The sequence below is a fragment of the Coenobita brevimanus genome, chromosome 6 (genome assembly GCF_032717465.1).
Source record: "Coenobita brevimanus isolate Jiangsu-jjx chromosome 6, ASM3271746v2, whole genome shotgun sequence".
NCBI lineage: Eukaryota > Metazoa > Arthropoda > Malacostraca > Decapoda > Coenobitidae > Coenobita > Coenobita brevimanus.
This window is the reverse complement of record NC_136959.1, coordinates 53,706,760-53,778,848: the sequence shown is the minus strand read 5'-3', so window position 1 is coordinate 53,778,848 and position 72,089 is coordinate 53,706,760. Positions and strand designations below refer to the sequence as shown.

General features: G+C 41.2%; 1 protein-coding gene across 1 annotated transcript; it reads right to left on the bottom strand.

The window, feature by feature from the left end:
- Nucleotides 1-31,876: 31,876 nt before the first annotated feature.
- Nucleotides 31,877-39,182, bottom strand: LOC145401244 (uncharacterized). Its single transcript, XM_080273580.1, has 5 exons — nt 39,174-39,182; nt 38,618-38,831; nt 35,165-35,269; nt 32,500-32,682; nt 31,877-32,213 (listed from the first exon to the last, which is right to left on the bottom strand). The coding sequence occupies exons 1-5, from the start codon at nt 39,180-39,182 to the stop codon at nt 32,020-32,022; spliced, it is 705 nt and encodes a 234-aa protein (XP_080129706.1). The 3' UTR covers nt 31,877-32,019.
- Between the last annotated feature and the right edge of the window lie 32,907 nt (nt 39,183-72,089).

Sequence of the window (72,089 nt, the reverse complement as noted above, 5' to 3'; positions counted from 1 at the left end):
ACACCTGGTGCACAGATCACGTCTTACGGTACTTCGTCGGAAGCCATAGTGAGAAAGATTTGAATTTTCTGGCCAGAATGTATCATAGAGAGTGCTTCAAATTGGTAGAATACCATTACATGACCAAACGTATTCCTATGAGTGGCTGAAACAGACCTAGAAGACGCATGCGCAGTAGACGGAAGGAGAAACACACCTACGAACGCACACATTTTTTACATAGACTGGTGGTCATGATCCAAGGTATGGTATTTTGGGACATTTATATTAAATTCAATAGAAGGTGACCAGATTTATTGGAGTTAAAAGCGGGACACACGCGCGTGCGTCCGTGTGTGTGTGTAGAGAGAGAGAGAGGTAGGTACAGTACCCTTGCGTCCAGAACGGTAATATTGTCATGCATGGGTCACATGTTGGACCAAAAACGTGTTGGACTAACAATAGAGCTTATGGGGAAAAATAAATTATGTCAGCAACCCTCGGAAAAGTCACCCTAAATACCTACCATATACCTATATTGGTACTATTGTAATTATAATAAATGGTACTGTGCTATGAATGATAACTAACCTTTTAGGATAGTGTTGGTGGGCTTGCTGGGAATGGAAGGTGGTATCCAAGGCTGTAGTTAGTCCTACTGGGTCCCCGGAGGATGGCTGCTGGCGTCACTAGCGGGTAATGGCTGTTGCTCCTCCTCAACCTCCCTCATAAATCCTTCAAAATCAAACCTCCCTCATAAATCCTTCCAAATCACACTCAGAATCACTATATTCGTCCACAGCCATGGAAGGTCCTGCTTCTGCCTGTCCTAGCCCTGTAATCCTCAGCAAAGTGCATGCTTCTCACACTGTTGCCAGAGCCCCGTCTCGTGACTGTGGAAAGTGATCGCTGTCGTTGACTCGGTAGAGAATAAGGAGAAGCAACTTTGTTTATAAACTGGTACGCACGCCGATGAGAAGGGTTTCAAAACGATTGATATTTATTCTAAAATATTAATATGTATTCAGTGTCAGGCTAAATGTTCAATGCTGTAGTACGATACATTCTCTGTCGAGTCGCCTGGGTTTTGGTCACAGTTTTGACGTCGTATGCTCAGCAGGAATCCATCCAGATGAATTCCGAATGCCCGTGGTATCGTCGGCAATTTTACCACGTTACCATTCCGATTTACCATCATATCCTCGGCTAACCTGGTATGAAGTGCCGTGTGATAGCCTTCGGCTGCCAGGATCTTGTCTTAAGTTTTTTTTATGATCATGTTGGCTTCATTGATGTCGTAGGCCTTGGCAATGTCAACTTTCCTTTCCCCTTTCTTCTTCCTCTCGATGCTTTCTAGTTTGGTGGCCTGAGGGAGGTGCCGACGCTTCTTGGGGTTCTCAGAAGGCTTCCTAGGCATCGTGAGCAGGGTAAAATGCAGTAACAAGGGCAGAAAATGCAGCAAGAAAAAAGCACCTTCCAATGCAATTATGCTACTGAGTGGCTCTGTGGCGGGAGAAATGTAAACAAAACATCACGTGACACCAGAAGCGTTTTTAATTGGGCGGCATCACGATCACGTCACGATAGTGGGCGGGGAAGGCTACTTGATCAGAAGTTTTTCATTGGCTATCATCATCATGGGAATGTCCAGTATGACCGTGTTGGACCGGGGGTGATCGTGCTAGAGTGAACTCTGTGGATTTCGCCCACTTCTCGGAGCTCTGTGCGTGTTATGCTAACACACTCGTGTTGCAGTAATTAAATCGTATTAAATAATACTAATTAATTGCTCTCTGTGCTGAACCCGAATAGTGCTGGACTAACGCGTGTTGGATGCGAGGGCACTGTAGATAGAAAAATAGACACATATATATAGACAGATATACATACAGATAGATATTGACTAATGTGACAGCGACTGCTGCTGCGCTACACCTCAAACTAAGGCTGCTAATCAAACACTAACGTCTCCTACGAACTCCGAACATACCGTACGGTACAGTGAATGGGCCAACCAAAGTTACCAGCTAGTGAGCATAATTTTTCTAATTCATCCTAATTTCATAAAAGGTCATGTTATATCTAATGCAATAGTATGTTTCTAAAAGTGGGACAATTAAGATAATTTGCCAAAAAAGCTGGACATTCTAGTCACAATTTAAAAAGCAGGACGGACGTCCAAAAAGCGGGACTGTCCCACCTAAAAGCGGAACTCTGGTCACCTTAATTCAATAACTCTGTAAACATCGATTTGCAAATGGGGTTATGGGGGTTTACTGACATTCTTAGGTATTATATTATGAGTTTATGGTGGTAATATCCCTGAATTGCATATTGGCAACCTGTAAAATAACACAGATTATTTTTGGGATGGCAAATGAATGTTTCATGCTTTATCCATTCCCCTATTGTTTTTAGCGATGTTCCTTCTGCTGTATCATCTGTTTCTCCACTGTAATGGCAAACACTTCCAATGTATATATCCTGGTCGCATTTTGGTACCTCTTCCTAATCTTACATTTTAACCTAACCTAACCTTGCAAAATCTTTGCCAACTTACCTAACAACCAAAATTTGAGTAAGTTTTACCATCTCCTCCATTACAAACATTAGTGAGGAATAAGGAACCTGATGACAACAAGGGAAAAAAGGGTCAACAGAAAACAATTAACCATCATGAAAACAGAAAAATACAGTACACAAACGCTGAAGTAATAACTGGCAAGGTCCTTCTGCTGGTCAAAATAAAACGCACATTTACCAAAAATCTTTATTACCTTGGATTAAATTACTGACCTGAAAATATTCTACAAGTCGTTAAAATATATAGAAAATTTAGCTTCCTTCCTCCACAGCTGCATCACCTTCATCCAGCCCACCTCTCCCTCACATTCCTACCTTCATCTCCAGACAACCCTCATATCACCATATGTAAGCAAAGCATCAAACACACACTTACCATTGCGAATATTTAAGATTTCCTCCGCCCCTTCCTAAACTCACTCCCTCATGTGATTCAGTCTCAGACGACAGAAAAGCATCTTACGTACGGGTCCTGCAGTATCCTTTAATTTCCTTTATCTCTCCAAGTAGTAGTATTTACTAAATTATTTGGAAAAATCGTAAGAATATTATAACAAAGATTATACATCTGCGTTAAAAAGTATAAAAGTATTAACGTAACTAAAAAGAGTATTACTGCCAAGTTACAACACGAACCGGATTTAAGGTACACAAACGTTTCCCCAAATCCCTGTAAATTCTTTGAAATCACATTCAAATGATATCATTTAACAAAAACACTTAAAATACCTAATATACCTATTCGGTTGGATCAACCTTTGACGGTTTATATTAATTGTTATTCTATGCCGCCATATTAGAGAAAACTCTACAAAAGTTATTTAAGGTGCAACTAAGTTATTCCATGTTCCCAACTAGAGCTTAAGCAGTTTATAAAACCCTCTATTACACCGTATTGTATTTTGACGAAGCTAAATGTGGAATAAATGGCTAATCCCACATTACCTTTTTTTAGGTGTATAAGCCCGAGGCTAGGCTACCGCAGAACAGTTGCCTACAGGTAGATGACTAGTCTACTCCCCATGATTGTGTGTGTGTGTTTATTCTTACCTTCAGTAATTGTTCTTAGTTAATTGTATCTTAACAGGATTGAGTCAAGCTAGTACTGCCCCGTGTTTTGAACTATTTTCATCACATACATCTTTGAAATTTAAAATTGTTTTGACAATATTTCATTCGGTAATGCATTCCACTGATCAACTGCACCATTTTGGAAACAATTTCCTTACTTCTTTATCACTTCTCATTTTGTATAGTTTTTTGCAGTGTCCTCTTGATGTTGTTTCCCCATTGGTTATATACTCATTTATGTCCATTTTCTCTGCCTGAATATGCATTTATATAACATAATCATGTCTTAATAGGTCAGATCCCTTAAGCTTGGAGCCCATCTTGCAGCAGCCCTTGGTACCTTTTCAATCTTATCCATGTGTTTTTTTAGGTGAAGATTCCTGACTACAGATGCATATACTCTGGAGATGGTCTAATGAATAATGTGATTATCTTTCTCAGCATGTATTCATTTATATATGTGAATCCTATTCTTATAATAGCAAGCAGTGTACATGTTCCTTACTTTCTCATGAATCAATTTTATGTGGCCAGCCGGTGTTAGTCTTGTATGGATAATCACTCCTAAATCATTCTCCTTTTCTGATGTGTGTGGGGTTGAATTTCCTAACTTGTAGTCCCAGCCTGGTCTTTTTCCACTCTTCATTCATTCATTGCCAGACGCCATATGTATCCCAAACGGGGTGGTCAAGGGCTTAGAGTTAATTGTTTTACAGGGAGGGGCACTAATCCTCCACCAACCCCACTTGACATGTAGGGAGAACGTTATGCCAACAGCATCTGGTGTTCCCAGGCGGTCACCCATCCAAGTACTAACCAGACCCAACTTTTTCCACTCTTACCAAACTTTATTACATGACAATTGTCCACAAGGACTTCCATTTGCCATCTACTGCTCCATTCATGTAACTTATTTTTCTTGTACCTATATACAAGAGTCTGTGTTTGTAATTCTCCATTGTATTTTTGAATCATCGGCATACATATTTAGATAGCGTCTATTTCCAGTGTTGCTGTCTATGTCATTTATAAATACTACATGTCACTTCTCTCCATGATGAGTAATTTCCCCTTAGTACTGTTCTCATTTCCCTTTTTCTGAGAAAATCTTGCATTCACCAGTACAGGTTTCCCTAGATTCCTCCTTAATGGTACAGTTTCCATAAAAGTCTTTGGTGTGGTACTCAGTCAAATGCCTTCTTGAAATCCAAATAGATTCTGTCTTCCCAGACCCAACCATCTCTTCTGCAGTGTTTCTGCAACTCTATCATAGTAACTTACGAGATTAGTAACACATGATTATCCCTTTCTAAAACCAAACTGTCTTTCTGTTATCATATTGTGTTTTTTCCGGATGATTTATGCAAACGTTCCGTATCAGCTTTTTTTAATATCTTACAACGCTGGTCAGTGATTTTGTCTATTTCCCTTCTTGAAAAGGGGAACAATGTTTGCTTTCTTCTACATATCAGGTAGTTAACCCTGTCTTAAGGATTCCCTGAATATTAAATGTACTGGTCTGCTTAGCCCTTCTGCACATTCATGTAATACTCAGCTTGAAATCTCAGCAGGGCCATTAGCTTTTCCTTTGTTTAATTTACTCATCTCTTCTTGGACCTCTTGTTCTCATATACATATAGGCTACAGTATTTGTTAGTATGTGTGGGCATGCTTGTTTGTTTTCATCTCTCTCAGATCTACTTTCTTCCGTAAAAACTGACTGCAATTATTTTGTCCAGAACAGTGCTTCACAGATATCTTCACTGATATAGATTTCCCCCTCATCTATGATGGATTGTATTTTATCTTTGACTTTAGCTTTGCTTTGTACATAGCTGTAAAACAGCATCAGTTGATCTGTATTTTTATAGATACTGTCTTTAAGCTTCTCTTCATATCCTTGTATAATAACTTCTTGCCTACCTGTACTTGTAATATGCTTTCTTACCATTATGTCATCTGTATCTGATCCACAGTAAATTTTTTCTCTTTTGCTTTTTTACAATCGGTATTAAACCATATCGTTATACTTATTTCCGTTTCGTTGTGTTGTGGGATATAATTTAGGGCTCCTGTTTTGTAAAATTCAGTGTGTGTTCTTACCTAATTGTTTTTCACTAACTGTATCTTTACAGGAATGAGTCAAGCTCGTACTGTCCCGTGTATTAAACCATTTTGATCATACATATCCTTAAATATATGAGTAGTTTTGGCACACACTATTTCATACGGTTGTGCATTCCAGTGATCAATTGCCCTATTTGGGAAACTGAATTTCTTTACGTCTTTATCGCCTCTCTTTTTATGTATTTTTTGCAGTGTCCTCTTGCTGATGCTTCCCCATAGGTTATTATGTCTTTTCTCTTTCCATGAGGTGCTGTTATATAGCATAATCATGTCTCCTCTTTTCCTTCTTTCCTGTAGTGTTTGTAGATTCAATTTTTCTCGTCTTTCTTCGTAGCTTAGATCCCTTAAGCTTGGTAGGCTATCTATCTTGTAGCTAGCCTTATATAGGCTACTTTTTCAATCTTTTCGATGTGTTTTTTTGAGATAAGGATTCCAAACTACTAATATATACTCTAGGGTTTGGTCTGATCAACGATGTTATTATCTTTCTCAGCATGTCTTCATTTATATACGTGAATGCTATTATCATATTAGCAAGCAGTGTATACATGTTACGTACCTTCTCACTGATACAGTATGTGTGTGTGTGTGTGTAATGCTCCAATATGAGCTGCTACCTCACATCAACTGACGTACTCTTGAGTTACCCTCTTTCCTTATCATATATACAATATGTTTAAGCTACTTGTGAATCAAAATGTAAAACCTCTCATATTTTCCTCACGGTGGAACCCTACACAATCCACACACTAAAACCTGACAGCACACCGAGATACGGTACGGCTTTGCTTCCTGAAGCAGGGTTGTCTAGGACTCATAACGCTACTTAACCCGTCACGTCCCGAGGTTTTCCGCCCCTCCGACATCCCCCAGTCCCAAGCCTTTTTGGAAAAAATTTTCTTTGGCTAAAACTTCCGCTTAGGTTGAGAAACGAAGGAAAATCACGAAGAAAGGGCTTACCGCGGTCTATAAGTGGTCCATACAGGTGAGGTCCCCCGAGCCAGGTATCGTATTCTGTAATGGACGTGCCAGGCGCTCACGTTTTCTATGGTAAGGAATACTGGGAGAAACAACACACAACACCTCTATATTTATTGAATTTGAACTAATAAACAATAACAGTAACAATATAATGGATTTCAGACACATATATATGAAAAATAAGCATTGTACCATCGCGCGAGCATAGCGAGTTTGGTCCGAGTCGTAACATGCTATATGCTAAGTTTCTTGTATCAGTCAACATATCATTTTTTCTACTTGTATACTTCTGTTTCAATGACATTTTACCAATTACAACTGTTTGTAAGTGTTTTCAGATGTTTTCATTCATTATGATGACATGCAGTATAAGTCTAGCGCACATCAGCTTAGTACGCGCACTCGCTATGACTCGTATTTCAACATACCCAATTGTTTTATCACTTTCCTATTATTTTTCCCTTTACATAGAACCTATCCTCCACCACTGTAAATGTTTTCAATTATTTTCATTCATTACGAGGGCATTTAGCGATATGCTAGCGCATATTCACGTAGCAACCACGATCTCAAACACTCGTGTTTCATCATCTACTTTATTTATTCACTCCAATTATAATTTCCCACTTACATTACACACGTTTACACCCCTATACTGCACTGTACATATTTACTGGCATTATTTATTCAAGTGAGCGTGAGAATATCGCATGAAAATACCCTCGCAATGAATGTTTCGACCAACATAATACTCACACACTTATATACTAATTCTTCACATATATTACACACTTTACTACTTGCTGACTTTTATTTTCACTATTACGTGTCTTATTCATTCAACTGAGCGTCAGGATATCGCATCTCTATACACACGCTATGAATATTTGACTTAGAATATATTTCAGCACTTACAATAATTTGAACTTATATTATACCCGTAAGCATTTCCAATAATAATAATTATATAATTACGGGCCGTATTTATTGCACTGAGCGACAGAATATCGCATCATAAAACCCTCGCTATGTATGTTTCCACTTACAGCATATTTATACACTTACATACAATTTTTGCACTTATGTCATACCCGTATGCACTTTATACTAATATTTGGAGATCAACATGACTGATAATTTCACTGAGCGTCTGTCTGTCGCATTTACCTCATAGTTTCAGCGTCCTGTCGCATTCACACCATATCAGAATTGCATCAACGTGTGATATTCGCTGAAACATGGGTGAATACAGAGACCCACGTCACACTCCACGCACTCATAGCGGGTGTCCTTCCTCTGTGTCGTGAGTCTCACCCGCGAATTGCTGCACACGTGACACCTGCGTTGGGGCCTAGGTCTGTTTGGCTGGGGAGGGATAGGAGTGGGGAGATGGCGGCCGGATATTCTCAGGGGAGTTTGTGCAATAGGGGCAGTGCGGGTGCGATGTTGGGGCCTTTCTACAGCATACCGTGCAAACATTTCTCTTGTGAGCTCCCTCACAAACCCTTCAAAGGTTTCCTGAACTCCTGTTGTCATGGCGTGAAGGTGGTGGCAATTCAGAGCAGTGATGTCTAGCAAGGGAAAGAACAGTATCTTATACCACTTCATCGTGGTCCTGGCACACTCTACCGTCGATATCATGGAGTCTGACTGGTCCACGAGGCGCATGTTTATATTATAGTCCATGACACACTCAGGTTTCCAAATACGACGCCTGTTCTCGCTACGGTAATCAACTGAATCAGTACGGTGCATCAAGGGGCGGTGAACCGTTGACAATAGGCTTACCTCTCTATTGTGATTCCACACAGTTGCAAGGATGTTGTTGGCTTCGAAGAAGACAACCTCATTCCTTGCAAGTTTCCGCCCTACCTTGGCCATGTGATGCCGGTTCACCTTCACGGTTCCACAGACTCCAGTTTCATGTGTGTGAAGATAACGAGCGAGAAGAGGGCTAGTGTACCAATTGTCCAGGTAGAGGACGTGACCACGATGAAGGTAGTCTTCTATCATCGTCTTTACCACTGCTCCCGACAGTCCAATACTTCGATCTTCTATTATGTCTGTCTGTGCACCGGTGTACAAGACTATGTCTTGCACGTATCCAGTCCTACAGTCGCACATAACAAAGATCTTGAACCCAAAACGGTGCCTTTTGCTGGGTATTTACTGCCTAAATGAAATATTGCCTCTCCACAACACGAGACTCGTCTATGACGAGGTCTCTATAGGGATAGAATGAGGAACGAAAGGTTTGCCTCAGGTGATCCAAGATCAACCTAATTCGCCTCATTTTATCAGTGGTGTTCGCATTTGCAGGATCATGAGCATCATAGAAATGGAGGCGACTTAGAATTTGTTGAAACCGATAACGGCTCATCACTTGACCAAATAATGGGGTAAACATAACAGGGTCCCTAGTCCAGTAAGCAGGAATTCTGTTCTTTCGTATAATACCCATCAAAAGGACCAGGGCAAAAAATAAGAACATTTCTGAAAGGGAGACAGGGTAATCATAGATGATAGAATGCCTACTCCTTGTTCCCAATCTTTCACTCTCAAGGCGCTGGGTGCTTGCAAACAGGTTGGTATGGTATACAATCTGCTCCACAAATGCCTCACTAAAAAACAGGTGGAAAAAATCCAACCTGGTGGAATTACGGTGAATTCCTGGAGCAATGCAGCCAGAGCGCCCCTGCTCAGTGAAGGGGTGAATGAGGGGAGAAAAATCACTTCCATCCTCCCAATTCCACGCCACAAATCCCTCGTCCCCATCATCGCCTTCGTCTGGGTGGGGAGGAGATCCTGATTGGGGAGGTGGGGGAGGAGTGCGGAGGGCTTCCCCACTGTCACCCCTCTTCCCTTTGCCTTTACCCTTTCCCTTACCCTTACGGCCTTGAGGAACATTAGGGGGCTGTGGGGATGAAGTAGGGGAATATTGGGGAGCAAAAGACGTGCTGGGGAGTGGTTCCTCCCCACCTTCCCCCTCCATGACAACACCACGTGCTTTCTCACGCACCCTAGCTCGACCACGTGTTAGGGGATATTGGGGAGCATAAGACGTGCTTGGGAGTGGTTCCTCCCCACCTTCTCCCTCCCTCACAACCCCACGTGATAATGAACGCACCCGCACTCGCCCACGTGATACACTACGCCGCCTCACACTACGTAGGGAGAGCAATGACTCACTCACGTCACTCTCACTTTCCCTAATCCTCCCTGTACTTTCCCTTTCACTCCCCACTCCCTCCACTTCACTTTCTAACTCCCCAAACAAAATGCTAGGCCCATACCTGCTCGTCCGACGTGGTGTGCGCTCTGGGCCACGATGAGTGATGACCTCACGTCCATACCACGTGGCAGCACATCCCACGGCTCCGTCCTCGTCCTCGTCCTCGAATTCTGGTTCCAAATCACGTTGGGGATAGGGATAGGATGTTGCACGTGCCTTCTTTGCCTGCTGCCTCTCTCTAGCAGCACGGTAAGTCACGTACTGCCGCTTCCTGGGAGACGGAACTTCCTCGTCACTGCTGGTGGTTTCTTCCTCCTCTGGCTGCACATAATCTTTATCAACAACCTCGTCGTCCAGTGGGGAATCATTGTCGCCTGTAAAGGCGTCCAGGGCGGCTTGAATTTCGCCGTCTGAGAGAGCTCTCTTAGCCATGTCTGAGCAGGACCGCTGCTACCAGGTGAGTGGACGAGTGGCGGGTTAGCGTGGGTCGCGCGGGGTCGCCGAATGTCCCTGCCTGGTGGCAGGTAGGGGAAGGTCATGCAAGGATACGTACCGCAAATCAAGAGCGAAATTTGAAAATTGTCGAAATTCTGCACATTGCAATTGCACGACGTACCGGTACATCCCCGGGACTGGCAAATGCAAATCGTTGCAACGTACCCATACGTCGACGGGACGGGGCGGGTTAAGCAGCAGAAATATGTTGCACATTCACTTCCTCTTCTCCCTGGTTTTCTTTTTTATAGAGGTAAATGATTGTTTAATGCTGATTTTGTTTCCGTTTCTATTAACTTTGAGTTGGAGAACAAGAAGGTTTCCTAAGATGTTTAGTGCAAAAGTTTCTAGAGATGGGAAAGAAGCTGTATGCTGCCTTCATGGATTTGAAGAAAGCAAAGACAGAGAGGCAAGACAAGGAACGTGGAAAATATTAAAAATATATAGTGAAAATGGGAATCTGTTGAATGCCCTGAAGTCTATGTATGAGGGTGCTAAGGCTGCAGTGCGTGTGTATAGTGAACTGAGTATATTCTTCTATCTGAACGTTGGACTGAAACAGAGATGTGTCACATCTCCATGGTCGTTCAATTTGTATAATGGATGGAGTTATAAAAGAGATACAAGGTCGGGCAGTGGATGTTGGAGCGGCCCTATTGAGAGAGGGCAGCGTTTGGAAACTTCCTGTTCTGTTGTTACAGATGATGCTGTATTGTCAAGTCGGGCAGTGGATGCTGGAGCGGCCCTAATGAGACCGGGCAGCGTTTGGAAACCTCCTGTTCTGTTGTTTGCAGATGATGGAAGTGAAGACGAAGGGAACTGCAAGACTTACTGAATGAGTCTGGGAGAGTATGTAATAAACAGAATCTAAAGTGAATGTAGGGAAGAGTGAAGTTGGAGTCTTCGAGAGAAATGATCTCACTGGTGAGGCTGGATAGTGAGGAAATTGAAAATGTGGTACATTTAAATACTTGGGTAGTGTGATAAGTAAGGATGGAAGTTTGGAGGTTGAAGTACTTGACGGGGTACCGCAGGGAAGAGATTACTGGTACACTGAAAGCAATGATAAGAAATAGGGAAGTGAGCATGACAGAGGTCGCTACATGACAGTATCACGATTCACAAACTAACGCATGTAAGCGAAGCTTAGACCCTGTTGGAGTGACACACGTCAAGAGTGAGAACGGTGGAAATGAGTTATCTAAGATGAACATGTGGAACTACAAGGAATGACAAACTGACATAAATGAGGAAGTGAAGAAGCGTTGTGGCATGGATGTGGATGTGATGGACTGTTACGAGAAATACAATGATGTGGTTTGGCCGTGTGGAGAGGATGGAGACTGAGAAAGTGGCTAGGAGTGTATTAGTGTGCTGGACGTGTGAAGAGGGCGGGGGAGACCGAGGATGAGATGGAGTGGAGAGGTAGGTACAGGAGAGAAGGGGGATGTAAATTAGAGGAAGGGCTGCGAAATGGCATGTGACAGGGCGACATGTAGGCGGTTCGTTTGTGTGGCCACCCATTTCGGGATTAAGGCGTTTGTCTGGCTACAGACTGATAAAGATTCTCACTTGTGTTTTTCTCAAGCGTAATGGTACTCTTTCTACAACCTACTCAAATCAACCGAAATTTATTACTGCAGGTGCACTAAAATAACCTTACATATTCATAACTCTGCCTTATACCTCACATTTTTCTAACGTAAAACAATCTAACCTAACCTAATCTAATCTAAGCCAATCTAACAACCCTAGCCCAACCCAATCTAGCCTAACTTACCTTACTTAACCAAGCCAAACCCAGTATAAACTATTGACTAACCTTACTTAACCTAGCCTAACCCAGTCTAACCTAACCATCGGTAGCTTAACTAAATATGCCGAAATGGAAAAGCAAATGAACTAATTTTCGGTTGTTGTGTTGGTATTAGTAGGTGTCCACCATTATGCCCAGGAAACACCGCGCGTCCATAAAACAAAACGTGGATAGAAACGGGCAAATCGCATACCACCATAAAAATAAGAATATGGCAAATAAACTGTAACAGTAAGAAGAACTGGTGAGGTCTTTCAGCTGCTTAAGCTAACATTTTACATAAAGAATAATCAAAGTCGACATGAAACCTACCTCCTGGATCAACCTGTCATCCCAGTTTGACTGCAGAAATTGCTCATAACTGCGCACCTCTCGCAGTTGGTTATATTAATCAGTCTTCAGCTCAGAGCTTCATTCTTATCTGCAGGCTGATGTTGAGTCCCCACACACGAAAGCAACTTATACGTTCGTCATGAGGCTCATATTGAAGCATCTGTTGTCTTTTCTTTAGGTGACTGAATTCAAGTAAGCAAGCATACATTTTTAAACAATGCGATCTTTACGGAGTATTTTTGCATCCAGGAATTTCAGCTTTTCCAACTTAATCCATGCTGTCACTATGAATTCATTGGTAGCTACACAAAAATTCTCTGCAGCTGTGAATGCCATGAGCCAGTGTGACGTCACGTAACCCATGGCAACTGCTGCTTTTAAAAGTAACGTTGCAGTTAACCCTTGCCTTACTGTTGCACAGTTTCCGTCAGACGGCCTAGGCAAAAATTATAGTGTCTATTACAGTATTATTATCCCATAGTTTGTCATAATTCAAGGGTTATGGCCTCACAAGTCTTTATCTGCAAGACATGTTCCATCTGAAGAACAAGTAATTGCCGCTAATTTGGGCAGTTAGTTTTATCCCCATTGTCTTCACCCAGGTTTCCTGTACTTCCTTTGCAATTTTGGATGTTCCATCGCCAGGAAGGCACCTGACTCAACTCAAAACCACAGAGAAATTTGTCAAAATGGGACACGTGTCCATAGAATCACTGATAGGGATTTTTTTTTTTTTTTCCAGAAATCACCGAGAAATTTGCCAAAATGAGCCACCTGTCCATAGAATCACTGATAGGGAATATATATATATATATATATATTTTTCCAGAAATCACTAATAAATTCGTCAAAAGGTGCCACCTATCCATTGAATCACTGATAAGGAATATTTTCACCCTCTTTTAAGTTGACAGGACCAAACATGTTGAGATACTTCAGCTATATTATTTTCTTTAAACGACAGCTGTTGCTTAGCAGTTTTTTATTTTGATCCATTATGCACCTGCCTGTTCAGTTACATTTCCTCTACTGTGAGATCTGCATGGGAGTCCTGTAGAGCCATTCTCAAAATCTAGAACACTAAACACGTCTGAGATACCCACTACCCCACCCCACACCACCTTAGTCTTCAATCTTTTTTTTTTTCTCTCTCTCTCTAGCCACAAAAATACTTCCTCCAACATATTACCAATATGCTGGGAATCAAAGCCGGGACTCAGGTGAGAGTCAGGCAGCAATCCAGATTCCATTCCCGGCATATTTGTAATATATTGGATGATTTTTCCTAAGTACAGGTTTCTGTCTTCACAGAAATCCGACTATTTTCAATGGGAACTACAGTATTTATTCTCTGCCTAATACTATAATCCACATCATTACAGCCTCATCTGGTGAAACTGTTGTAGATGGGGATCCAGGCATCTTATTTAGGCCCTAATTTTAATCTTTCAGGCTGCTAACAGCCTCCTCCAACTCTTCCATCTCCTTGTTTAGCCACTCTTAGGGTTCTGATTTCATTACGGTATCCTGAATTTTGATCATTTCCTTTACCTTTTCTACTACTTTCTTAGCATGGTTCCACTCCTGAGATAATACTAACAATGAATTTTGGCTTACCAATTGGTGTAAAGCCACCTGAAGTGGAAAGAACAGTAAGGAAGCATGGGAGAAATAGGAAGAGTGTAGGGCAGACACAGAAAATGAATGATAAAGGTGATAGAAGAAGTTGGCAGCACTACATAACGTGTGTGGATAATGGTTGCCACCACCTATCACCCATTTACTATGGTATGTGACAGGAATGGCCTTAGTGGGGTATAATGGCCATAATCTGCTTATGGGTCCTCTTAACCAAAGACTCCACTGGTGACCGTCTCTCATATCATTTGGATGCTAAATGGCATTGTATACGAGGTCTGTCCAAATAGAAACTATACGGTAGTACACCAACTAGCAGCTGTATCATGATCACGATGGGAGCACTGTGCACTGGTGACTCTGAGCTATAGCTGCATTACACCATGTCACTTAGTCATTGAGGTGCACGTGTTTGTGTGAACGTTTAATGCACATGGAGAATTTTCTTCTGTCTCTTCTATTGTCTGAAGTCAGTGTCCTTTCAGGGTGGATTTCAACTGGGAACAAAAAAGTCCGCAGGGTCAAATCCAGACAGTAGGTGGTTAGGGGGTGACAGTCGTCTCATGCTTTGCCAAAAACTCAAAGATGAGGAGTGATGCATGAGTAGGTGCACTGTCATGGTGCAGCATCCAAATCTTGTTTGTTCATGTCTCAGGCCTCTTGCTTCACACTGCCTTCCTCAAACGCTTCGGGATGTCCAAGTAAAACTCTTTATCGACTCTCTGACTATGTGGTACAAACTCATGATGAAGAACACCTCTCCAATAAAAAAAAAAATAAAAAAAAAAAAAAGACAATCAACATCACCTTCACAACTGAACAACTCTGATGGACTTTTTTTTATTGCAGGGACGATGAGCCAAAACACTGAGACAGCTGCCTTTTTCTTTCAACATCGCAGGCATACACCCACATTTCATCACCTGTTATGGCATTTTTCAGAAAGTAAAAGTTCTTACCAATTAGAAGCAGATTTTCACACATACACATTGCTCTTTACGATCCTTCATTGTTCTTCATCATCATCATCAACTGGACCTCCTTTCCCACCCTAGGGCAGGGTGAGGAGTAGCAAGTTCATTGTTCTACTTGCAACAAATCACTAAGTGCACTAAACACACATTCACTTTAAGTGCATGTATCTTGATGACTTAAGTGACATGGCTTGATGCGGCTAGTGTTAGCCCAAAGCTCAAAATTGTCACTACACAGTGCTCCCATTGTGATCACAATATGGTTGCTAGTTGGTGCGCTGTTAAAAAAGTTGTTTCTTTTTAGACAGACCTCTTATAAAGTCTTTCAACTATGAGTCTGGAGTTAGGTCCTTAATACTTAATTTTCGTAAGAAGGAAATGTCCTCAGTACTTAATTTTTCACAGGAAAATGGGGGGGGGAAAACCTTATACCTCAACACAAAGAAGTTAAAAGTAGAAAGGGCTTTGATTATTAGCGATGCTATCCTCTGAATGATGGACTTTGGGAAAGGGAGGGTATCAGAAATGCAGTACCTACCCTAAGTAGGCTTACTCAAGGATGATCATACAAAAGACAATGGAGACATGGGCAACATGGATTTCAGAATTATTTGTAATCAGGAACTGATAAAAACAACAACAGAACTTGAATGATTATTGGTAAATGCGCTAAGCAGCACGAAAATTAAAAATCACAAAATATATGTTAATTTAAGCAAAACATTTCAGCAGAACAATCAGAAACAAGCTAGCTAACTTAAGCAAACTTTCTAATACAATACTGCAAATCACAAAAAATGCCTAGTGCTCTAAATTAATAAATAAAAAAATGTACCAATGTCATCTTATCAGTATCCTTCAGCTTTACTACCTTACTGCAACGAAATACAGATCAAACAAAAGTACAGTACTGCCACATTTTGTACAGTTCATTGTGATCATACAATTTCAAACACTTTCATACAGAAGTCTGATGCTCAACAAAAGTCCTAGATCCCAGCTGCATAGCCAACATGTGGCACTGGAAAAATTTCTGCACTGATGAAGTGCCAAGATGACTTCTAAGGGGGTGTTTTTGTTAGTTCTTCCATTCACCAACTAGTCTCCTTAATTCCAAAGAACAGCGAAATGGATTATTACTGCTTAAATAGTTCCGTAAATAAATTCAGCTCATACATTGGATATTTATACTGCAATTGGTGGGTTTCATCAACAAAATCCTTACCTTTCTGCAGGATAACCAAGTGATACACAACTAACAGTACTAGACAATAAAGCTGGTACTGCTGACACTGGTTTTCCTGTGATGTCAGCCGATGACAGTACTGTATCATAAAGCATTATAATATATTTACGACATCTCAACAATATGATTTTACTTATGACTGCTCTGTTGGACATTGATAATACAGTATTAAGCTAAGTGCTAGCTCATGTCTCACACTTTCGTGTTCCCTTAAACTGTATAGTGATTTAGAGACAAACTAAATATAAATGAATAATTTCCTAATTATTTCTCATACATACACTGTAAATGAAAAGTAATGCATTATTAAAATATTGCTAAAAGCAAATGTATACTATGTTCATAAAAGTTGCCCTATGATGCCAACTCAGAAGAAATGCCATGGGTAACATAACCTTAATTTTTCCTAACAGTTCGCCAACGAAGTTGGAGGTTATGCATTCACCTATGTTTGTCTGTCTGTTTGTTTGCCCATACAATATCTCCAAAAATTCTTAATGAATTTCAATGAAATTTTGGAGAAAGGTGGGCCAAGGTTCAAGAAAGAACTGATTAAATTTGAGGGCAGATCCGGATCCGGATCTGGAGTATCCCCCACAATATCTCCTAAAGCTCTCAATAAATTTCAATTAAATTTTGTGGACGGGTGGGTCATGGGCCAAGAAAGAAATTATTAAATTTTGGGTGGCTCTGGATCCAGATCCAGATCCTATGTATCCTGCACAACATCTCCCAAAGTTCTCAATGAATTTCAATAAAATTTTGTGGAAGAGTAGGCCATGAGTCAAGGAACAACTGAATAAATTTGGGGGCGGATCTGAATCCTATGTATTCCACAAAATCTCTCCACGGATCCAGATCCTTTTTAATTGCAATGGCATTGGCATAGGTATGCGCTCTCAAAGTTCTTTCTAGTTTATAAATATGCTGGGGCTGCTTTCTATGTGCTAATATGAATAAAGTATAATTTTAATAATACTATTTAATTCAGATTTTACAAATCTGATATACAGTACTGTATATGATTTGTGGCCGTCCTCATACTTATCATACCATGGCTGGTCTTACATCCCAATGCTTCACTTGTTTTGTTTGAAACTGTACAGTACAGTACAAAAATTGTATGATCCCAGCAGCAAATTTCAAACAGCTTCTGGTGGGTATATTGCTTGGGATGGTATTTTATGACTCTGAAATAGTATGAAACTGTATGAACTGTATAAGCAAAAGGTGGCATACTAACAAAATGTGGCAAATTATAAGTGTTTATCTACAAACCAAACATTTAAGCCCAGAGGTAAAAATAAGGTAAATATTAATATTAACAGTGCAGCTTTATGCCTTGTCATATTTTTTTAGAATTTCACTGATACAGTACTTTATACAAAAGAGCCACTAACAAGATTGAGTAATTTCCTTAACAACATATTTCACTGGCGGTTTGATTCTTGATATGAGTTTGGTTCAATAGGAAGAGCTTATGTTTGGTACTTATGGTATCAGAATAAAACATATCCCTCTCCAATGCAAAATAATGGGGTAAAAATATTCTCCCATCTTTTCTATAAAATTCAATACAGGTATAATACTTTCTTTCACATACAGACAGCCCACTGTCATCCAGATATCACAATATCTGAAAGAACTGCTCTTTTTGCAAAAGATCAGATTTTAAAAACTACTTTTCCTCTAAACACTAAAAGAAACTTAACTAGTTTAGCAAACTGCCTAACCGTGATTTACATTAAAATGTGGTTACGGTAAATCCAATTATCTGGACCAAAATTCCTATCACAGTAATATTTTCTTGAATGTCTGCAATATTTAATACTATGATTAGTTATTGCATTTGATTATACTGACTGCAATGAATATTTTCATACAAATTGTTCTGCCAATATTTTGCACTGGCATGAGTACTTATTACAGTAACTGGTGGAAAAAGGGCATCATCATTATGGGTAAATGAGACTTTTCAAAATCTACTATTTCCAAACCAACCATAAGAGTTTTTACAAATATTACTGGTTTATAATACTGAACCTGTAAGTGTTAATTTCATTAGAGTAATAATGTACTGTACAAACTTTTATTAATGTACTATTTTTCTACTTGGTACAAAAGCTAGGTCACTACTGTCTTTAAGCTTAACCACATCAGTGCAGTAATGAGAAGATACCTGGTACAGTACCTGTGTTTAGCATGTCCTACTTAGCCGACTGTATTCAGAAAACATGTCTTCCAAAATGCTGGTCTAAAGCTCAGTCTTAGGTACAATACATATCTCAGGCTAAACCTCCTCATAAGCTGTTTTTTATCTGTTTTCTTGTACATAACTTGGTCATTTGGTAAAACCAATAATTTTACTTATAAATAAAATATTTACAGTACAAGCAGATAAAAGATTCACATCACTTGAAACATTAAACTTCAAACAACTAACAAGTGACTAGTACATGTTAAGTAAATTCACACTTAACATCCGAGTACAGTACAGTAACTACATACCGATACTGGTAAAAAGAATCATATAAAGGACATATTAATTACCTCTTAAACCCTGTCTGTATATACTGTATAGATAGATAGATAGATAGATGTAGCTATACACAGATACAGTAGATAGATACATATAGATAGACAGATACAGATAGATAGATAGATAGATGTATATATTTTTGTCTACAGTATCAATAATGCTATAAGCATCCAATTCCAAGACCTTAGCCTCATGGTTATTACACATCTTAAGGAACCAGAGGAAGTTGAAATTACATATTTGATTTTCTTGTTTGGTGCATGAATTTGGAACTGCACCTCATATCACATACTACACTTTCATACACAACAAAATTCTATTTTGTGACTTACCTACCTGCCAGAATTCATTCTATTAAGCACTGTGAACCTATTCTCCTTACTGATTATTCAAATCTCTTTTCATTGCATACTTTCAGCATTATGTATCCTTACACACCAACAAATGTCTCATCCTTGCATACTCTGCAAGTGATGCTTTGTTACGCAAGTTTCAGTCAATTAACCCTCGGACCTCTGGCTAGGGTAATTCCCAGTGGTACACAGACCTGTCCCACATCAGTCAAAATAAAATAGATAAGTTGTCCCCTAAGTTAAAGGTTAAATCAGAACAGTTATTTAACTATCAGATCTCAGGAGGTTTCCCAGTAATGAGCAAAACAGACAAAGTTTAGGGATTATTTTATATCAGTTACATGAGTAATTTGCCTTGGGATGCAAATTTTTTTTAGCTTCTTATCATAAACCAAGTAAAAATATATGCTTGAGCCAAGGTAGCACATAAATGGGACTCACATTCCCCACCTGCAAAAATATGTATTGGTGGTGCCGGTGTATGCATACAGTCTGATACAGCTGGATGTAATGACATATGAGTGCTTGTAGTTGTAGACAGTGGCTAACAGGCAGAGTTTTGATATTTCCTAATGAAAATAAGGAGCCAGTCATGCAAAGATTTGGTAGATGACTGTAACTCTATACTGAACAGATCTCTCTCTCTCTCTTCATTATAAAGAATAATGTGCTTCTTTGCATACACTGCTCATATCATTCCATCACTCCACAATGCTGCCCCTTATATTATCGTCTCTGACTTGCATCTTATTCCAGCCAGTGTGACCCCTTAACGCAGCTCCTCTGCCTCTTATATACTCACAGTTCTATCTCAAAACTGTTATATCAATTTCTTGTACCTTCTCTGATATCAAAAGTATGCCATACTTTTCTCCTACTTATTTTTTTCCTCAAGCTGTCTTAGTTCTAATGAGTATATAATTATCTAAATATTAAGTTCTTTATATAGTCATTTCTTTTTTCAGGTCCACTCCTTATTTTCACTACACTCCTTGATTAATATACTGTACTTGTGTTGCTCATGAGGATGCAATACGTGGTGGCACTGTGCACCCTGGGTGCATATTTTATCAGCACCTCACTGTGAGGGCATGGTCCAACCCTGGTGAGACACTGTCTACCACAAAAGGGCACTGATTTCCAACACTGAGTACGTACTGTATTGTACAGTACCTGTACGAAAATACCACAGAAGCAGCTGATTACTTGTCAACAAACATCCTCGGCCAGACAGGCTAGGGTTGAGCGAGGAGGGAGGGGGGATGTTGATGTTCCTGTGGTACAGGGTACCTGTATTTGTTATATAAAGTCTCTTTCCACACAAGATCATATCTTCTCACTTTCATCACATTTGGCATTCTCAAAGTGCCCAGTCATTCATTCATATTTTTCCTATTCCGCAAAGCAATACCATACCATTTTCTTTCAGTCAAACTTTTCTAAATATTTCTTTAACTCTACTCAAAACTTCTCCCTGATCTTCCTTCATTAGTTGGTGCATTAGCTCATACAAAAACTCATGTCTGTAAAACCAGTTTTTACTTCAACCATATTATTTTTTAACTGAACCACCCACAGTATCTCATGTTTTTTGTTATATGTTCTATTACTGTAATACATCTGTTACTGTAATACATCTGTTTTTCTTACAACACCTTAAACCTCAAGATGGATGGGGTTTCCCTCAGCTGGCCAGAATAAAATGCAGTAACTAAGTGAGGCCTTGCCCTCTACAGGATTAATGCTGACTGCTGGTTTGTTGCAGTCAGCATTAAACAAGGAGCTAACTGTCAATACTTAACAAGATATGATAAACCAGTACTGTAATACTACTATTTAGCCTCTCTATGATGCAAGGAGAAAAGAGCAAAATAAATTAATAATAAAGTAAAATGGACTAAGCCTGCAACGTCATGGATGAGTGCAATTAACACAAGCCTCATTGAACAGCTGACTAGCTTACCACGTTACAGTATGCCAAGTCCGTTAAGAACTTATTGAAACTATTATTAGTTGCACAAACTAGTTTATAATAATGGGTCCATAATTTGTTGCCATTCATAAACTTAGGGTACCTATTCAACATACACTCATTACTGATTTCATATTCTTGCTCATACAAATTTGCCCTAAATAGGTTGTGGACAATGTTAATGCTGATCAAAAGAAACTGACAGAAATGAATATACAGGTACTGTACATGTCCAGGAAATAAAGTGATATGCTTGTAAAGGGCTAAACCAACTTGAATTTTCACTTCAGTACCAGACTGTGAAACTGCATTCAACATCACTCAGTTAGCCATCATTTTGATGTGCATGTTGATAGGCTACTGTATGACATACAGTGTAGAAGATAATAATTATTATAAATCTTCTACATGCATCAAATGGTCCCTTTAAACTATATTCACTTTACAGCCTCATCACAGACACCAGACTAATGAGACATTAGTCATGTATTGACATTTTTACCTACACTGTCTACAGGGTCACAAACTACTGTACAGTAACAATAAAGCAGGACTAACGTGTACTTTCTTCATATATCACTCTGGTTCTTTATCACTTGAACTTTTTTACATTATAATACCATTTCCACAAAAAGTATAGTACCATAATTCCTCAAATAACTCGGAAGATATGTTCCAAGAAAATGCTGCTGTAACTATCTGACAAAATTCATCATCAGACTGCATCATATTTTGTAATAAGGTATGAATAAATGCATACTATACAACAGGCTTGTATTCTGTGAAGTATTAGGGTACAGTGCAATGACTATGTAAGCAAAAGTCTCAAAAACTATATATATTTTTTTTCCCACCATTAACACTTGTTATTTCAGTCTAAGCCTTCCAGCTAAAGCCTCCTTTCACCCCAGTATTCCAACTTTATGATAATAACAACAAAAAAGTCCTGAACTAGGCATTTATTAATGCTAGGAATTAAAAGTAAGCCTCCTGAACTGCCATTTTACTAATGCTAGGAATTAACAATAAGTGTCCTGAACTGCCAATTTACTAATGCTAGGAATCAGAAGTAAATGTCCTGAAGTGCCAATATGCTAATGCTCTGAATTATAAGTAAGTGTCCCAAACTATCAAGTTACAAATGCTAGGAATGATAAGTATAATAAGTGTCATTACCCTCTCTAAATTGCCTATCATAGTCCTGTGAATCTGTGTTTCTGCTCTTCTTGCCATGTTCCCCTGTCTGTATGTTAATACACTCATGTATTAAACTAATTAGGAAATTATGAGGTAAAACCTCTCATATAAGGCCACTCTGAAACCTAACTGAAATCAGAATTTATTTTCCTTAAAAATTATGTACTATACCAGCAAGCGTAAGTAAATATTCACGGGTAGAGAAAAGAGTCAGTTGTATGCAGCTGACCCAAGCGCAGGTTTCTACATCATTTTTACTTCATTATTTCTTAATTAGTTTACAACTTGTCTCCTGACATATAAACAGAGGGAGAATGGTAGAAAGAACAGAATGTGAACTGCAGATTACCACTTCTCTGAGTGACTGCTTTTAGAACTGTCAGTTGTTGTTATGGGCCCGGTTGCCTCTGCGATACTGTGCACAATGTGTGTGTGCATCAAGTACTTTCTAGTGAATATACTGCTTTTATTTATTTATTACTATGATAATACTATAAGCATACTTAAGTACTTTAGGAATTTGCCCATCATCCACCCACTAAGTGTAACAGTACTCTGTTTTAGGGTAGCTTCACACTGAGTGGCAAGCCAAATGATTTCTTGTAAACCAGGAAATCATTTACAATGCAGGGTAGTAACCTTATACTGTAACCAGCCCACACGTGTTCCCTACGTGACAGCAGTGTTGACAGAGGGTTAGTGCATCTCCCCGGAAAACACCTAACTAAAAATACAAACGAGAAGCCTCTGACAAGTAGTAGCCAACAGGTGATGACTAAGGACTGAACAAAAGACATGATACGGACTGCAACATGGAATGTAAGGGGTGCAAATGATGAGGTGAAAGAGAAAGAAATTGTCCAGGTGCTTGCGGGTGCAAAAGAGGACATATGTGGAATAAATGAGACTGAATGAAGAGGTGAGAGTGTGAGAGAGTGGGAGTATGGATGGCGTATATGCACGTAGGAAAGAATGGGAGGGCAAAAGAAGGAGTATGTATTGTTGTGTGCAAGAGATGGAAGAGGAATATAAGAGAGCATGGAGCAGCTGGTTCAAGTACAGTGTGAGTAAGATTGAAAGTAAGACTACAAATGTGGAAATTGTGTGTGTGTATGCATCAACACAAGATCATGCAAGTAAATTAAAAGAAGAGTTCTGGGCAAATGTGGAAGTGTGCATGGAAAAGTTTGAAAGGAATGAGAGAGTGTTTTTTATTGGAGATATAAATGGAAAAGGGATGGAGTATTTGCTGAGCAGGGTGTGCCTGCAGAAATGGATGAGAATGGCATTGCTCTAGTGGACACTTGTGCGGGGAGGGATTGGTGATAGCCAATACCCTCTCGGTACACGTGGCGAGTGATGAGAAGGGTGAGTGGAGAACTGAAAGGACGGAAGACAATGATTGGTTATGTGTGTGTGGATGACATAATAAGGTGTGTAATGGATACATAAGCATACAGAGATTGGGGAAGTGGACTTTCTGACCACCATGTGGTGTTGGCAAAAGTCAGGGTTCAAATGCAATGGAGGAATAGATGGGGGGACGGACAGGAAGAAGTAGTCCATACAAGAAGGGTACAAAGGTTGCAAGAGGATGGAAAAAAGGCAGAATATAAGACAGAAGTGGAGGAGCGATTGGGTAAATATGATTTGGAGCAGATGGGGGAGGTGGAAGGTGTGTGCAAGATATTCACAGAAAAAAAATCTGTGCAGCATGTGAGGTGGTATGTGGGGTGAAGAGAGGATGAAAGAGGGTGCAAGGAACAGCATGGTGGAATGAAGAGGTGAGACAAGCTGTGGTATAAAAGAAGAAAGCTTATAGTGAGTGGATGGGAAGCAGGGGTGTGGAGGAAGTTGAGAGATGGAAGAGAGAGTTATATGTAGAGAGGAAGAGAGAGGTGAAATGATTAGTAAAAGAGAGTGTGTAGAGAGTGGATGAGGAATTTGGAAGGAATCTGAATGTAAAATGGAGGGAACGTAAGAAAATGTTCTGGAAAGAGGTAAAGAGTGTAAGACAGGGTGATAAAGAAGTCAGGGAGTGGAATATAAAAATGGCAGATTACTGGTGGAGAAGGGAGAAAAAGTGAGCAGATGGAGAGAACACTTTCAAGAAGTTAAACATGGAGAATGAAAGTGATGCCAGGATGGCTGAGAGAAGAAGGGAGGTGAGAAAAAAGGACGAAATCAGCAGGATTGAAGTAGTGGAAGCAATGAAGAAAGTCAAAATGGGGAAGGCCCCAGGAATTGATGAAGTGTGTCGTGAAATGCTGAAGCATGGGGGTGAGATAGTAGTAATATGGATATGGAATATGCGCAGATTGGTCTAGGAGAAAAGTAGAGCCCCGGAGGATTGGAAGTCAGGTATAATTACTCCCCTGTACAAAGGAAAAGGAGAGAGAAAAAAAAAAGTGTGTGGTAATCACAGGGGCATTTGTCTTCTTAGTGTAATAGGAAAAGTGTATGGTAGGATACTTATTGGCAGAGTTAAGGAAATAATGAAGGAATTAGTTGGTGACGAACAGGGAGGTTTTACGAAGGAAGGAGGTTGCGTGGATCAGATATTCATTCTCCGGTCTTTAGTGGAAAAGTTTCTAGAGAAGGGAAAGATGTTGTATGCAGCCTTCATGGATTTGGAGAAAGCCTAAGACAGGGTGGACAGACAAAGAATGTGGAAAATATTACAAATATTAGGAGTAAATGGGAGTTGTTGAATGCCATGAAGAGTATGTATGAGGGGGTGTGAACTGAGTGAATTTTTCTTTCTGAATGTTGGTCTGAAACAGGGATGTGTCATGTCTCCATGGTTGTTTAATCTGTACATGGACTGGACTATAAAAGAGATACAAGGTAAGGCAGTGGATATTTGAGTGGCTTTAATGAGAGTGGGCAACATTTGGAAACTCCCTGTACTGTTGTTTGCAGATGATACTGTATTGTTCAGTGAAGACGAAGGGGAGCTGCAAGACTTGCTGAATGAGTCTGGAAGAGTGTGTATGAAACAGAATCTAAAGGTGAATGTAGGGAAGAGTAAAGTTATGGTTTTCAAGAGAAATTATGTCACTAAATGTACAGTGATGCTGGATGATGAGGAAATGGAAAATATACGTGCATTTAAGTACTTGGGTAGTGTGATGAGTAAGGATGGAAGTTTGGAGGGTGAAGTGCTTGAAAGGGTACAACAAGGAAGAATGGTTGCTGGTTCTTTGAAAGCAGTGATAAGAAACAGGGTAGTCGCTGCATGACAGTATTGTGATACCCATTCTAACGTATGGTAGTGAAACTTGGACCTTGTTGGAAGGACACACGTCGAGAGTGAGAACAGTGGAGATGAGTTATTTGAGAGGAGCATGTGGGGTTAAATGGACAGACAGACTGACAGATGAGGAAGTGAAGGAGTGTTGTGATGTGGATGTGACAGTAAGTGTTGGGAGAAATACTCTGAGGTGGTTTGGCCATATGGAGAGGGTGGTAAGTGAGAGACTAACGAGGAAAGTGTATGTGAGTGAGGTGGAGGCCAAGGATGAGATGGAGGGATAGAGTGGAGAGATATATGAGAGAAGGGAATGTAAGCTTGGAGCAGGGCAGTGAAATAGTGGGCGACCAGGCGACATGGAGGCAATTTGTTTGTGGCCACCCCTTATGGGATTGAGGAGTCTGGCAAGAGATAGACACACAAACAGACAGAAGAACAAATTCATCTCCAGGATGGCAACACACATTTGCACCCAGCACCCAGACATCTAGACTCTAATGGTGACCACTGCCCTGGCCTGACTCATCCCATTGTGCTTCATGTCCCACTAAGGCCTTCTTTGAGATAATGTCCTCCTCTGACTCAAGACAAATATCTGGATCAAGCTTATACTCCTAATGGTATGAAGGACTGCACACTACCCTCGTCTCATTCAGCTCCCCATTGGTGGCCACCTCAGTCTTGGCCCTCCTCATCTGCACCTACTATATTGAATGTTGATCTAGCCTAAGATCTGCTTGTGGCCCTTCTCCTTCACACAATAAAGCTTTACTTGAGGGAACCTCCCTCCCTGATATCTCTGGCCAGTTGTGGCCACAGCTGCAGGGATGCAAAGCCACTGGTGGCCCTTCTCCTTCAAGCAATTAAGTTTTGTCTGAGGGAACCTCCCTCCCTGGCATCTTTGTTCAGTTATGGCCACAGCTGCAGGACTGTCTACACACCATCTGAATATCTTCCCGAGCAGTTTACTGGGTACTTTGTACTGGCTAGCTTCTACTACCTAACATCTTGCATCCTATCATCTCTGGGGTGTCTCTACCCATCATGGCCATCTGTGGATATTCAACAATCTTCAAGCTTTTAACCTTTCCTGGTCTCCCACTTTGAAGATTAGTACATGTATGCCTGTCCACTGTCAGGATGAAACAACAGTTTGCAGTTTCATCCATAAACAGCAGCAGCAACCACAACAACAAAATTCAATGATGTCAATATCAATGTATGCTTTTCAAACTTTCTAGTTATGAAAAATTAGGGTGTTACTATCATACAGTATGAGGAATTACTGTACTACCTGATGTATTGTGTATCAAAATCTATCAAGCTTAAGCATAATTTGAGCAAATCTGGGGACTGTAGATATTTTCTGTTATAGACTAACCTAATGAATATTGCTTGTAGACTCTGAATATTTATAAACTAATAGAAATAAAATACAAGGCAAAATCTCCACAATCATATATAGTACAAGGCAGTCAAATTAGAACCAAAAGGCAAAGAAAGCACATGTTAGCCACTGTCAGAACACCTAGGTAAGGTTAAATAAAACAGATATTGAACCAAGGAAAATATCAGAACAACTTATGATGACCCATCAATTACAACTTATAACATTATTCAAGACACGAAGTTCGACTTTGACAAAGTAAGCAAGCAAATGCAGAGAGTTATTACTGGCATTAGACCTCAGTGAAAGGTCAGTTGATGAAGTTTTCATACAATGCAACCACAATCAGAAGTTGACTGTCAGTTGCTCATAGATAGCATATTCATTTGAAAAATTTTCTATTAGAACCACATTTCATGAACATGAAAAATAATTTCATCTATACTGAAATGCAATATAATTTTATTAAAATTACATAATCCAACAGGATATGGTGATTATAAATCAAACTTGGTATCTTACTTGTGGGCTAGGTTGCCCACTGATGTAGTGTTGCCAGCAAGTGACTCTACACTGAGTGACAAGCCAACTGGTTTAGTGTAAACAAAAAATCAATTTACACTATACTGGGTGGTAACCACAAAACCAAATGATGCTTGGTGGTCTAGGGGTTACCATGCTACACTTGGATGGGGGTACTAGGGTTTACATATGAGAGATTTTTGTAATATTGCTCCCATAATAACTCTCAGCAATGAGTAAGGCTGGCCACCTTCACTATAAATGTAACAACCGAGCAGCCTAGACCAGGACACCTATGCTCCTAATGGAGCAGAAATGGCTTGGATGATAGATGGCTGGTATATTTTAAGATTCTGTTTATACCACCCAGAAAAGGCAAATGTTATAATAATAATAATAATAATAATAATAATAATAATAACTATCATCATCATCATCATCAGGACCTCCTTTCCCACCCTAGGGCAGGGTGAGGAGTAGCAACGTCCAGAGAGCCCAAGTTTGCCCAGTCCAATGGGCCATGCTTCCATTCACTCATCATTCATGCGCCCAGAATCCTGGCTCTATCTGATATGCCAAAAAACTTTCACCACATTCTGTAGCTTCACATAAACATATCAGATAGTCAATCTGAACGCTGTCACATTAAAAAAGGGTGCCAAATCCCTTATTCTCACAACATTCATCCAGCCAGCTCCATCTCTTGTCAGTCCCCTAGCCTCACCAACTTCCACAACTCTCTTCCTCTTACACTCGTCCACCATATGCCTCCATCTTCTCCCTGGCCTACCTCGCCTCCTCTCTCCTTCAAGTTCACCCAGATATACCTGTTTTACCACTCTATTGTTATCCATTCTCTCCACATGACCATAATGTCTCAGTACACTCTCTATGATTCTGGTATCCACAGACTTCCTCACTCCACATCTTTCACGAATTACATTATTTTGTATCCTATCCACTATCTGTACTCCACATACATTCCTCAGCAGTCCCATCTCCATTGCTCTCACTTTTGACTATTCATATTCATGCCATGCCATAGTTTCACATCTATATGTTAAAGTTGGCACTAACACTCCTTCATGTAAACTTTGTGCAGCTGCAGCACTCAAGCCTCTGTTTCTTAACAAGGCCTTCATAGCACTAACAACTTTCCTTCCATGTGTCACTCTACTTTCCACTTCTTTTGCATATTTTTTTTTCTCTTTTCTATCACTGTACACAGGTATTTGAACTCTCTCACCAATTCCTGTCACTCTCCATTCACTGTAACATCACACTGGGAGTCACCCTCTCTCGATTACCATCACTTTACTCTCTTCTACATTTACTCTCATGGCACAACACTCACAGACATCAGCAAAACTCAGCAATAGTCTACCAAATTCTTGTTCAGTATTTGAAAATAGCACTGCATCATCAGCATACAACAAATTTCAGATATTCCATCCATCACCACTCATTACCAACGCCATCCCTCTCTCCATTACTTTTGTTTTTACTTCTCTCATCACCCCATCCATATATATGTACTGAACAACCATTGGGACATCACACAACCTTGTAGTATGCCCACACTGATCGTGAACCATTCACTTGGATGCCCATTTACCCTTACACATGCCTCACTACCATCATAAAAACTCTTGATGGCACCTAGCAGCTTACCATCTACATCATACAAGAACAAAACCTTCCAAAATCCTTCTCTGTCTACTCTGTCGTATGCTTTTTCCTGATCCATAAATGCCACAAACACCTTATATTCCTTCTCACAAGCCTTCTCCACTCTCTCACACACATTCTCTGCCACTCCTAAAGCCACCCTGTTCATCACTCACTAGGACTTCTGATATCTCTCTTACTTTATAATAATTCTTCCATGTACCTTCCCTACAACACTCAATAAACTTACGTCATGATAATTCTTGCACTCACTTCGCTCACCTTTAATTCTGTTCAGGGGTACAATCACAGCCTTTTTTCACTCTGCTGGCACAGTTTCACTCACCCAAGCCATCTTACATATCTCCAACAAGAACTTCAATCTGCTCTCTCCACTACACTTAATCATCTCTGCATACAACTCATCAACCCCAGTTGCTTTCTTTTCATCTGCTTCACAGCATTCTTATCCTGTGCGAGTGCCATGTTTCCTGGCACTGCATTCCTTCTCTGCACACTTCCCAAACCAATCATGTTTAAAGCGACTCTGTTCTCTCTATTCCCATTCATCAGGCTTTCAAAATATTCATTCCATCTGGTCCTTACCTCATCCCCATGGATTAATAATCTACCACTTCCTTCCTTCATACTCTCGCATTTCTTTCCGCTGTCACTTCTACATTTCCGCACCTCTCCCCAGAATAACTTCCTATTTTCAGAGTAATTTGCATTCATTTTTCTTCCTACCACTTCCTTCCTTCATACTCTCGCATTTCTTTCCGCTGTCACTTCAACATTTCCGCACCTCTTCCCAGAATAACTTCCTATTTTCAGAGTAATTTGCATTCATTTTTCTTCCTAGATCTTCCTTTACCTCCTCCTTTTTCCTTTTCACTGTCTCTTTATGTGCTTCTTGCTCTTAATATATTCAGTTCTTAATTCAATCGAACCCTTGTCTCGTAACCACTCTAGCCACTTCTTCCTCTTTCCTCCACCGCTCTCTTAACCTTTCACCCACCATGCCATATCTTTCTCCTTTGTTGTTATTCTTGCCACACCACACACCACTTTAGCATTCCTAACTGGGCAATCCCTATATGCATTAATAATATTAATAATAATAATAAATATTATTATTATTATTATTATAATAAGTAGATTATACCATATTTTAGAAAATAATACTGTTATAATAACTTGAATCTTTACCACAGTAGTTGATAGCTTCTCCATTTAGGTATTCCTTGTCCTATTTCTTGAAGCCCACCCCAATGAAGCAGTGTGAAATTGGGCAAAGTAGTGAAATAAATAAACAGCTACGATGGATATGTTGTGTAAAACGTAAGTGCATTTCCCAATGCATTCCAAACCATGGCATACCAGTATATGATTGATTGGGACTTAGTAATTTTGGTGTACTTTATCAGGAACTATGTTAAGTCTTACTATTCAATAAGTAGGTTAACTGGGGCACCACTGAGGGAATATATTTACAATAAGTGTCTTTACTGTTCCTTTTTAAGGTAAAAACTACAGTACTATATATCACTGGGGAAATATTCAAGGCACAAGAGCATAAAAAAAAAAAAAAAAAAACTCAGTCTGACACTGCTACAACCCAGAACTCATTCTCTTTACAAAGAATTTCTTTCTTTCCAGTGTCACTGTCTCTATATATATTTTATCTTGAGTCCTACAATTATCTTGGTAGTAGTTTACAGCTGACCTCCCTTTTTCGTAAGGGATCTCTGTTTCCATCTTTATTTATTTACCCATCTCCTCTTCATTTCTCTAATTTCTTTCCAATTATAATAATAATAATAAAAACAGTAAGAGATTATGTTGCTCTGTATTCTCTAAAGTCTGCCTCACGGACTTCCAAGGCAAAGTCCTGCACCCCTATTATTAACTTGCCTCCCAGCAATGTTGTACATCTCTGTCTCTATTTTTTTTTTTTCCGTGGTCCTTATTTTACAGTACATTCCCTATCACATTTCTTTATCATCCTGAACTTTTGCTTTTATATTTTATCTTATTGCTTTTTCTCCTAATGTTCTTAAAACTTGACCTATTCTTAGCACTCTAAATAACCACCTCTTACATTCTTGGCTTTTTTTCCCACCAATTCTTTCTCCTTACTGTTGATGTGCACTTCATGTTCCTTGTCCTCTGACCTCAAAAGATCCTATATCTCCTACTAATCCCTCTTAACTTCACAATTATTTTGTTTTCTATCCATTTGCTGTGCTTCTGTGCTTATCCCTTCTCTTCTTCTCTCAGAACTTCTCATCAGATTCTCCTCCCTTGAACTTATATTTTCTTCTTGCTTTTATTCGCTCTGCACTCCTTATCACTGTGGTTTCCTTATGACCTCTCAACCTTATCCAATGACATATTATTTCCTTCTTTCTACCACCATGTGATTTTTTCCAACTTAGGACAGCCCCTCATAGTGAAGAGATTAATGAAGACTATATCTACCTCCCCCAGTTAGAAAACTCTTTCCTAAATTAAATAAAAGTATCGAGAGATAGGAAGAACACACAAAGATGACATCACCAGATTGAGGAAAATGCTTTTTATTTATTTTTTTTTTTTTAATCATCACTCAAAGCTTCAATTTCCTATCACTTTCTGTATACCTTTTTCTCCTTCAAGATCTTTTCTCTCTCTTAACAGGCATGGAGAGATCAGTTGGTGTAGCTTGTTGGCTCTCACTGCTGTCCTTTCCACCACTGCTATTATTGACAACTGCTGCAGCTGCTGCAGCTGCCACTGCTGACTGCTGGAGTGCTGCTGAGGTGAGGGCCATGGGCAGAGTCACCAGGGAGCCACCAGTGGCCACATCTGAAAGCATGACTGGGTGCGATCGGGTGTTGAAATGTATAACTATTGTATTCTACAGTTTTATATTGAATTCATGATAACAAAAACAGTATTACAAAATACTATAAATTTCTGAGCTATTCTAACGGCAACATTCTAAAACCGGAGAAAGTGAAGTATAGGGGAAAAAATACAGCTGAAGTAACATGACCAAAGGAGCTATCATTATACAATATATCCAAATGTACTTAAATAAGTTCAAAACAAACTGACAGTCTAGAAAAATAAGTTGAGATTTGTTACTTACTTTGGTCAGGAGAAACCTGAATGCCTGGGGGTAGATTTAGAAGTACTGGGGTAGGTGCGTCTGTACCTGGAGGGCCATGGTGAGAGGGATGGGGAGCTGTGGCATACACCACCCCTCCACCTGCAGCATAAACTACTGACCCACCACCACCACCTGCTGCACCTCCTACTACCATGCTGCCTCCTGAAATAACCAACTTCATTAATGCAAGGAAGAAAAGACCCAACATGTGCTGTAACCTTTACTTTGAAACATCCATTACACTTTGCTTGTTCCTACCTTCTGAGGGCATCCCAAGAAAAGGCTTCAGTTCACTTCTGATATCACCCTGGTATTAGAAATGGTGATGGGAAAAATCACTTCAGACTTACACGAGCTGAAGAGCTATTTCATTAGTGTTTGCCTTCATTTATACTGTCTTGTGAGGTATGATGACGTTCCTCCAAAACTGTTGCATTGACTGTTCTCCAAAATGAGTGCCCAATGGCATCATTCCTATGCCCAGAAATGACAGGGTGTCCAGAATCCTGTGTCAAATAATTCTCAGTGGTGACAGAATTTGATGTAGCTACCTTTCCTGTTTCTCAGGTTTCTCTACTTTAACATTTTCCCTCTGCCCACCCCGTCGCTAGACTACCAGCCCTCTGTGTAGGTGTATAGAGCATTCAATACCAGTTTACTTTTAAGTGCTGGAGCAGGTTTTGGATACCTGGAGCCAAGTAGCACAAATGGCACCTCATAGACAAGTTGTATTGTTTGCCATTTCCATGGCACTTGCTGATTTACTGTTATTTCTTTTGATTCTGTGTCTATTTGTAGCTAGTTAGCAAAATCTGTCTTCTTTGGACCACTGATTAATGGACTTCGTTTCTATTACTCACTCAGGTCCTGCAACCTTGCTGAAGTCACTACTATGCTAATTTCATATCTGGCTCCCATATTTTCTGCTATTACGTATTTTGATGTGCTTTTTGCTCTCAGGTGTTTTTTTCATATTATTATTACAGTACAGGTATTAGGTAGTCAGTACCCAGTGCTGCCTCATGACAACAGTGATCTAAAGGAATCTGGTCAAATGAGCCAAGATAGACTGAGATACTGTACTATACAACAATTTAATAGGTTCAAGTATATTTGTTTTCTCCTTAATCAATCCTTATTTTTCCCCAATAAAGGAGGTGGTAAATGCAACATTTAAGAAAGTGGTTTATTGCTGCTTGCAAACAGCATCAAGCCCTGTGGGTAACATGACGTATTTTAACCAACTACTATACTGGTTTCAGACAAGGATGTTCACACCCCCTGAGGTATGTGAAAGAGCTTTCAGGGGCTACACCTCAACTGTGGATTCAGAAAATTACTGTTCATTATATTCATCTCCAGCAGAGGTTGGAGAACAGGGTAAATTACCCTAAATGGGGTAAATCTAAAAATATGGGGGTAATGTGTCCGGTATGCGAGGTAATGAGTGTGGTTTATTACTGATTTTTCACATAAATGATGTAAGTTTTGGTGAAAAAAATGTAAAATCATGTACGGAATCATGTATCAAGATATTTGTTGCTTAGCTGCCATATTACTGACACATGTGTACACAGATATGGCTAATTTTAGGAGCAGATTGGCTAGCTTTTGTTTACTTTGAAGTCTGGGGGTAATTTAATTTTAATCAAATAAATTTTGGGGTACAGTAAAAGTCCAATTCTTCGGCATCCAATTCCCTGGCAAATCTGACATTTCGGCAGTTTTGAGAAATAGTCCCATTTACGAAAATCTCTGATCGTTCGGAAGATTTTCCGATTTTTTTCATCAGTCTTGAAATTCTCCATGAGTCCTTAGAGCCTGTTGCAGGACCTTCTACTGCTGGGAACTTCTTCCAGCAGTAGCAGACTCCAATCAACCCCTTCTATTGTACATATGTAAATAAGGAACCTACTATAAGTTTAGGTAAGTGCATGTGAACTTGTAGGCCTACTGTACCATTACATTTATATACAGTATGTTCACTAATTTCTTTATTTTTCATATTCATGTATAGTACTGTATTCATTACAGTATTCTACAGTATCAAACAGTATGCAGTACTCTCTCCAAACACATTTGTAATGATATGAGTAGTGATGATGGTGTTCACCAAAACATATAATGTACTGAGTGGGTAGGGTTTTTGATAATTCGGCAATTTTGATTTTTCGGCACTTGCCTGGTCCCATAGATGCCAAAAAATCGGACTTCTACTGTAATACCCTAAAAAAAAGTTCCCTGACCCTTAATCTACAGTATACCTTGCACTGAATAACAATATTTTAGTGCATAAACTAAATTGCATTAATAAGTCATACCACATCCATAAGTCACATCTGTAAAAAGGGGTTCACAACTGATCACAGCAAACCTTATAGGTACAAAGTTTTTACATATTTAGGAACCCCTCACCTACAGTGTAGGGTATCTGAATACAGTACTCCATCTCTGCTGCAAAAGATTATAATTATACTGCCCAAAGTTTTGTATAAATCAAAAGGTAAGCTTTTGTCTTTTCCCCTATCCTTGGGAATCACCTCCAGCTCAGCTGCAGTCCCTGTACTTTCACAATGTAATCAGGATAAGGTTGGTGTCCCAATATGGAACTGGCTATTATTTCCTTACTGTTAGAGCTCCTTACCTGACAGCACTGAAGAAGCTCTTGTAGTCAAAGCAGAGGAAGAGGAGGAAGATGGATGAGGTTGTGAGGAAGATGGTGTGGATATGGTGGTGGTCACTAAGCAACCTGGGGAAGGGTCATGTCAGTTGGTCAGTCTGTTAGTCACTCCATGCTGAACACTTGTTAAACAAGGTCACTCAATATTCTAACACAACACATCAAACTACAATAATTGTGAACTTATAGTTAACTTGTAACATTTCAACTAAATAAATGCACACCATATCCTGTGACTCAGACTTGAATGTTCACAATGTCCAGATTTTTTAAAACAATTCATTTTCCTTATTTCACATAAGCTCTTGCACCTCATAATGATTAGCCATAGCACCTCCCTGACTGTACATTAATAATGAAGGTAAGTTAAACCAGTTACTCATATTATGTAAAACATTGTGCAGGACTTTACAGGCAAAGCCTCTGGCATGTATGGCTGGCACTTTGCAAGTTGCATTTGAAGGGAGGGGGTGTAGCAATATGTAATGGAACTCTAGTGGATGATAAAATCCATATCCAAAGGTTGGCTAAATTATTACCTTGAGGTGGTAGATGGTCTGGACCATCATCCACTCACTTGATGCAGTGCTGCCTACTTCTTCCTTAACCTTTATCATTCACTTTCTGTGCCTGCCCTCCTCTCTTCCTATTTCTCCCATCTTTCCTGTCGCTTCTTATTGCTCTTCCTTCCTTTTCAGGTGGCTTTACATTGAGTGACAAACCTAATGGTTTCCTGTAAGACAGAAAACCATTTACAAAGCTGGGTGGTAACCACATAACCAACTCAAATATGTTCTCTACGAACCAACAAGTGGGTTAGTGGGGGGGGCTGGTGCCCCTCCCCATAAAACAACTAACCAAAAGCTGAATGGCCACCCCTTACAGGATTACGGTGTCTGGCTATAGAAAGATAAATAGACAGAACTTGTTCACTGACATTTTTTTCTCTACACGATATACAGTTAAGGACATACAGTACATAATAGTGTACTGTATAATGTTGATTTTTCTACCTACCATCACTCCCTGCTGTCACCCTAGGAAGTGAGGTCGTTTTACACTTGCAGCTGTCATACTGACTGAGTGTGGCTGGGAAACACTTGTCAGACCTTAAAGGGTCAAGTAATGGATGGTAAAGACTCTGGGAAATCATAGAAAAAAAAATCCCAATAAGTTTCAGCTTCATCTTTGTATATTTATCCAACATTTTTTATACATTACTTACTGAAGTCCTCAATTTTTTGGGAGCACACAATTATTCTATCCTTGCATTAAGTTCATATTTTATTTTCAACTGCCTTCTGTGTTTTGCTCTCCTTTGGACAGCCCTCCTTTTTGTTGTGTGTGTAATAGCCCTTTTGCTTCTAACTAAGGTTTAATTTATTCTTAGGTTCCTAATCCCTTGCCTCCCTTCCGGTAATCACCAACTGAGATGTAATGGACAATTGTCTGACTCACTTTCTATTAGTTTCTGCAACATTCGCAAAATTTGCTCCACCTTCCTCTCTGTTGAGCACCACTTCTCTACGTCTCACTTCTACCCGCAGTACTTCCCTGGCTTTACTGGGAATTATTGCTTCCACACCCAGCAGACTGCAGCAACTGACAGTGGCCAATATTCTGTACAGTACTTGCCTACTATCTCCACACCCATTTTTTTGTCAAAGTGGCTGTGTGTATGTACAGAATGTAACAACCTAACTTTTTCTTCTGATCCCAAACTTGAGTCTTTTGAGTTCTTTAAACTCTCGCTACAGCTGTCTTGTTAGCCCAAGACTAAATATATCTGTGCCTTTTTCTGATTCCCTTATTATAATAACTTTCCATACTTCCAGAGGAACACATTCTTTGTATGTCTCCCTTCTCTGAAAATCTCTAAAGGTGAATTCAATGTTCATCACCATCTTTACCTCTTCTATTCTTTCACTGAAACACCTGATGAACAAGCCTACTTCATTTCTACCCTTAATGACCTAGAGGCACCTGCAAAGTATCCTACCTTTATCCCTGACCATCTTGGTGAAGTCCCAACACACCTGACCTCTTTTTGCAACTAAAACTTTTCTTTGCTCTGTCGTCTTTTTCTCCTTGGGGCTCCTCCAGTCAGAACCTTATTTCAGCAACCCGTCCTGTCACTTCAGTAAGCCCTATCGACCTTCACAAAAAGTGACAACTATGGCACTATCCCAAAAGTGGTATCTATGGCACCACAGCACTGCGATGGGGAGGCCCTTATGTAGTCCTGTACTTCACTAGCTTTACTGGGAATTATTGCTTCCACACCTGACTGCCATCTAAGTGTGCTCTATGCATTACAGAAGTTAATCTCTCAGGCAAGGATGCCCATTTTTGCTTCTCCTGCCCTCTGGCCAGTGCGAGAATGTCTCTTTATCCTGTCCACTGCAAGGTAGTGACCATCAATTGGTACTAATATCAACTCACCTCTGACTTGCATGGACTACATATTCTGGCTGGCATCATGCTAAACCTGTTTTTCATCTTCTTGAAAACAATTTTAAGTATTCAAAGTGCAATATGCTTCCCAACACACTCTCAACCTGTTCCTGCTGGGATCTTCCTTAATATACCTCAAACCATTTTACTTTTTCCTCTTTTCCTCCTCTTTTCTATTTCCTTGACTTTGGTCCTGATTTCTACTTGGATATAACTGAATTTCTTCCTCAAACCTCTGCCTATAAATATGCACATTATCATTCACTCTATAATGAAAGTTTACAACTGCTGCATGAACTATGCAGTTCATTTTCAACAACAAAATGAAATACCAACACCACTCTTACAAGACCTGAATGACAATCACATACAGATGAAGACCGATATATATTTTGAAATCAGCACCCCCTCCCTCCCAGAAAAAAAAAAATACATCATGGTATGCGATCTGGCAAATGATACTAGTGTGCAATACAGTATAACTAAGTTGTGGATAGTGTAATCATAATAATCGTCCCATCCCGGTTCACTGCGATGGCCAACATCATTACTTTAATGTTGACACTAGCTACTCTTTCTCATTTCAGCAATAATGGATTGGGCAATGTTTCCCTTTTATATGTTTACTGAGAAAGGTAATCTTGTACAGCAGAACACTCATATCTAGTTTGTCTATAAAAAAGAAAAACAAGTCTCCGTCTGCCAATCGTTGTCTCTGATCTACAGTACAGTAAGCTGATCAATGAAAGATCTCACTCTACAAAATATGGAAGCTGCCAGATGTTACAACTAGTTACAGTGAAGTGTAATATTTCCTTAGTAGGCAACAACTAAAATTATCATTGGGTTAATTAACACCCATGCACTTTTAGTACACAACTCTGCAAACACACAATGAGCTACATATTATTATTTTTTTCACACAATTCAACTAATCAGCCTCTTTTTGGGTGAATGAAATACCTGGAACAGAAGACAATACTAATCCATGTGGCAATTGTACTGGGAGGCCTTGAGTGGCGGTGGGCAGGGAGGTGGCCTGGGGTATGGACTGTGCTCCCCCTTGGCTGGTGGACGAAGACGTGGGTGTGGGCGTGTCTGAGGGCGTTGGTGGGGAGGAGGAATCTGAAGGACTGGAAGACCCGCCACAAAGATACTCCTCTCTGCCTAACGTGTCCTGTTGGAAGAATTACTTAGTCCAATATGGAGGAAGAATACGCAGTTACAAAAAGAGAGAGAGAGAGAGAGAGAGAGAGAATCATAAGGGGAAGTTATTTCATCTTTTTATTTAAATCAGGGTTCCTTACTGTATTTGTAACTGTACTTAATAACTTTTGCCCCATGTATACGGCAATGTATCCCCTTGCTCTCATGTACCCTTCCTGCTTGGCCTTCAACGACAACGTTCCCAGATTGTTTGGGCTTGTACTGAATGGTTAATAAAGAATCAAAATTAACAGATAATCTAGGGCATTTTTTTATGGTACAGAGTAGGCAAGTGCTGTTAGATGATCATTACAGTGGACATCAGCACCCCACTGCCACCACCAGCAGGAGCAGCACGAGCCACTGCCAAATATAGTTGTGGCCAGATATGGGTCGGTCACGCTCCTAATATAGACACACAGTCACTCAGCCCCCCTGCCCCTAACCACCACCACCACTACCACCACCACCATGACCTGCTTGCCCACCCACCAATACCCACTGACACACGGAACGGTGGAGTGTGTGTGTGTGTGTGTGTGTGTGAGACACCAGTTTGTGTGTGGGGGAGGGGAGTGGCACCACTGCATGTGTTAGATGGAGTGGCACCAGTGTGTGTGTGTGTGTGTGTGTGTGTGTGTGTGTGTGTGTGTGTGTGTGTGTGTGTGTGTGTGTGTGTGTGTGTGTGTGTGTGTGTGTGTGTGTGTGTGTGTGTGTGTGTGTGTGTGTGTGTGTGTGTGTGTGTGTGGCGCGCGTGTACAGTATGTGAGGGGGGGAGTGGCACCAATGTCTGTGTGGGGGAAGGAGTGGCACGAGTGTGTTTGTAGGGTTCTGAGGAGCGGCACCATTGTCTGTGTGTGTGTAGAGTGGGAAGGTTTGAAACCAGTATGTGTGGAGGGGGAATGGAGTGCCGCCACTGAGTGTGTAGTATGTGAGAGAGAGGGGCGTTCCATCATTGTGTGTGTGTGTGGGGGGGGGGGTAAGTGTGGCACTAGTTTGTGGAGAGGGGGTGAATTGTGGCAACAGTTTGAGGAGGGGGAAACTGATGCACCAGTTTGTGAAGGGGGGAACTGATGTACCAGTTTGTGGAGGGGGGAACTGATGTACCAGTTTGTGGAGGGGGGAACTGATGTACCAGTTTGTGGAGGAGGGAACTGATGTACCAGTTTGTGGAGGGGGGAACTGATGTACCAGTTTGTGGAGGAGGAACTGATGTACCAGTTTGTGGAGGAGGAACTGATGTACCAGTTTGTGGAGGAGGAACTGATGTACCAGTTTGTGGAGGAGGAACTGATGTACCAGTTTGTGGAGGGGGGAACTGTGGCACCAGTTTGTGGAGGGGGAACCATGGCACCAGTTTGTGGAGGGGGAACTGATGTACCAGTTTGTGCAGGGGGGAACTGTGGCACCAGTTTGTGAAGGGGGGAACTGTGGGAACAGTTTGTGGAGGGGGGAACTGTGGGAACAGTTTGTGCAGGGGGGAACTGTGGCAACAGTTAGTAGAGGGGGGAACTGTGGCAACAGTTTATAGAGGGGGAACTGATGTACCAGTTTGTGGAGGGGGAACTGATGCACCAGTTTGGGGGTAAGCGTGACTCCAGTGGGGGTCAGCACATGTGGTGGCAGGGGGCAGGGGGAATGGTCAGGGTGCCACTAAAGGCAGACCCAGCCATGCCCTCTGCTATATTTGGCGGCAGGGGGCGGGGCGGAGCTGGGTGAGGCGTGGTGTGTGTGTGTGTGTGTGCCGGCCTAGACCACGTAGTCAGCCAAACCTCCGAGATGACCCAGCCCGCCTCCCCTCACCACACCCCATCCGGTCCTAGGTCACCTGAGCCTCCACATGAAGCCTATCAGTTACAATACATCTTAACAACCACTGCCTCTGTCGACACCTCTTGGTACCAGCCGGGTATAAGCATCATCATTACTTCTGGCGCCCTCTAACTTTCAAATGACATGATATATCATGTATCATAGGCGATCATCCGTGAACACGAAACTCTCGGTGAAGCACAATTCAACAAGTGTTCGGAAGACTGTTCTATTAGTCAGTTAATACTGAAAATTAATACCAAATAAAACGAATTACATGTACTGTACAGTACATGGACAAATCTGCAAAGAATACATACCACCACGGCATAAATAATTCGTATTACCGCTTAACTACCAATGCTTAAGAAATATGCTGTTCAACAATCAGATGAAAGTACTGTATATTTAAAATATGTTATACTGTAACTTCAACATTATGAACGGAGAGGATGTGTTTGCTGAAAATTATGCACGTAAAAGACAAAATGTTGTAATAAGCATTTTTGTGGGTTTCAGACTATGGAAGTCATCGGTAAGAACCAAAAAATTGTGAAATGAAGGGATAATATTTTAAAATCAGGACTTACTTCGTATGGCCATAATTGCTTGGGTTTCGAACATACAATCAGGGCATGGCAGAGCGTAAGGCGAACCCACTGTCACCGAGCCACAATGTCGCCACCAAATGTTATTCTGACCCCTACATTAAGTCTTCAGTTCTTGGTCATATCAGTGTAATGAGGTTGGAATCGACTGTAAAACTGGGATCTAATATACCGGTATTCTAATGAATGCTTGTCTGATGGTGTTGGTCGGGGTAATAATTATACTGTCATAAGGACATACGTTTTAATGGGTTAATGCATTCTGAAACGTTACTGGTCCTTTAGGAATTATAATAAAATGATTGGGGGACATGTTACGTTAGAACATGAGTGGTGGTTGATAAAGGTACCTACGACTGGGAGGAGTTACTGCAATTTTAGCGAGAGAGAGAGAGAGAGAGAGAGAGAGAGAGAGAGAGAGAGAGAGAGAGAGAGAGAGAGAGGTGGGATATGTAGCTATTTTACTCCGGCGGGGGAAAAAATCGGCGTACTCCTTCCAGTGCCAACCCAGCCGGGCGAGGCGGAGTAAGCCTGATGGAGATCTGCCACGTGTCATATACAGAGTGGGAAAGAAATGTCGGCTGAAGGGATGGTAAAGACTTCGTGACACTACGGTTGGAATCGACATTAAAATTGGAATCGGACATATTCTTAATGCATTATTGTCTGATCGTGTATGTTCAGAACATCACGATTCTATTGGCCACGATCTGGGTATTATGTTTCTCAACGTCACCTGCGTTATATCCGGCACTGAGACACGGGCTGCCTTAGGAAAAGAGCTGGCCTTCCAATTTTTACCCCGACTAACACGATCAGACAGTTTCCGTCAAAGATATCCGACTGCGACCTAAAAGCACACGTGTGAGGGTAACACTGGGATTCCATTTCCTCTGCCAACTCGGACGTGACGCATCACATCACCTGCCACAGTATGATGTATGTGCACACCACCTCAACACACACCAACCGACGTATTATTAACCCCTACAATCAGATGACGAAACTTTTATATAATTCTTCCTACCTTCAGTCGGTTCTCCTCACCTTAGAAGACATTGTCGAGCTGGTGTGGGTTGGCGACGGGCTTAATTGACCCTTTCAGTACTACAGATACTTTACATGTGGAATAAAGGCGTCTGGAGGTGCAAGTATAAATCATTAAAACGAGTTATTTGACTGAAAATGCTATATAAATCAGTAAAACGCGTTATTTGATTAAAAATGTTAAACTGTAAAGTGTATGGCATGTGTACATTTTCTTGAACAATTATAATGAAAACAATGATGGAGAATGAATCAAGTCTGACCTTCCAACCTCGCTGCTGACAGTTATATACAATTAAATGCAGCCTAACCATTTCCTATCCTCAAAGGTGATATATAACTGACCGTCATAAACTTGGGGCTTCCGTACACAGTTATCTCAGTTATAATAATACGGCCGTCAGTCTTAACACATTATGGTAAACTTCTAACACTGTGTGAGTCATCAAGCGGTGTATCTACTGGACAGTGGCAAAATAAATCCATTAATGTACCTTAATACGGATCCCTTGCTTCATGTTGCTGAAAAACGATTTTTCCCTAAGGTTTTATAGGGCAATGTTAGCCTAGTAACTTTCACCTGTATGAACACAACCTAGGCCGCTGTGTGTGTGTGTGTGTGTGTGTGTGTGTGTGTGTGTGTGTGTGTGTGTGTGTGTGTGTGTGTGTGTGTGTGTGTGTGTGTGCGTGTGTGTGTGTGTGTGTGTGTGTGTGTGTGTGTGTGTGTGTGTGCTTTAACTCCCAGGCAATTTGATGGATCCGAATGAAGCTTCCCAGGGTAAGTTTGTCTGGTTACTCAGATGGTCTTCCACTATATGCAATTTTCCAACCATGATTTTTAGGGTGGTGGCGACCATCATCCACTCACTTGATGTAGTGCTGCCTACTTCTTCCTTAGCCTTTATCATTCTTTATCTGTGCCTGCCCTCCTCTCTTCCTATTTCTCCCATCTTTCCTGTCACTACTTAATGCTTTTCTTTCCGTTACAGGTGGCTTTACATTGAGTGACAAGCCAAATGGTTTCTGTAAGCCAAGAAACCATTTACAATGCTAGGTGGTAACCATATAACCAAACCATACGTGCTCCCTACGAGTCAAGTAGGTTGGTGGAGGGTTAGTGCCCCTCCCTGTAAAACAAATAACTCAGAGTCAAATGGCCACCCCGTACGGGATTATGGCGTTTGGCAATAGATAGATACATAGATAGATTTTTAGGGTGGTCAGTCCCTCCACAGAAATAAAAATTGTCAGAAAAATGAAAGTAGGACAAACTTGGCTTTCATATCTTAGTACACGTTGTACAATGGGCTCTCTGCCGTAAAGCGATATTTGGGGAGCGTGACCCCCCAATGTCAGCCCCTCCACAAAATAAAAACGACCAGAAATAGAGGGAAAGTGAGGACAAGCATTTCAGCGCGTTTTTTCAGGTCAGCTCGTCTAGTTCCTTGATAATGCTTTCCACTACATAACATTTTCTACCACAATTTTTTGAGGGGATCAGCCTCCCTTCCAGACCTTATATAGGCCACAAAATAGGAGAAGGAAGGCAGATACCGCTTTACTGTCTTAGTATATGTTGTAGAATGGGACAGTGTGGCTGAAACTCGTTACACTTACACGCTCATTTCATTCACATATACCGCCACTGCCATCACGTGGCCTTTACATCGGGATACTAGCGCCCTTTATGAAGCAGTAATAATATTTGGTTATGCTTTCAATTCGGCATGCATATCGCGGATTGGGTACCTTATGCAGTTTCCATGCTTTCTCTGAAAGTAGCGGAGGAAAGTGCACATCTACTTAATAATAATAATAATAATAATAATAATAATAATAATAACAATAATAATAATTATTATTATTATTATGATGAAGATGATGATGATGATGATGATGTCGTTGCTATCGTTGTTGTAGCTGTTGTTTTTGTTGCTGCTACTGTTATAACATAATGGTAATATTACGAAAAATAATAACCGTATCAATTCCTGAAGGTATCAGATAATGGTGGGCTGAATAACGTAAAGCTGCGTCGCACGGTACTGGTTGCTCAAGTATGGGTAGCAGTGGTGGTGCTGCTGGTTGATGAGGTGATGGTGAGTAATGATATTGTGATGGTGGCGGTACCTGTGCTGTTTGTAATGGGTTCTGAACTGATGGTCGTTGCTATAACGCTGGGGAACATAATGGGTTTTTCTAGCGTTCGAAAATGTGAGGTTATGTACAGTGGTGGTTGTAGTAGTGGTGGTTCAGTGAGTGGTGGTTGTAGTAGTAGCAAGTGCAACAGTGTCTGTAGTGACGGTTGCTGTCGTAATAATTGTTGTAATGGTGCAGTACAATGATGGTGGGTGTGGTGATTGTGGTGGTGGGTGTACATGCAATTGTGGTAATGGTGCCATCTATAAATCTTAATAATGACTAAGCGAGCAGTTGTATTTGCCTTGAGTCAGGATGGCGATTACCTCTGTAGTGATGACTGCTGGCAAAAAATATGACAGGGCTGATATTAATAGTTAGGATCAAGATAGTAGCTCTTACACTAATCATGGAAATAAAATGGTGGTGGTGGTGGTGATGCTGGAAGTGCGAGTGATGGTTGAAGCAGCCGTGTTATGGTGAGGGGGATCTTGTGACTGAAAGGTACTGTGGTGATGATGCCGATGGTGGTTACTGCGACAGAGGTAATTAGTGGTGGTGGTAATTATTGAAATGAAGGTAGTCAGTGAAGGAAGCAGCTATTTCAGTAGTTGTTGCTGTTGTAGCCCCAGGTTCCTCGTCAATGTGATTCCGGTGGACTACAGGCTGAAGTTCCGCTTTTCCGGCAGCCCATCATCCCCCGGAAGAAGGGGTAGGGAGGGAGTTGCAGGACATTTGTATATACGGGCAGCAGAGTTGCCTGGTTATATCGGTGCCAACTCATGAAGGCGTCCATCTCCAGCACCATCAATTATAGTAATGCCAGTAGTTACCAGTGATAGGAGTTACTATGACGATGATGGTGAGGATGACAGCTAATGTGACTGTGGCAGATACCGATGGGGGATACAATGTTGGTGGCAGCGGTATTATTGTGATGGTGGTAATTTGTGATACAATGACTGTAGGCCATGTGTCGTTACTGTGGTAATAGAAGCGGTATTTACTGTGACTGTGGTAGTTTAAAATTACTGGTTGCAGTAGGTTTGCTGTTCATACGCTGGTAACAGATGTGATAGTAGTTACGTTTAAATTTATTGATAGCTGTACTTGTGACAGTTACAGTGATGCTGAAAAATGAGATGTAATTGTGACAGTTACAGTGATGCCGATAAATGTTTGAGAAGAAAGCTAATGGTATTGGTGGTAGTTGTAGTAAGGGGGGAAGAAGGGGGGAAGAGGGGTGAGTGATGTGGGGGGAGGGGGGTCTGCTATATTTGGGCGTGGGGGGCATGTTGGCTCTACCACCACCACCACCATTCACTCCCCGCACACACACGTACACACACACACACACGATCTTACACACATACACATTTACACTCACACAATTAAAAAGACATATATAAACGTTTACAAATTGCCATCGAAGTCACCGCAAATACAACGGTGTGTGTGTTTACTTTCTCCTTGTTCTTCTGTTGCTCATATTTTTCATGTGTATATGTGTACAGGCAATATTATATAAAATGACACGTTTCCATTAAAAGTTACACACGTCTACAATTTATACGCAATTTAAAAAAAGGGGAAGGGGGTGATCAGATGGAGTGATGAATGAAGGATGAAATGGAGTAAAGGGAGTGATCTGGAGGGAGAGCAGCTTGATCACAGAAGACAAGGTGACATGAATGTGAATTTGTTGGTGTGAACCCTTCTGGAATTAACGCGACTGGCTACAGACAGAGATATATTCATTAACATAAAACACACACACACACACACACACACACACACACACACACACACCATTCCCAATATCAGTCATGCTCTCTAAAACCTAAGCGAGGAAATAACAAAAGCCCAACCTAAAAAATTAAACGAATAAAACTGAGCCAAACGAAAGCCAACCAGCCACACCCTCAGCCAAATCACAGGAAAAATTAGTAGTATGATTCAACCCACATAAACAAGCACTAACAAGAACAAGGTGATTTTTAACCCTGGCTCCTATGACTCCCTCTCGGCTGAATGAAATCGTCTAACTAGCTGAAACTAAGGAGGACACGACCATGAGGGGAGTAAATGAGAAAATATTTGACAGTAAAAAGGGTTGGGGTACGTGAAAATTATTGTACCTGCTGCACATCACCGGATAATATTAATAAATGTTCACTCTCCTGAACAATATCAAGCAGTGGGAACTTATGGTGCCACGGCCAATTTTACCTCTTGAGACTAAGGAAGTTCTCTTAGGTGGAACAGAATCATTGCACACACACACACACACACACACACACACACACACACACACACACACACACACACACACACACACACACACACACACACAGTCCTCTATCACATGGCCCTTTCAATCCGGTGATGGAACTTAAATTTTACTCTTGCTACCACACGATTACACCCGCTTTTTTTATTCCCCCCGAACTGGAGGGGTTAGGTACAGACTTCATCAACCCCTTCACAACTAGAGGTCTGTCCTAGGCTGAATAAAATCGTCTGGTGGCAGCAAAAGCAAAATAATCGTCCCGCAGATGAGGTTAAATACAAGTTGAAAAAATCTCTTTGAACCGAGGTGTCGCTCAATCTGAATAAAAACATAATCGGACTGAAATGGTTAAGGGGTGTAAATAAGACGGAAGGGGGAGAAAAGGGAGACGCAACAGAGGGAGACACAGTGGGGAGGTGAGGCAGGGGGATGGGGAGGTGAGGGGAAGTGTGAGATGGAGACGGGACGAGAGGGAGGGGGATCGAGGGAGGAAGAATGTGGAAATGGATGGAGGGGATGGTTGGGGAAGGAGGATTAAAGGGAGAGGAGGGGAAGGAACAGAGAGGGAGGGGAAGGAGAGTGAGGAGAAGGTGGGGGAGGGGAGGGGAGGGGAGGGGAGGGGAGGGGAGGGGAGGGGAGGGGAGTGGAGAGGAGGGGGAAGGGGAGGTGGATGGAGGTGTCACGAGAACTGACTCACCCCAACACTCACCCACCCACGGAAGCCAGGTATCGCATCTATCAAGCAGCCCAACCTAGCCAAGCCTGATGCAGTACACACCTCTTAACTTTCTTCTTCCCAGCACATGACGATTTTACTTACCCTAGATTTTTAGCAGTGATGGGGTTGATGAAGGTTGTATAACTCCCCCAGTAAGAAGAAAAAATGAAACAGAAAAACCCATACACTGAATAAAATCGTCTGGAGGTCCTTCTTAAGCTGAATAAAATCGTCCGGTGGTAAAAAAAAAAAAATGTACAATCCGTCATCGTACTGGAGGGATTAACCAAATTCCATGACAAACTAAGTCACCATAGTAGCTGATTATTACCTAACGTGGTCTTATTTTTCGCATTCTTTCCCTTAAATATTCACTTCAGACCGATTGTGAAGCGTATGGTGGCTGTCGGAGTGATGCCAGAATAATGCAAAGAAAAAAACTACATAGCTATCTTCAATCCGATGCCTTATTTTTCATTTTAGTCCATCGCCATACTCCAATTCAGTAAGTTTTATATTTCCCACAATTTTTGACTGCACTCTGTCCATTAAATTTTACCCTCCCTGCAGTGACCTCATCAGCACCTGGTAATTTCCCACTGTTCAGCCTCTTCACCGACCCCTTCACCTCCGCCTCAGTCACATCCCCAGGCACCACTCTCCTTCTTTATCCTCCTCCATAGCCAATTACATTTACCGCTGTTCTGCTCTCCTCAGTCTCATTCATTAGTTGCTCAAAATAGTCTTTCACCTGCTCCTTGTTTCTCTTCTCTGTATTACAGGGTACAGTTGTAAACATCTTCCATCAGCTGCACTGGTTATGTGTGCCACACTACTGACCACGAAACTAATGGCTGTGTGGTTAGAACTGAGTACGCAGATGAGTATACAAGTCAATGACTTTTTTTTTTTTTTTTGTTGTACAACTTTGGGCACAGGCTTAGCAGCCCGTTCCTTGAGGCCCAGCAGTCCTTTTGCGTAGCATAAATCTCCACCTGTCACCACTTCGGCGTTAATACATGCTAGGGCTGCCTCATGCAGGATTGGTGTATTGATAATAGCAAGGGTATTTTTACGCCATGGCGGGTCTTTGATAGACCAGTAAAGTCTACTTTACCGAAATGCAACTCCTTTATACTGTTCCCTGCCCCAGCCGGGACCGAACACGCGTCCACTGGTACAGTAGATCAACTCTCCACCAACTCGGCCACCGCCTCCCTGATGCTAAAAGTGATCATCCAGCACCTCACATTACAGACAAGTCAAACATGTTCTACCATCATTATCACCATCATTATCATTATTATCACAAGCTTCAGGAATTATCGTCAAATATTCGGAGTCGTATGTGGAACACCAGTAATTGTTCTACTTTGTTTGATCAACCTACATCCCACGATGCAAAACCGATACAGCCAGACCAGACATGTTCCCTCATCGTCATCGCTTCAGGCATTATCGTCCCCGTCCAGTGTTTCGTGGCCTCAGTTCCAACAATGCGTCCCTCAGTGTGTAGCATTAGCACCTGGTCCGGGTATAATAAAACTTTCTAGCACCCAGACCCCTTCCAGCACAACTCTACACGCGGTCATGCTCCGGCCAGGGTGGTGCCAGGGTGTATGTGGGACGTGCTGGCTACCTTATACTGTGAGGTATCAAAATGCAGGAGGGGAAAGGGAAATGTTAAGAGTAATGGGAGACAGGAAATTTAAAAATGGGCGGAATGGTTAAGACTGTAGGGAGTCCCAGAAACTTAAAAATGGAAAGAGAGAGAGAGAGAGAGAGAGAGAGAGAGAGAGAGAGAGAGAGAGAGAGAGAGAGAGTAGGAAGACAGGTGAAGTTACTCGCACATTAGGTATGGTTTGAGTGTCACATGAACTACCCCATAATTTACCTGTGAGTCTTTCTATTAACCCTCCCACTCCGATGGTGTATATAAATCGTTTTTACCAACTTCATAAGTGATTTTTCCAGCTGTATAGGTTATGTATAGTCTTCATTCACTCCATCAACTCCCACAATACCAGAGGCTTTTTATAAGTTTAATGTAATCGTCAGGAACTAGCCACAATAAAGAAAGTAAATGCGTCAGTAGATTTAAGAGTAAAACTGCAGCGCGAGGGGTAGCCGTCTGTTAAACCCATGTCCATGATGACTGTAAGGTGTATTTGGCGTCTCTACGTCGCTACTGAATGCGTTCCATGGCGAGATTTCTCACAAACGTTCAATAAATCACCATCGGAATTTGTGGTTTTCCATCTCCCTTCTCCTTCTCTGTTTTAATACTACGGCCAATTTTCTTGTGACAGTTGGCAGGTGTGGAGAAGTAAATTGCACAGCACGTTTCTTCTAACCTAACAAAATCCTTAACCCCTTTTCTTTCAATTAACGGCCAGGTGTAATCAGACTAGAGGGTCCATTTGACTATAGCGAATTTTTTCTAACCTGACAAATATCTTTAATTTCTTTCAGCTCAGTTGATGGCCATTTGTAGTTTGAATCCAGCGTCGATTTTAGCAGTAACCAAGGATACTCATAACTCGGGCTCATCAAATTTCATGCAACAGCAACTTAGTGTTCAGGTCAGTGGGAATTGTCCAGTTCCAGCAAAGGATAAAGTGACTATAGTGTGGCAGGGTTTGAGGATGGAAGCTAGAACTGTGTAGTAAATACTGCATGACGAGTATCCTGTATACTGCTTGTAATGGTGGCGGCTGCGATTAGACCGGGTGTGGGCGGTAGGGTGGCGATGGGGAGGTAAGAAGAGGTGTGGGTAAAGAGTGTACTTCGTGTAATTTAAAGAAGCATATATTGTTGCTTATATATACAGTACTCTTCTTGTAGTGATCTTGTCATCAAATCATACGCATTCATCACTTCAGTGGCAACAAACACCCGAATGATATATCTAACAATCCTAATAACATTTTTTAATCAAGGTTTTTCACATACATAAATAATATGGTTATATAAAAACCAATTACATGAAAAATCTATAATTTTTTTCTCCTGGTGATACCACGGTATCTAAATAATAAAGTCAAGCTGCAGGTGTGTGTCTGTCTGTACGCTTGTTTGTTTCTTTCACGAGAAAGATATGGTAATAGATATCTACCTACTGCTTTCTGCACAAGGTCGTGGTAAGCCCAAGGAGTGTCAGAAAAATACCAAACAAAAATTTTGGAAACCGCATGCAATGCGACGGAAGAAAATTTTCAGAAATCGCGACACGCGAAGATGAGACAACCATTTTTCGACTTTTTTTTAAAGGAAAATTGGCCGCTGTGGACTCAATAACGGTATGTAAACATTCTGTGATGGAAAAACTGTTTGTTTGTCCAGCAAATTTTTGCGGGCAACAGAGAAGCCTACATACAGCACACCCACTGAATTACTGTTAAGTAGCCTATAAGATGTAACAACAACAACAACAACAATAATAATAATAATAATAATTATTATTATTATTATTATTATTATAAAAATGATAATAATAATAGTAATGATGATGATGATGATGATGATGATGATGATGATGATGATGATGATAATAATAATAATAATAATAATAATAATAATAATAATAATAATAAACTATTAACTGAATGAATCCGTAAGTCTCCTTGACATACAGCACCTGCGATCAATACCTAACTCGAACGATCTATCTTCAACTTATACAATCGGCTGGTGGCAACACGAACAAAATATGCATCATCTTACTAAATGAACTAATCTATAATAACAAAGGCGAACGTTTGTATGTTTGTTACCTATAAACTCGGCTTCCTTAGGGTCTACCCCAACATATGATAAATATTCTGAATCAGCGTGATCCAGGGAGTGTTTTGGTACATAATTTATTAGGATTAACTGTATGCTGAAAAGTTACATTAGGTATATTGGCCGAAGGGTCAATCAGCCCTTCGCAGGAGCTAGCCGAAAAGGTCCGCCCTCTTTTCGGCTAGTAATTATATAAATCAAGTCATTTTTTCACAGTACGTTTTATGCATATCAGTGTGTGTGTGTGTGTGTGTGTGTGTGTGTGTGTGTGTGTGTGTGTGTGTGTGTGTGTGTGTGTGTGTGTGTGTGTGTGTGTGTGTGTGTGTGTGTGTGTGTGTGTGTGTGTGTGTGTGTGTGTGTGTGTGTGTGTGTGTGTGTGTGTGTGTGTGTGTGTGTGTGTGTGTGTGTGTGTGTGTGTGGTGCGAACGTGCGTGCAACCGAGCATATGTATGCGGCCTATGTACGGTACTTACACCATATTAACACCACACCACAAACATCAAAGCATCAGATAAGAAGTGACTTTGGGGTGATATGGTGTCGTGTTTACAGAGGACAAAAGTTTCCCGATTATTTCTCTTCTCCCTTTCCTCCGGCGACTAATATTCCTACACTGCGAGACGCTTGGTATGTTTCTCTTCCTACTGACGATGCTCTTCCATATAAGCGCCAGGAAGGAAAGTAAGTGACGTGCCTTAAATGTCAAGCAGAAACAGTGCCATATCAGAAAAACTCATCTCCCTGGCTATCCTTTCACTGCATCACACCACCTGCCCCCGCCATTTTGCAGGCCGCAGCGGTGTGCCAGTACCATGACGCTCCACGATCCTGCACCGCCTCACCCCATTCCCTGCCACGCCGCAAGTACGATACGGTCAGGCCTTGTTATTAATCGGCCATGTGCTGGAAAATATCACAGCCTCATCCTTAGCATTTGTACTACGAAACGGGACAAACTGACACATCTTTATATGACGCAATGGAACTTTTAAGACGCATTCTTCTTTTTTCTGTGATATACCGTATGGACTAAAAAAAAAACAATGGTCACATACAGAGACGAATTATTTTATTTTATTATTACTAACTCCCCGCGATTTTGCTCGGGGAGGAGACACCTGACGTAGTTCAAAAGCTTAAAAATAAAAATTATTCCTTCACTTCCTTTTTTGTGTGTGTGTGTGTGTCTATGGACCATTAGGGCCGAAGCCCCTGGTCATTAAGGCAGATATATATATGTATATACACAGGCATATATATATATATATATATATATATATATATATATATATATATATATATATATATATATATATACAGGCATACATACATATATATATATATATATATATATATATATATATATATATATATATATATATATATATACAGGCATACATATATATATATATATATATATATATATATATAATTTTGTTTTTATTTTTATATTTTTCATTATTTATTTTTTTATTTTTCATTATTTATTTTTGTATTTTTTATCTTTTTTGGACATTATTTATTAGAGATAAAACAAATACCTATTCTAAAAACCCTAAAACTAACAACCTAATCGAGAAATCGCTGGCCAATACTAAATCCTTGAGATACAGATAGCTAAGCCTACACTGTGGTAAAAATATTCCCGACCAAGAGAACACCATCGACTGCAGGTATGTAATGCGTTTCTACATACCTGCACTCAGTGCCGTTTCTAGCCTTTTGGAGGCCCTGTGCGAAATGCTGTTTGGGGGCCCTATTTTGTGAAACTATGGTTTGAGGATTCCAAACCCTCCAAGGTGGTCCGGGGGCACGCCTTTAACATTGAAATGCATCAATCTGGTGAACTTTAAGAGGAAAAGAGGATAGGTCCGTGAAAAACTCTTAACATCTTTTTTTTTTTCCTCTCAAATTCAAATCAAACATTTCAAGTTGACGGCAGCAATTTAAACCTACAGAAAATGATAATAAATGGGACACACCGGGGCTCCCCTACAGGATTTACCGCATCTGCATTACAACATCTCCCAATTGCGCATAAATGAGACAACGCTGCATTTTCATTAAAATGTTTATTTTAAATCTTGGGAAATGTTAAACTTGTTAAGGAATCAAGATTTAGGCTAACACTGCAACTGATAATGCAAAACATACAGTATAAAATATCCCTTCCCGCCCCCCTCCCCCCCCCCAAAAAAAATAATAATTTGGCCCTTACACAGATTAAACATATATTAGGCCATTACAGAGAATGAACATAAAATAAATTAAACCACTGCACAGAATGAACATAATGACACTAGCATCCATACAAAAGTGCAGATGATAAAACACATAACAAACCAATAATATATATGTTGCGGTTAATGTGGATCTATATACATGTAACACTAAGCCCCTTTCATGACCATTTTGGGTCTGTGTTTTGTAAGCAGGTGGAGGCTGGTATCCCCTCAGTAGCAGAGATCTGCATGAACACAGTCTCATGTATTCATCATCGTCTTCAAAACTTCTGCTTTCTGGCTTTTTTAGAAGCAAAGTCGTCGATGATATCGTCGTATGATAGCTGCAATTTCGGGAGTTTCTTATTTAAATACACTATTTACATTACTCACTTTATGGCACCTACAATACTTGGCGGGTCCACCGTACCCCCTACAAAATTTATTTCATGAATAGAGAGTGACTTAACACACATTTTAATTTCTATTAAAAAAAAAAAAAAAACAATAATGGCAGCTCGGGGCCCTCCTGGTGGCTTCGGGGGCCCTATGCAAACGCGTAATTAGCATATAGTAAGAAAAACGGCATTGCCTGCACTCATCGCCTGCTGATTGTCAGCCGGGGCACAAACTAATATAGGGGACATCAGCAAACGAAAGAGAACCAGAGGAGTCAGGAACTACTCCATATACGCCATCTGTCGACCCAAATTAAGATATATAACTTATACAAGATCATGCAATGCCTTTATATATGTACAAAAAGTGAAGTACCTCGCCCAACAGAACACCATAGACGGCAAATGTCCAATACCTTTCTATATTGCACACTTGCACTCATCAGCTGGTGACTGTCAGGCGAGGAACGGGGTTTATTGTAGGGGACATGGACATCAATATTAGAGATACATCAGTCGGAAGCAGGAACCATTTCAAATACGTCAACTGTCAACCCTTCACTGACCAGCATTGCTTGGATTTTATATTCTAGCTAACTGCTGACATCCAAAGGTTAATGCTTACACAAGCCGTGTTTATGCTCGCCTTATTCTCAGAACCCAGAAAATAATATTCGGTAGGTTTATACTCATTTCATAATACCTGAGTTACATCGGTATTTTTTTCTGATACAAATAAATTATTAGGAATACATGCTGCTTTGGTTTGTCATCATTCTATACATTCCAAGTATAATGACAGGATACTATCACGTAATTTACCAAAACATTTGCAACATGAGAAACTCTTGCTTCAAATTATTAATATTCCGAAAGAAATAATACTTCAAAATCCGTCTTAAACATGGACAGATATTCCTAACGCACAAATTATTAAAATCCTGATGCAGCGTCACCATACTGTCTAAATAACTCAAAAAAATAAATAAATAAAAAAACTCTGTGGTCCCATGGTAGACAGAGGCAATATATGTAGTGGAGACAGCCTACACAAATATTAATGTCCTTCCTTGTGACTTCATAATGGCGCCTTGTCAGCAGCCATCAATGCTAACGAAATCATTATCAGTGGGGAATAGGAATCAGAGGGGAGGCCAGGGGGGAGAGGGGAGGGGAGGGCGAATGAGGAGGCTGAGATCGGGGTGAGGGTGTAGAAGGTGAGGGTGAAGATGAGGGTGAGGGTGAGGATAAATGAGGGAGAAGGAGATGGACAGGGTGAAGATGAGTGAGCGTAAAGTGAGGGGGGAATGGAGAGGGATAGGGTAGGATAGGGTAAGGATAAGGATGGGGGAAGTTTCAGAGCGACAGTTTTGCGGTAGCCTCCCAGTATTACTGTTATGTTAGAGGCAAACCGTAATTTCCTGTTCCTTTACCTAAATAATGAGGTTTCACAGCACACTGGAAAAAAAAAAAAATCGCAACTGGGGTGGGGCAGCGCTTGAATGCATGGGTGAGTGTGAGTGTGAGGAAAGAAGGGAAGGGTAGGGCAGGATAGGGTGGTAAGAGTAAAGGTGAGGGAGGGACGGAGGGGGGGAAGGGGAAGGAAAGCGTGGGGGAGGGACGAAATGGGGGGGGAAAGAAGGGGTGGGGGAGGGACGGAGGGGAAGGATAGGGTAGAATGATGAGAGTGAGGGTGGGGGGGGAAGGGGAGGGAGGAGCAGGTATGGTGGTGCGGGAAGAGAAGGGTGGTAGGGTGGTGCCGGTAGGGTGGTGCCGGTGGGGAGAGGTGGTAGGGTGGTGCGGGTGGGGAGGGAGGGATCACGTAGGGTGGTGAGGGTGAGGGTGGGAGGGTGCATGAGTGTGGCGCCGAAGTGACAGTTACGCCGAAGCCGCCAACACATGGTTCATCTCAGCGCCATAAATCACCCCCCCATAATGCACCATCACCACGCATTCTCCAGCAACACAATCACACCATAACAAACTACATGGACACTCCCTACACTGAATCAACCTTTAATTTACAGGAATCTGCGTGTATTTCTCAAAGCAGGTGTGCAATGCTTGGCCACTCATTAAAAACAGTGGGTTTATACACCATCACAGTCATTGAATAACAAACCTTACACCCCCGCACCTCAGATTAGAAATAATTTACGGGAAAAAAGTGTAAATTGGCGGACATGTGTACACTGCCCGGCTACTCGTTAACAAACACTGGGATCCTACACCGTCACCCTGGCTCAAGTACTAAAACAATCCGTACTAACAAACCATATACAAACTTAGTACATTGGACCAACTACCATTTTATTAGAAGCTGTGTGTACGTTGACCTTTTCGATGTGGTTGGCTGACTTAAGTATTTCATTCAAGATAACCAATGGACTATCTTCAAACACGAAAAAAATATCATCAGTCAACGGCTCCAAAAACTATCTCAGATAATCCCGTCTGCAGCCGTTACCTGGGATTTATATTGATCTAACACCAGACGATTTTATTCACCAGAGATAAATCCTAGCAGTTGAAGGTTTAAGGGACAGCTGTGTAATATTTGGCTACCCATTAGGAAGTGTTAATCACCACCAACTTGCCTTATTTACCAAAACAATCACGCAATAGCAAAGCGCATTACGCACATTTTATACTGTAATTGGATTTTTTACCGTACTGGAATCTGTGTGTAATTTTAAGAAAGGTAAACAATGCCTACCTACTCACTACAAAAGAAAAAAAATTCAAGAAACGGTGACTTTATACATTTTAAACACTATCAAAATCAGAAAATAACACACAATAACAACCTCCCGAATTTTCCTTCACACAAGAAATAAATATGAAAAAAATAAATAACAGTAAAAAGTGTAAATTGACACGGAAAACAATACTTCTTTGAGGCCACAAACCCTTTCAGCACAATGACCCCTTCTTCACTTTATTCTCGGTTCTGCCAGGTGATTTTACTCAACAGGGGGGAGGGGGAGATACAACAACGGGGTTAATGAAGTTAGTTCCTTACCCTTTCACTAACAGATATTTCCCTTGAGCTGAATAAAATCGTCTGGTGGTGGCAAGAGTAAATACAGGAGACAACTGTACTGGGGGAGTTAACACGCCAGCAGAACTGCATCACACTATATAACGATCCTGTAGACTAATACCAACTCAGCCTCTAAATACCGTGACGTCTCTTTCCTTTCATATTCGTGATAACTCCACACGATTTTACGCAACTCGACAAAAATCCATCGTAGTGAAGGGTTTAGCAATCTCCATCATCCCTCTTTAATGCAATGATGTCCGAGTATATGTATCACTATTGCTAATGCCAAAATTATGCAACTTTTGGGAGATCCTTGGTGGTGAACAGGTTAGAAAGTCTCCATTAGCCTCTCCACTACCACGACCATCTTTATTTAATCCCTGCTACCGACTGACGAATTATTGCCACTAGGGAGAGACCCGGCGAACTCGTTTAACTTCTCATCAACACTAAGATCACAACTACAGAATTATAAACCGACACCGACAGCTTTCCTTCTTATAATACCAACCTTGTATTACCCCCTCTCATGCTCGGGACTACTCTAGTATTTTATTCTAGCTGACACCACACGATTTTGTTCAGCTACGAGCGAGTCGCAGGGGCATCAGAATTAACACTGTTACCATCACCCCTCTTATGATCGGATGAAGTCCAGTATTCTAATCCAGCTAACACCACACCAGAATCATACCAGCCTCCGAGAAATAACGGGCGTAAATCTTGACACCAAATTGCAAAGTCAGCATTTCATTCCGAGGCGATTTTAGTCAACTCATGAAAAGCCAACTGCAGCAGACGTGTCAAAATTGACTTCCATTTAAACTTATTCTGAGCATTAAGAATTTTGTATTTTACTCCTGCCAACACCACACGATTCAGTTCAGCTCACAGCAACTTACAGCAAGCAAAAGATCATGGAAGTCAGACCTTATTGTATTTAACTTTATTCTTGCTGCTCCCAGGTGACTTTTCCATGTTACAAGAGCATCCGAGCAGTGGAGGTAAATTTATGGCGACATCGAAACCATCCAGGTAGAAAAATCTCTCCTAACACACATACCATCATCTGAAGACTGCATGAATAAAATATGTAACAATTTCTGGCTGAAGGACTTAAGCACGTGGACAGTTTTTCTACCTGCACTAAATACCGTAATCCTGCATAAAACTGTGTAATCAGCTTCTAATATAACGCCACGAAATACTTTACAAAGACCAGTTTTTCTTCACTGGTCAGCTGGGAACTTGCAACGGTGTTAGATGTTTAGTGTTGATGTACTGACAATATTTTCGACCAAAAGTGTTGTTGACAGACTGACAATATTTTCGACCAGAAGTGTTTATTTTACGCCATAGTAACATGCTTTATTTATGCACCGACGACTGACGTCACGTTTAGCTAGCAATGATGTCATTTCTTAGCAAGCTGACGTCACTACTACACCAGCCAATCAGAACCTGGGACATCTGAGTGTTGTTTATTTTTATTATTATAATTTTTTTACGTTCTTTATTCTGCTAATCCAGAAGAAGACGCACTTTCGACTACATGTTATATCAAGATGGTGGTATGGAAACTTGTACATACCCTGTTCTGTACACCGGCCAATGCACCGGTTTTGTACAGTGCTCCACCAGTTTTGTTTTTTGTACCAATTTTGTACACTTACCAATGCAGCAATGTGTTAGGTGATCCTGGTTGTCAACTGTCCACGCATTGACGGTTTCCATCCTAACTACCAAATATCCCGCCACACTCTACATGGCCACTATTAAACCCTTCACTACGATGATGCATTTTGTAGTACTTTCTTAATCCTACCAAACTGTTTAATTTTGGCTTAGGATGGATGTCTACAAACCCTCCATTAACCCCTTCAGTGCGGTGATAGAATTTAAAAAATGTAAAGTAGTATTTCTATTACTCCCTTTCCACACAATTTTATATATCTTTTTGGAAGGACGTCTCGATGTAAAGGGGTTATTGGGTATTATGCAGCTCAGGGATTGGCACACAGGTTGTGCTGGTGTACCATAAAAGTTGCACACTTCAGATTTAATGTGACTGCAAATATACAATTTATTTTCTACTAACTCCTCCCACTGATATTTTATTAGCCTTTACAGAAACTTCATAATTTAAAAGAAGTATAAACCCTACATACACACACACACACACACACGCACGCACACACACACACACACACACATATATATATATATATATATATATATATATATATATATATATATATATATATATATATATATATATATATATATATATATATATATATATATATATATATATATATATATATATATATATATACTGTATATCTGTTAATTGCATTTTACACTAAGAGTCAGACTACAGTACGTAACGAGTTGATTCATACGAGTATGTTAATTTTCGGGCAGAAGCTTATAGTTAATGCCACAGGCTTCGTCAGAATAACATAGTGGTACAGTGCCATACTATTAAAAAAAAAAAAAAAAAAAAAAAAAAAAAAAAAATGCGGGGCTATAATGAATATATTGGCAAGAGGGAATAATAATTTCACAAATGGGAATATCGTCATCACCATCATCCCCACCCTAATTCCCACCCAAGGGACGGGGTGAGGTAAGCTTCAGAAACAAAGGAAGGGAAAGCACAAAAGCGGAACTTTCAAAGAGCATGCCGATTGAAATGAGCCACACAATCATTTACATACCAATCCAGCCTTTGAAATCCTGGCTCCACCTCACATGTGAAGCCATCTGTACCTCTGATTCTGTACTTTTCCTAGCTGATGCGCCGTACAGATGAAAATAAATACGAATGAATAACAGATACCGAGGACAACTCCGATTTTGCCACCACCATAAACAGTACGGTATATGCACATTAAATAATCTCTTCCATCGACCCCATCTTCCCGATTAATTATTTTTCTTTATATAACTAATGTAAATAATTCTGCAACATACCTGAGTCGCAGAACGAACTATTTTTTTTTTTACACAGTTAATGGGGAAAATACGGAATGGTGTGGGCAGCGATTATGCCGACAGGGTGAAGATAAAAATGAAAGCTTTGCAATACGGATAATACTTGACAGAGCTGGGTACAAGGATATTCACTAATATTAAACCATCCAATTCCATGACGTCTTTTGACACTTTATTCTTCCTATTTATAAACCATTCTATTTAACCCCGGAAGGATCTGTAGTAGCGAAGGAGTTTAATATTGCTCTCTTTCTCCCCTCTCGATCAGCAGGTCTCCAAGAAAACGAAATAAATACGTGAATAATTTGTTTTTAGTTCATTCATTCAGTTCTACCAGGCGATTTAATTTATCTTCAGGCAGACGTTTTACAGTGAAGGGAAAAAAGGCTATATTTAACCCTTCCTACGGTGAATACCCTGAAAATACCAATAATAATAATAAATAATAATAATAATAATAATAATAATAATAATCTGGTTGAAGGAGTTACCATTCTGTCTCTTACACTTCACCAGGTACTGAATAAGACTGTCTGGTGCGAGTCACAAGGAAATGATAAAGACGGGACCATCAGACGGTTTGTGGGCACAGTTTTAAGAGTCGGGATCCCATGACTCCCCTTCAGCTAAATAAAATCGTCTTGTGTTCGCCAAAATAAAATGTGAAAGTAGATGCAACTGTAAGAGAGACAACTAAAAAAAAAAAAAAACCTGAGTAAGCAAGGACGCATTACCGAATATACAGTAAGTACACATACGAGCAATCAGCCAATCATACACTAATATTATATCTTAAATTATACACATTATATATCCATAAAATTTTAAAGATACACAGATATAAACCATGTATAGAGCTAGTAATCACACACCTCTATATATTACATCAATCAGTGTGTATGAGTGTATTGTAAAGTGGAGAGGTGAGCCCGCAGAATATCACACCGCCTACGGCAGAGATATTCCGTAGAGTTAATTGGTGTGTGTGTGTGTGTGTGTGTGTGTGTGTGTGTGTGTGTGTGTGTGTGTGTGTGTGTGTGTGTGTGTGTGAGAGAGAGAGAGAGAGAGAGAGAGAGAGAGAGAGAGAGAGAGAGAGAGAGAGGTCTCTCCTAAACTGAACAAAACCACCTAGAAATTGCATGAATAATAATAATAATAATAATAATAATGAAGGTATTGGACTGAAGGGACTAATAGAGAACGGCGAGAGTGAGACTGACTAGGTGGGTGTATGAGAGTGGGGTAAAGGAAGACAGAGAACAGGACAGAGAAATACATGGGACGGTATAGGAAGGGTGGTGGGTCGTGTGAGGAGGGGGTCGTCGCTGAGTAGGGACAAATTTACTTGGAGTTCTTTTTGTCAAGCCACCCCTTACAAAACGCGGCGTCAGGCAACAGACCTAAGCTAACTTACTTATCCTCCTACTGTCCTAGTTCACCTAAATCTGTCCTACCCTGCCTTCCCTTACCCTGCCATGCCTTCCCTTGCCATGCCCTGCCCTGCCCTGCCCTGCCTTCCCCTGCCCTGCCTTCCCCTGCCCTGCCCTGTCCTGCTCGATCAAATACAATTCTACCTTCTTCCTCTAATTTTATTTACCTCGCCCTGCCCACCATTATCCATCTCATCGTGTGCCCTGCTCTACCCCACTCTGATCCGCCCAACCCTGCCCTGCCCTGTACTACTCCACACTACCAGCCCTGCCCAGATCTACTCTACTCTGCCCTGTCCTGTCCTACCCTGTCCTATATCCTACCCTGCCCTACTTCGCCCTGTCCTATCTTCTACCCTGCCCTGCCTCGCCCTGACCTATCTTGTCCTGGCGTGCCCTGTTTTGTCCTCCCTTCAATACGACGGGTCTCTCTAAGCTGAATATAATCATCTGCGGGAAGCAACAAAATATATAAACGTTCAGGAAATAATGAAAAAACGTTCCTAACCTTACCGACACGAGGCATCTACTGTAATCGTCCTCCATAAAATAAGAGAGAGAGAGAGACAGACAGAGACACAGAGACAGAGAGAGAGAGAGAAAAGAGGGGCAGAGAAAGAGAGAGAGAGAAAAAAAAAAACAGAAGGCGTCATGGTACTAAGGATTAATTTTCTAACCTGCTCAGTCCGTTCCACCCAGCCCTCTCCTGGCTTCCCTTACTAACATTCCCTTTGTTATTCCCCAGTCCTTCCCTTCACTAACATTCTCTTTGCTAGTCTCCTGTCCTTCCCTTTAACATTTCCTTTACTGTTCTCCTCTCCTTCTATCTACTAGTAGTCCTTCCTCACCTCTCGTACGCCATCTTGTCCTAGCCTTTCAGTTCGGTGGTGTCCCTGCTTCCTTTATTCCTATCATCACACAACTTTACTCGACAACAAAGACCTCTCGTACTAAAGGCAGTAACTATTCAGACGCAGCCCACTACAGTAGCACAACTATCGACGCAATACAACTACATCCACGCCATTACAATAACCACTACCATACCTCCTGACAAAATACACCTATTATTCCAACACCAGGCCTTTACCATAACTGCGACCCCCTTCATCATTACCACCATTACTACCACAACTAAACTACCAAACAGATACTACCAATTATACTACAGTTATTACAGCCCTCTTCACATCCAACATTTACATAATTACTTCCATCGATTACTCACTGTTCTCATCACAACCACTTGTACCATTATCATCATCATCATCATCATCATTATTAGTCCGAGGCAGCCCACTGATGAATGAAGGGCTCTCTCACCTTGCTCCACTCTGATCTCTCTCTCTCTCTCTCTACCTACCTACCTAAATCAATCTTTCCCTCCACTTCTCTCTCAGCACCCTCAAGTTTACGCCTGAAGAATTTTGCTAGAGTCCATATTTCCGACCCATAAGTTAGAGCAGGAAAGGCTCACCGATGATATGTCTCTCTCTTTTGATACATAAACATAATCTTATTCTTCATTTCGCGGTCTTACCTTGATTTTGTTTGCCTCGTGATGGCATCCTACCCTCTGACCTGAGAACTGCAGTTTATAAAAGAAATAGTAGTAGTAGTAGTAGTAGTAGTAGAGGTAGTTGTGGTGGTAGCTGTAGTAGTAGTAGTAGTAGTAGCATTAGTAGTCATTATAAAAACAACTAAATAATAATAATAATAATAATAACAACAATAATAATCAAAATAATGGTAATAATAATAATAATAATAATAATAATAATAAACCAAAGAACGAAAATAATAATATCCTACCAACATCACAACATTAACTATCATTCACAACACAAGTACATTTTCTATACAACTTTTTAAATACATAAAACTGACAAAAATCGCCAGAGGACAGCCAAATAAAAGCAGAAAATCGCTTGGTGGGAATCAGAATGGAAATTATACTGTCTGGTTAAAAAAAAATGCAAGAAAAAAAGGAGTCGCCGAAATGAAAGGCTAATGGTTGAACTGTGACCTCCCCCCCTCACATATATATAGTGCACAAAGGGAGGGAATGATAATAAGTGGATAGCGTTACACTGGTAGATAAAGTTAGTCTTGGATTGAGATTACTACAACTGTCGCTACTACTACTACTATTATTATTGCCACTACTACAACTACTATTACTCCTATTAAAACCACTACCACTAATAATAATAATAATAATAATAATAATAAAGAGAGGGATATGGCTGCCAGTGAGTTACCAGCCTCAAAGAAGAAAGACTTAACACACACCTATCAACTGCACGAGGTTAATTAGACTTAGAATCAACACACACCCATGATTTCGTAACGCCTATTTCTCCGCAATTTATTCTGCGTATTATACCCCATGATTTCCCAACAACTATTCCTCTGCGATTTATTCTGCGCATTATACCCCATGCTTCGTAACAACGACTCCTCAGCGATTTATTCTGCGCAATATACCCCATGATTTCGTAACGCTAATTCCTCCGCGATTTATTCCGAGCGTTATATCCCATGATTTCGTAACGCCTATTCCTCTGCGATTTATTCTGCGCATTATAACCCATGATTTCGTAACGCCTATTGCTCTGCAATTTATTCTGTGCATTATACCCCATGATTCCGTAACGCCAATTCCTCCGCGATTAATTCTGCGCATTATACCCCATAATTTCTCAACGCCTATTCCTCCGCGATTAATTCTGCGCATTGTAGCCCATGATTTCGTAACGTCCATTCCTCTACGATTTATTCTGTGCATAATACCCCATGATCCACCTCTATGCTAACGATACAACGTTCAAATTAACAAGATATCAATAACATACACGAATATACTAAGGTTTAATATACAAAATAAATCGCAACAGGGGATGTGTTAAGAGTCTCCCACAACAATAGGCAAGATCTCAGCTTTTTACCACAATTTCTGAAGCATATGATGATAATGATGATGATGATGATAGTGGTGATGATGATGATGATGATAGTGGTGGTGATGATGATGATGATGATGATGGTAATGATGATGATGATGATGATGATGATGATGATGATGATGACGATGATGATGATGATGATGATGACGACGACGACGACGATAATGGCGATGATGATGATGATGACGACGACGATGATAGTGGTGGTGATGATGATGATGATAACGACTATAATGGTGATGATGACGACGATGTTGATAATGATCCAACAATTACAAGCGTCCCGTAAATAACTGCAATAAAACGAACCCCTTCAATCCTACGACACGACAAAAACTACTACTACTAATTTTAATCCTGCTTCCTTGAGACGATTTTATGCAGCTTAAGGATAGAAATTAAGCTGTGGAGGAATTAATAGGGACGAATCTAACACCATCACTACAAATGGCTTAGTAACGTTAACGAAATCGTCTGTTGGTAAGAAGAGGAAGGGGAAGAAGAAGAGGAAGAGGAAGAGGACGAAGAGGAAGAAGAAAAATGGAGATGATTCTAACCCCATCACTACCAACAGCTTCCTGATAGTTAAGAAAATCGTCTGTAGGTAAGATGACGAGGAAGATGGAGGAGGAGGAGGAGGAGGAGGAGGAGAAGGAGGAGGAGGAGGAGGAGGAGGAGGAGAAGGAGGAGGAGGAGGAGGAGGGGGAGGAGGAGGAGGAGGAGGAGGAGGAGGAGGAGGAAAAAAGGAAGAGGAAAAAAAAAGGACAACGAAGAAGAAGAAGAAGAAGAAGAAGAAGAAGAAGAAGATGATGATGATGATAAAGAAAAAAAAAAGACGACAAGGACGAAATAGAAGAGAAGGAAAAGGAAGAAGAAGAGGAAGAGGAGGAAGGAGGGGTTAAGTACTTGTTGACAGGTGTGCTCCCCCAGTTTTAACAGCGGGTCATTAGCGAGACAAGGCCGCCACGCCTCACGGTTCACTAACTCCCAACAACCTTGCCATGGCCTCAGGTACCGGACTGCCTCCCACCCACACACCCAGCGGTCCGGCCGTGGTTTAAGTGATTCTGGAGACTTAATATATCTTCCTTAGCGATTTATTCTGTACAATACACTTGAATATCCTCCAGGGTCTTCTCTCTCTCTCTCTCTCTCATTTTTTCGCATTTGTGTCATTCATTGCGTTTTTTTTTACCAATGACGCAATTTCCCTGGGTGCTAATATTTACAAGAGCTCTGATAAATACCAAATTACTATTTTACCTCGAAGTAATTAATGGAGCTATGGGTTTATGCTTGGAAACGAGTAAAGTAACGATGCACAAAATTCATTACTACTACTACTGCTACAACAACAACAATTACTACTACTACTACTACTACAACTACTACAAGTAGCTACTACTACTACTATTACCATTACAACAACGATAACTACTTCTACTACTACTACCCTGCTACTATTAATACTATTACTATTATTATTATTATTATTATTACTACTACTAATGACTCTACTGAATACGCTTATGCGAAGCTACAAAATGTGGTGAAAGATTCTGGCATATCAGATAAGCCAGGATTCCGGGGGCTTGAATGATGAGTGAATGGAAGCGTGGCCCATTGGACTGGGCAAACTTGGGCTGTCTGGACGTTGCTACCCCTCACCCTGCCCTAGCGTGGGCAAGGAGGTCCAGATGATGATGATGATGATGATGATGATGATGATGATGATGATGACGATGATGAGTAACATGTAATAGGCGTCCACACTGAAAGTGTGGAACGTGTTCGAGCGAGAGAGCGAGCAAGTCAGGCAGTGCTGAATATTGTCTCATGTGGCTCATCATCTTCCTCTGATTTCCTGACCTGAGAATACTATAGTAGCCGCAGCGAGAAATGAACGCTGTGGTGGGGCAGGCGGGATGACCTGGGATTCCCCCATTGTTGCCATATCCACATGTCACCGACCATAGAGGTAGGATGTCACCGACCATCGGCCACCGCTGCAGCCCCGCTCCATGATCCTTACCCTGTGTCTCTGGCTTTCTCTTTCTCTCTCGGTTTCTATATAAACTGGTGTATTTCCGAAACTAATTATGAAATTATTATGACTTTTGTTCCACACCACCACTGAGGTAAAAATCAAGGAGAGTTTTCTGTATAAAGGTTTCCCCCCCCTTGTCTGAGGGCAGGTCAGTTCTGGCGAGTGTATAATTATAGGTCAGGCGGAGGTATCGGCAAGGCCGCACTCCCCCGCTCATATGCCACATTTAGGAGGGGGGGGAAACCTTTATACAGAAAACTCTCCTTGATTTTTACCTCAGTGGTGGTGTGGAACAAAAGTCATAATAATTTCATAATTAGTTTCGGAAATACACCAGTTTATATAGAAACCGAGAGAGAAAGAGAAAGCCAGAGACACAGGGTAAGGATCATGGAGCGGGGCTGCAGCGGTGGCCGATGGTCGGTGACATCCTACCTCTATGGTCGGTGACATGTGGATATGGCAACAATGGGGGAATCCCAGGTCATCCCGCCTGCCCCACCACAGCGTTCATTTCTCGCTGCGGCTACTATAAAAAGAACTTATTACATTACAGCAGATATATTCCCTCACTTCCTAAAACCAACTCTTTCAGCAATCGTCGGAAAATACTGCTGCGCTATACTCAAGCAACCGTAGACCGTATTTCTTGCGCAGCCGGCTGTTACGCTAATCTGCCTTATAAAGAATCGTTTCCTCGATTTACGGAAGAACTATTGGGAATTACGGGTTGTCTATGAAATGAAAATAATCGGGAATTTTTATGCGATTTCCAAATTGGTCTCTATCTGACTTGTAACTTCAAAATTGGCTGAGAAATCCAAAAAAGTTCGCAACTGTACTACAGAGTTTTCCTCCCGACCCCTACTCCCATGTCTTGCTGATGCAATAAATCTTTCGCTCAGGTACATATGTCGGGGGCCCAAACTGTGACTCTGAATAAATTTGGTGTTCGAGCGAGCGAAGCGAACGAGAACAATTATTATTATCATTAGTTTTCCATACAGACAAAAGGACGGGTATTTCCATCAGCTTATACATGACACTCCAGAAATTATTCCCTCGCCAAATGCGGCAGAGACAGCACCACTAACCTGATTACCATTGGATTTAACAAGATGGCTGGCAGGAACAGGAAGAGTATAGGTGCATGATCACAAGCCATTTATTGAAGCGCTTGTCTGCTGCAGGAATATTGTGTGTGTGAAGGATATCATGTCATTTATTTTGAACCTTGTTTGGTGCTTGGGATAATAAAGTTCTATGTGTATGATATTCAGTTATTTATTCCATCAACACTTTGGTGCATGTAAGGTCGCGGAATGGGTCTGGCTGTAATACAATGTGCAGGTGAGTGTAATTTCACCCCTTCAGCAACAGGAAGCACTTTTCATTTTATTTATGCTAACCGCCAAACGATTTCATTCAGCCAAGGATTATTATTATTATTATTATTATTATTATTATTACTGAGTTGGAGGAGTTGTTACAGATGTCATTAACTCCTCCACTACTTGGCAGCTCTCCTAAACTAAAAATAAATAAATAAATAAATACATAAATAAATAAATAAATAAAATCATCAGGAGTTAACAAGAATACCGGCAAAACGAAAAAGGACATAATTGTGGTGTGTGACTAACTCTCAATGTTTCAGATAACGTTAACTTCAGTGCGTCATTTACAAACCTGACTATTACTGCCACTTCTATATACAAATTTTTTTAACTGGTGTCACGGGATTGATTATGATGATGATGATGATGATGATGATGATGATGATCATGATGATCATGATGATAATAATAATAATAATAATAATAATAATAATAATAATAATAATAATATTTCAACATCAATATAACAAGAAAACAATAAATACATACTTGACAGCGACAACTATCTTGCCTCAATTACAAAACACACACACACACACACACACACACACACACACACACACACACACACACTTCTCTCTCTCTCTCTCTCTCTCTCTCCCTCTCTCTCTCTCTCTCTCTCTCTCTCTCTCTCTCTCTCTCTCTCTCTATATATATATATATATATATATATATATATATATATATATATATAAGTACAGGTGTAAATCTATCAATTACTAGGGTAAAATAATTATTAAGCTGCTGTTATAAAAACGAGTAAATTTAAACTGGTGTAAAATACAGAAATGCTTTCTGTAAAAATAAACAAATAAATTTATACCAATACCAATACTATTACCACTATAATACCAATACCCTCGACATCACGTCACCAATGTTTCCCTAAGTGCAATACAATCAACTGACGGTGTCAATAATAAAATACACAAAAGCGTCATGGTGCTGTGTGTGTTAAGGGAGATGGGTCAGCCTCAATTCGTTAGTGGGACCTCCTGCAGCTTAAATAAAATTGCAGTAGATGTGTGTGTGTGTGTGTGTGTGTGTGTAATTCACCGGGTCGGTCAGGATCACTTGATGGTCGTGATCGTCAGCTTTTACCTTCCCGGAAGGGAGCTGATAGCTCATATAGTCCGATCTAAGGGCAAGGCTGTGACCTTCACACACGCACACACCCGTCCCCTTGCTCAAGGGGGACAGTAACCACCCACTTCGTCAGTGAAACTTTTTCGCAACCTGAGCGAGGCGCGAACTCTCATCCACCAGTTGGCAAGCGAGAGCGTTACCACTGCACCAGCGAGCGGTGTGTGTGTAATTCACCGGGTCGGTCAGGATCACCTGATGGTCGTGATCGTCAGCTTTCACCCTCCCGGAAGGGAGCTGAGAGCTCATATAGTCCGATCTAAGGGTAAGGCTGTGACCTTCACACACGCACACACCCGTCCCCTTGCTCAAGGGGGACAGTAACCACCCACTTCGTCAGTGAAACTTTTCGCAACCTGAGCGTGTGTGTGTGTGTGTGTGTGTGTGTGTGTGTTTTGTACAGTCAGATTTGCATATTTCAATAGTTTAAATCATAATGTGATGTAAACGCCTATGGATATAAATAATCTGCAAAGGTAAAGGTCGGAGCTGACAACACAAAGCACTTAATCGCTGTGCTGATGTCCATTCCTTTGGCCTTTGAACCTGTGGCGGGTTACTGCCTCACTCTCCCGTGATACGAGGCCACTGTATCACTTAAGTCACCACAGTTACCCCTCCTCGGTGTTCCTCTGGGTATTCACTTTAATTACTAACTCAATAGGATGAATGGACACCTGATTCAACCCTCCAACTGCCCGTACCAGAAATCGAACCCGCTTCATTGGAACAAATCATCTTCGTCTCACCGGTAACCACAACTACAACAATTACTACCAGCACTCAAACTACAACCATCACTACTATACTTCTGGCATCTTTTAAAACTACTCCTCACCATATCTACTACTACAGCCATTATTATCACTACTACCACAACCTATACCCGACACGACTACCGTTTTACAATTACAACTATTTTAACTATCACATACTAACTACCATGCCAACTACCATTACACACCTACCACAACAGCAACCACCACTACGACTACCACACACCCATAACCAACTCTACTACCATTACATACCTTCTATAATAATTACAACTACTACACACCTACCACTACACACTAACGACCAACACCCTACCACAACACAACTACCATTACACACTTCCTACAACAACCACTACCATAACTACCACACACCTACTACCACTTCTACTATTCTCACACTTTAAACCACAAGGCCTTACCACTACCACACCTCCGACACTACCACAATTACCACTCTAACCACACCACCACCACACCCACAATAGCTCCCAACCACAACTACCACACCTACCACAAAGCCTCCAGACCACAACTATCCTATTACTTCGCCGTCTACTCTCTCTCTCTCTCTCACACACACACACACACACACACTTTCTTTGCTCCTTCCTTCCCTTCCTTTCCCTTCACTTCTCTTCCTAATCAACCCCTCTCAATCTTCCCCCCTTTCCTTCTCTCTCTCCCCTTTTCCACTCCCTCTGTTTCCCTTCTCCTTCCATCCCCTCTCTCCTTACCTCCCCTCCTCTAATTCTCATCTCCCCACTCCCTGTTACTCATTTTCCCTCCCCTCCCTCTCCCTTCCCTTCCCTTCCCTCCCCTCCCTCTCCCTTCCCTTCCCTTCCCTTCCCTTCCCTCCCTCTCCCTTCCCTTCCCTTCCCTTCCCTTCCCCACTTCGTTCCTTTTCCTTCCCTTTATCTGGTTTTCACTCCAGGTCTCGCCCACGCTTCGTCCTCTTCCTCCTTTCCCTCCCCTTCCACCTCCCCCCTCCCCTCCCCTCCCCTCCCCTCCTTGATAATGACAATTTATTACACATTTAATACAATACCTACTGATGAGAGAGAGAGAGAGAGAGAGAGAGAGAGAGAGAGAGAGAGAGAGAGAGAGAGAGAGGAGAGGAGAGGAGAGGAGAGGAGAGGAGAGGAGAGAAAAGAAGGGGAGGGGAGAGGAGAGGAGGGGAGGGGAGGGGAGGGGAGGTAATAGTTTGAGGGAGGGGGGGTAATGGTCTCAAAGTCTAAGGTAATCGGGTCAGCTGCTGTAATTACCCGGGATGGTAATGAAGGAGAGCAAAAAGCCAAATTACTCGCCATATCAAGAAGGGTAATTATCAGCCCTTATCAGAAAACAGGGGGGGAGGGGGGAGATAAGTGGGGAGGGGAGGGGAGGGGGGAGTGAGGGGAATGAACGTGAGGAAAAAGGGAAGAAGCGATGAAAGGGGTGGAGGGGTGAAAAGAGATAAAGTGGTGAGAAAGGGAGGTAGTAATGTAAAAAGGGAGAGAGCAAAGGGGTGATAAAAATGGGGAGGAAAGGAAGCGAAAAGGGAGGAAGGCTGAGTGACGAGGTGGGGAGAGAGAGAGAGAGAGAGAGAGAGAGAGAGAGAGAGAGAGAGAGGATGAAAAAGGGGAGAAGGAAGGAAACAATGAAAGGAAATAAAAGGTGGAAGGGAGGGAGTAAAATGGGGAGGAGAGGAAGTAGATATGGGGAGGGGAGGAAACGAAACAAGGGAAGGAGTGAAAAGGGAGAAGGGGGAGTGTAATGGGGGAAGGAAGTGAAATGGGGGGAGAGTGAAGAGGGAGACGGTGGGGAGTGAAATGGGATAGGGGATGGAATGAAAAGGGAGAAGCAAGGAAGTGAAAAGGGGGAGGGGAGGGAGTGGAAAGGAGGAGGGGAGGGAGTGGAAAGGAGGAGGGGAGGGAGTGGAAAGGAGGAGGGGAGGGTGTGTAAAGGGGGAGGGGAGCGAGTGTAATGGGGGAGGGGGAGAGTGAAAACAGGAAGGGGATGGAGTGTAAAGGGAGAGGGGAGTGAAAAGGGGGAGGGGAGGGAGTGAAAAGGGGGAGGGGAGGGAGTGAAAAGGGGGAGGGGAGGGAGTGAAAAGGGGGAGGGGAGGGAGTGAAAAGGGGGAGGGGAGGGAGTGAAAAGCGGGAGGGAGGGAGTGTAATGGGGGAGGGAAGGGAGTGAAAAGGGGGAGGAGAGGGAGTGAAAAGGGGGAGGGGAGGGAGTGAGCAGGAGGGGGGAGAGGGATGTAGGGAAGTGAGAGGAGGAGAGGGAGGGGAGGAGGGAGGGAGGAGGAGGGAGGGAGGGGAGGGGAGTGAAAAGGGGGAACGGAATGAAACGGGGAAGGGGATGGAGTGAGAAAAGGAAGGGGGGGGGATTTGAAAAGGGGGAAGGGAGAGTGTGAGAAAGGGGTGGG

What these genes read in the sequence shown, in the direction of transcription:
- LOC145401244 (XM_080273580.1), bottom strand. An exon ending in AGTATTGTCTTCTGTTCCAG is followed by an intron (nt 35,270 to 38,617) that starts GTATTTCATTCA and finishes ACCCTTCCCCAG; the next exon opens with GTTGCTTAGTGACCACCACC. An exon ending in TCAGGTTTCTCCTGACCAAA is followed by an intron (nt 32,214 to 32,499) that starts GTAAGTAACAAA and finishes TCATGCTTTCAG; the next exon opens with ATGTGGCCACTGGTGGCTCC.